This window comes from Anopheles coustani, chromosome 2 (genome assembly GCF_943734705.1).
Source record: "Anopheles coustani chromosome 2, idAnoCousDA_361_x.2, whole genome shotgun sequence".
Lineage (NCBI taxonomy): Eukaryota > Metazoa > Arthropoda > Insecta > Diptera > Culicidae > Anopheles > Anopheles coustani.
Genome location: NC_071289.1, coordinates 6,761,049 through 6,833,137, shown reverse-complemented (window position 1 = coordinate 6,833,137; position 72,089 = coordinate 6,761,049). Strand labels below are relative to the sequence as shown.

The 72,089-nt window shown below is 43.4% G+C and overlaps 1 protein-coding gene across 1 annotated transcript; it reads right to left on the bottom strand.

Moving 5' to 3' along the window:
- Positions 1-39,719: 39,719 nt before the first annotated feature.
- LOC131267754 (uncharacterized) lies at positions 39,720-64,706 on the bottom strand. Its single transcript, XM_058270705.1, has 7 exons — positions 64,610-64,706; positions 41,219-41,955; positions 41,028-41,129; positions 40,640-40,748; positions 40,371-40,547; positions 39,951-40,064; positions 39,720-39,847 (listed from the first exon to the last, which is right to left on the bottom strand). Exons 1-7 carry the CDS (start codon positions 64,704-64,706, stop codon positions 39,720-39,722), a joined length of 1,464 nt encoding a protein of 487 aa, XP_058126688.1.
- Positions 64,707-72,089: the final 7,383 nt, after the last annotated feature.

Sequence of the window (72,089 nt, the reverse complement as noted above, 5' to 3'; positions counted from 1 at the left end):
ACTGGAAACGCAAAGTCGCTAATGCTCATATACCGGAAGTAAGGAAATATGTTACGACGTACTGCGAGGGAATGGCACTGCCATTGCCATATGTGGAACGCGAGAAATGGATGCCTCTTATTGATGCCATGGGCGGTCTTTCCTTGAAGACGGTATGCATGTGGAGGATCGTTTTGAGATTTTTTCGAGTACTCTCTTAAAAGTTATTCAAAATGGTTTTGCCGAATGCCGTAGTACTCTAGTGTAGTTTTTCATTTCCAGCTCTGTTCTTTTTTTACTTCAGCACATATGTAAGGAATCTCTGTTTAATGGAAAAGGTTGTTGCGAATTTAATTTTAATCCCATCCCAGTGTATATACTTGTAATGTGAAATGAAAGTTTTAGAGTGTGCAATGTAGAGCAAGACAGATGAAACACAATGAGTAAGAGCTGTGGTTCGTGTTCTCATTTAGTTGCTACCTTAGGGACAAGCCGAGGAGTTAAATTAACAATAGCATTTGTTATATTTTATCAAATTTATGAAATTCTTTCATTTGCAATACTGTAAACAGATATTGCAATTTCTAGGCAACTTTCCGCATATCTTGCTTAATTCCATTCGTGGTTTGCTTGATGATTGAGCCATAAGAATTTCAGCATCCCGACCGAGCGTATTGCTTCTCGGAAAAAAAGGGAATTTTTCGCACCACCAATAAATGCTCGCATGCGCTCGAAAACGCTGGCACTAACTGATGATCCAGCGTTTCCCCAAACTTCACGGTAATTAAACATTAATCTTATAAGCTCCCGCTCGGTCCATAAATCATGCTTTTGCCCTACCCGCTCGAAGCGCGAACGGTTGCGCGATAAGGAAGAATTCCCTGGGCCATTTAGACGGCGTGTAAATATTGAGTCTTGGCATTGAGTTTGTCAGATTTGGCCGCTGAATGAAGAATTGTGTGTTTTTGGTTACGGCGGCCCGGTTGGATACATCTTTTGGTTTCACGCTTTTCACGGTCGTTAATAATTTACCCAAATAAATGGTGATGGTACCGGCGGTAAATTTATTCATAGTCCTGATCCATTTCTCTCCCGGTGGCTGCTGCTTTATGGGGCGAGGGTTCAAGGAATTAAAGCCCAATCGAACACCGAACCGCACCGTTGGCTGCGGGAGGGAAGTTTTATCATTACTTTGCTATCGCACCGAGCAGCATCGTGAATTTGTCTTATCGCTCGATGTTATCGTTTGCGAGACGGAATTGGACCACCAATAAAAGGCCTACCTTTAGCCAGCCCGTTTATCTTCTTTGCAGGACCTCAAGCGATTGGGATTCATTTTTGATAAACTGCGTACCGAATTTCTTTCCAAAAAAAGAACATCATACAGATACTTTAACGAAAATAAATTTACATTCAACCAACATTAAAGTAGCTTGAAGTACCGGTTATTGTTGTTGATAGACAAAAGAGCGGGTGGCAAAAGTTATTCGTAATATTTCAGGGTGATAATTTCTGCACCGAAGATATCTTGAAACGGGAAATGAAGCGCAAAACAGCCTTTACTAAGAGAAAAGTTTTCGTATCGTGATTAATTGTGTTGATAGCTGTAGCAAGCGATAGGCCATAACACGGCAGTAAAAGGTTCATGTTTGAAGGAGAGCTTTTGGAGGGAGATATAATTATAATATTTTAGATTCGTGACACAATCGGTTAAATTACTTACTGGTTTTAAAGAGGAGATCAATGAAATATACCAAAACAATACTTCTTTTCTGTTTTGTTATTTTTTTAACTTTTAAAGCTACTTTTACAAAACAAAGCAATTCATAGCAGCAAACATAACAACAATACCGGAATAAAACCGATAAACAATCACCCTCTGTTTTCCCGTGTTTTTATCTACGTATAAGCTTGGACGGAATGCTAGAGGATCTCGAAAAAGGTCTTGCTTGCGATTCTATTGTTGGCTAAACACGCCACCAGAGGAGTTTCATCTTGAGGGAAGTGTTTTCAATCATTTTCACGCTCACTTTGAACAAGGCTATCCTCGGATTGGAGCTCGGTTTTTCTCCTGATCAAACGACCCGAACAGGATAAGTGGATTCAAGTATTATTTATTTCAATGTCGGTTAGTCAATGTAAAACTTTCTAGTACTTTAACCTTGTATCGAATTGCTGTAAAATAACAAAAAAAAAACATCAAGTAAGACGCTCCGCAGTGTTGAAACCATAAAGAACTTTGGCAATTCGTAAAGCACCAAGTGTAAATCAATTTGAAGTAATGAATTGGTGAGCAATTTGCGCGGGAAAGTAGACAAATGTTTTCCCTCGAACGGTGCTTCCCATTTGACGCATTCCATTTGCCAATGATTTTCAGACGGAGAACCTGTACGGTTTCCCCCCGAATGGAAAGGTTTCGTGGCCAAAAACGAAAAGTCCTGTTCCACTTCTTCCACCAGCGTCGGGCGGAAGTAGCATCGGAAGGAATTTACGATTGAAACGTGTCGGGCGGGTGCGTTCGGCTTGGGAAAACTTTATTCAGAACAGCTTGTGTTGTACAAATCCAATGACTAAAGCATTTTGCATTACCTTCGTCTCGTCGGCATTCGCGGGCTCAGGTTTCGTTTGTAAGTGGAAGAAATCCGCTGCCGCTTGTCGTGATTGTGTAATTGATATTTAAGGAGCTAGTCATCGCGTGTCTCAGCATTTTATGGTCTAATTTATTTTCAACGCGAGCAAAACCAAAGCAATTTCCGGTGGTTTGTTCCGCTGGGAAGAGAAAGTGAACGTAGGAAAGAAAGAGAATATTGTGGATGAATTTAGTACAAATTTACTAGGAATCGATATGAGTCATTAAAGTAGATGAAGAGGTTCATCTCATCATTGGTAAGTAACGTTTTTCGATCCACTTTTGATGAACCATTTCAGTGATTAAAGCATCCCCGGGGATATGAAACAGCTTTAACCTCTTTTCAGCTCGATGCATCGTACATCCTTCCTCTATCGATCCTATCAAGCGGGATGACCTTACGGAACTAAGCTCACCTTTGTTTTCCCGTACGAGGAAACGGCAAACGGCAAACCCTTCCGCATCCTTGCTCGTTCGTCATCATTTTCCCCACGATTATCCACTTGGCAACCGCAAAGTGGGATGTGCTGGTTTCATGTTTCACACTTCCACGAAGCATCCCGTGATCTCGAGCCATGAAGTCCCGTGGAGGGCAGCGGATTGGAAAAAGTGGTGTTCTTTCTCTCCACTGGTGTTTGCTTTAGTGCTTTTTAGTGATTCATCCCACTTTCGACGGTCATCGGCATCTCCTCCGCCGTCACACGAATCCACCAAGTTTGCCAAGCATTTGACCGGTGATGACGATAGGGACGAGAAGGAAAACTATGCAAAAACAACCCCCCACTCAACTGGTGGATAGATGCGGAAGCGTTCGAGCTTCCCGGTATCGTTTCCTTTTGCTCATGGTCGAAGGTGTATTACGGGGCAGATATTGTGTTGGTCTTTTTATTTTATTTTGTACCGTCATTTGCATTCCCGTTGCTTGCGAACGTATTTTCCTGCCTACTGCACATTGGGCGTTGATCAGCTTTTATGATTTTCTTCAAGATGCATCGTGCACTGGTGCTTTGTGCAGGGTACGTTTAAACGCAGCATCTTCGTCGGCCGTGATAGGTTCGGGTGATGATAGGATAGATGTTCTTCTACTGTTTTCATCCCTTGTCCGCTTGGAACGGAGTGAACAACAGGTGGAACCTTCCCCTAATAAAACAGCTATTGGATGATTTATAGCCTTAAGTTTATTATGCACTACCTTAAAGCTCCCGGAAAATGGGGATGGGAAAATGCCTTTGAGAATATTTCGCCAGTAAAATGGCTTTTGCAAGTATTCAGTCTCGATGGAAGTGTTATCTCGTCTCGGAGAATGGAAGGAATATGGTTCTAGAGGCTGACCGTCGGTCACACTGGGCTTGAAGTGTGTGTGTTTGCATGTGAAAGTACATGATATTAAGCTTGAAAGCATCGTCGGTGTCAAGCTTCAATATTACTCCCTCGTAAACTATAATGATGCGAATATGGGGCGTTAGAATAGTTGCGGGTAATACCATGAGACATTACCAAAGATGGCCGACGAAATTCTCGACATAAATGGCACAAATATAGAAGAGTTGGTCCATAACTCAACCTCTAGCGAGACACAGTTAAGGAGCCTTCGCGTGATAAAACACGGCCCAGTTTTTAATACAAATAGACGCACGACTTGACAGAGGACGATAGGCGACGGGAGGAAAAGCAAAAACCAAACGGACGGAAAATAGACACGGGGCGTCAGTCTTCAGACGAATGGCGTTCGCCGGCGTCAGTCTGCTTTTCCCCACAACGGCACTGCTTCGGATCAATATTTATGGTTTATTTGTACGCTCTTATGTGGAGCATTTGCATCACACCAATGATTGAATGGCTCCAAGCGACCGGCCGGGTGGACGGACGGGCAGGGAGGTTGAATCAATATGGCTCAAACCCTCGACGCACACGGTTTTCACGGTGGCCCGCATCGCTCCTCACAAGATACGTTTCCCGCACGCACGGGGTTTACGCAATAAAAGCCTCTCGAAAGCGTCCAGTAAATGCAAGATATATGAAGCGACATTAGCAAACAATTCCGAGCCCTCACACACGCTGTAAGTGGCCGTTTATTCATTCCCGGGAGTTTGGACGAAAATGTATGGATTCTTTGTCGCACCGGGACTTCCCGGAACGACCCGCGAAAGGTGTCGAAGGATGGGGGAATTTATGGCGGAAATGTTTGTCCATATTTTAAAGCTTCCGTAACACTATCGTCCAACTCCTGGAAGCATACTTTATCGGTTCCATAAAGCGGTACAAAAATGCCAATCATTTACAGCGTTGAGGAGTGGGAAAAATGTAATAACTGATGATTTATGCGTTTGTATTAACGCAACAAATTTTGAGAAAATACTTTACTGAGAAAAAAGAAGTTGAACGTGCTAAATAAAATAATACTATAATTCTTGGACCAGAAACAAAATGACAAACTTTTTCTTCGAACTCGTTTATCAATGATAAAAACATATTTCTAAGAACTCTACTTTGCGAGGAACATATGGAGAAACGCTCTAGTGTTGTGGTTTCCTTTAGCCCACAATTAAGAACGGTCAAAGCGACGAGTAAAAGCCGTTAATGTTCAATTTCAGAACGCGGTGACGTGTCGGATCCGGATTCGTACTGTTGCGTGGCTCCTGTAATGGTTCCCCTGACAGCCGCTATTAACTTTTATGCATTTCGTGCGCAACCACATTCGCCGGGCGTGGGATTGAGCCCAAGCCCAAGCGGTTGACGATCGTCCGGAAGGAATGATTAATGAAATTTGATGACGTGCCACGTCAACTTTGCCATAAATGTCAGACCTTCGTTTTCTGTCACCCCTCGGCCTGCTTGACTCGATCCGCACAACTAGAGGAAAACCGGACACATTTGAGCCTACCGGGCCTACTGAGTTTGCTGATTGCGAGAACAAAGAAAAAAAAAAGTCACTTAAAATGTAACCCAAGGTGTTAAAGGGCATCCTTTGTGTTGGCTGGCGGTAGGGAAAGGGGTAAGAAGAGAGTAGTTTCATCAGTGTGAGAATGAGGGATCGTCAGAGGTTACCAACGATGATTGTCAGCTCCCGTCGTCCGGCGGAAGAAGTGTCAACACCTCTTAAAGGAAGCTAATCTTATCCTTTTCCAACGAGAAGGTTCACGGGACAAGTTAAGCGATAAGGAAAACAGCTTACGTACAATGTTAACCACACTCGTTTTCCCAACGGAAAACACCTCAACACAGGTACGGTTCATTTCATTGCCAATGCTGCCGTCAGATCTTGTCAGAGGGTACGTAAACACCACGCTCAAAGGTTCTGAACTTCACCCGGTAACATTCGCCATGCAGGAAAACTTAACCATTACGCCTACCTAGCATCCCCGCTCTCGGACATCATCCCCTTCGGAAGTAAACAGAAGGAAAAACAAATCTCAACATCGCTTAATCTGTCGGGCGTTCCAGTTCCGGACAGAAAGCCGACCGCCCGCCCCCCGTCGGGGAGAAAAGAGATGATTTTCCATTCACTTTCCCACCCAGATCTAGCTTCCCCTCTCCCCTCCCACCCCATTTTCATAAGCCCGTCAAGAATCACATCATGCTTGAAGCACGGCGGGGCCTCCATTATGTCCTGTGATCGTAAAGAAAATTTATGTGACGACTTTATTATTTTGATTAATTATGTTTGTCTCGAATAATGCTCCGTGCTCGCTCACTCTCCCGTCGTCGCGCCCTCTCGCCCTCTCATCGGTCGGCACGCTGGATCTGTTCCAGGGTAGGATTTTCCGGAAAGACCACTCCACAACAGCCAATGAAGGAAGTGAAACGGCGGCCATAGTTTATGATGAAAGCATAGCAACCCCGGCAAGCCCGGGCTCGCTGGATGGAAAACTGTTTTCCTTGGCGACAGAGAGAGGGCAACAAAGTTGCAAATTGTGGCGTCAACTTGCGTGGTGATAACTCCAGCCATCGCCAGCTTTCTTTCCGGCCCAGCGCTAACCAGAGCCGGCGTCCTTGGGGGCAGGGAGTAATTTTCCCGGAAAAACTGCACCACCAGCACCACCCTTGCTTCTCCACGCTGTAAAACTCGGCTGCTGAAAGGCGATGGCCCCTGTAATTGGCTCCTTCTTGGCGCAAACGACACACTAGATCGGAGGAAGAAGGTGAATTTTCAATGGATACGTTTCTAAATGCCGCTGGGAGCCGGGAATGTCCGCTTTCGAGAGTTCTGTGCCAGTTCGTGCAGAGCAGCACACCAGGGCCGTAATGATAGAGTGAGCAGTTAATCAGAAACGACGACAGCATCAATTGTTCACCATTTGATGTGCCGTTTTCCGGATGGCGCGGGATTAGGCTTACGGAATGCGGCTCGAGGGTATTGTACTGATGATTTTACCGCACCGGAGGGTGCTAATTGAAAGTGAAAGCCAGACACGCTGGTGCGTCTCGTCCGAGCAAAATTGCGTAGCACCGAAAACCCAAACGAGGCAGCTTTTCGTTGGCGCCAGCGTTTGAATGTTAATTTACAGATTGTCACGCCGTTCGCGCGGGTTCATCGTGCCTTGATTAACCCCGTTCGTTATGTAAGCTTTTCGCCCTTGGAGAAATTTACATTGTAGCATCCCTGTTGCCGCATGTTGCGAGGAAAAGGCAGTAGAGCAGCGAAAATCATTAGCAAATGGAAATGAATGGGTAGCGAGCAGTTTTCCAAACTCCTCTTGAACTTGAACATTTGATGAGGTGGACTTTTCCGGCGTCTCAAATCGCACCCTCGAGAGGCGGTTTGAATTTTTCCTTCCACCCAATACATGGAATTCATCCGACATGTCCCACCTCTGCTTCCCGCCAAATCGAACGCCACGTGACTAATGAGCCGTAATTTGAAACGTGGCGAAGAAAAACCATCCACCCGTTTCCCCGCCACGAAATGGGGATATTGTTTTGTTTATCGCCTTGTGTCTACCGCTGGCCGCAGAAAGAAAAATGTCCTCACAAAGTGGAGGAGTGGGTTCGCCTCGCCGGGTAAAATATTGCCCCCGACAGGTGGAGAACGGTAAGTTTTCGTCAACCGTTCGCTGGCGGGGGACAAACGCCAAAGGGTACTGTTTGACAATGGATGACTTAATTAGTTTACTGTTGGTACACCTGACAGGTGCGATTCGTCGGTGGAAATACAAATTAAGGTGCAGATGGTACGTTTTTCCGTCATCCTTTAGGGTTGTGTCTCATTCTCTGATGGTCGTTGTGTCGCCTTGTAATTTTGGAGGTTGGAAAGAAATTAATAACAAGCTGCTTGCTATTTCGGAGACCTCGAACAAATAAAAATATAGTAAAAAAGGTAAGGTAAAAAATGTGTTTGGCAACCAATTATAATTTGTAAATAATTCAAACGCCAGATACGTCAGAATTTTATTTCTTAATCATTGTCCACTGCAGAGTCGCATTGGGAGCGCTTCAAAACACATTCCATAATCTATTTTATCAGTCTGTTTGACTAACAAACTAAACGTTCCCAAGTTTCTAGTGTCAGCACGTGGGCAGAGCCAGCAAAAGAAAGTGAAATTACAGCAACAAACCATAAAAGAGAGAATGACAGAGAGAGAGAGAAAAGAAACCGATCAGAGTGCAAATAGTAGAAAATTGAATTTCCTGAAGCGTTTCACGCCGCCGAGTGGATGATGGAGGAGCCAAAACCAACGACGGACAATCCAGGACGGATGGAAATTAATCAAAAGAAATAATCTTGACATCTTTGTGCGTTTTCTTTTCCGTGCCGTTTTGCCGCCCAGCGACGAACTGTTGCGTGGAAACGAGGAAAGCGTACGGAAAAACACGCAAACAAATTGGATTGTAGTCGGATCAGGGAGGTTCGTTTCGGTGTGTATGGATAAAAACAGTACGAATGAACTCAAATCCCCCAAAAAACAGGCCCCAACGAGTTCATGGAGAGTGAAAGCGAAGCATGGATGGTTTGGAATGTTGCTTTGGTATGCAAATTTATGCTGGTTGCTCTAGATTTTTTGGTTTGTAGTTTTAAACGCCTACCATCACAGGTTCAAGTAGAGAGAAAGGCACAAGAGATAAAATAAAGTGGCTGTTCCCGTTGCCTGCCGATCAAACCATCCTAGAAATACAATTATTTTCTTGCTTTATTTAAGTTTGTATTACACCTTTACATTCACATCAACTAATTTACAGATCTTTTCTTTCAAATACAGAGCATTGGTTACCCACTTTTGCGTTTAATAAAGCGGATGACAATCGTCATATCCATGGGAAAACCCTTCACAAGCTAGAAACACCTTTCAGTTTAGATTTGTTCAAACAAGATATTGTTGTAAGAAGCCATACCATGTTGTACATTGACCAAAATCCAACACCACTCTGGAAGAGCCGCCCAATTTTAAAAACAGTACGAACGTTGGATGTGGTCAGTTTTTCTCGATAGATGTCCCCACTTACCGCCAACAGGGCCAAGACAGATTCACACGCGAATCGAGCCAACCCCCCCTGTCGCTGTCAAATCAAGGGAGGACCAATTTAAAACCGGGCACCATTTTCCAACCCAAGCAACCCGTGAAGATTCAATAAAACCAATCGAGTGGTTGCTTCTTCCTTTAAACGTAATCAATTATGGGCCGGGATAAAAATAGGAAGCGATTGTTTGCTCGGGCGCCATCGAACGATTCTTTTGAACGAGCATTTCCCGGAATCGGCTGCTGCGTCCTACTCAAAAGAAGGATAAGAGAAGGCGAAATCATTTCGAACACTTACGCTCTGGTCACACTCGGGATGCTCGGGCGTTGGAAACGGATGGAAACAAATGATTTGGAAAAATGGATAATAAAAAAAATCCCAAATTCGTAATCCAATCAAAACAATCAACGAATTGTGTCATCCTGTGAAAGCTCCCTTTTTCAGGCAGAAAGTGATGAAACGGAAGAAGAGAAGGGGAAGGGGGGAGAGGAGGAGGTAGTAAATGCACGGGAAGAGTAAAGTAACCGGAAGCCTTAACGAACGTGTCGAGCTGACGGGTGGGGAAATGTGTCGTAGATTCCGGGTAAATCCTTCCCTTGGTCGATGCGCTTTTCGATGATCATTTTTAAGACTTTCTTGCGATGCGAAGTAAGTGCTCTAGTTCAGCTATGGACGAGGTTTGTGAAGTGAAACGCTTGTAATAAACTCGAATCGATCGGTAAAACAGAGCTCTAGCTCGTGAAATCCTTTCAATCGTTATTCAGTGCAGAGTTTTAATCGAATGAGATACTTTACGAAAAACAATTTTTGTAAATTATGACCTAACAAATGATAAAAAAACCAACGGGTTAGTAAGAAATAACCAATGAGTAAATAATTATAAAAATAAAGAACGCAGACAATATCACAAAAGTATCGCTAAACCAAAAAAGTAAAGCCAAGAAACTATGGTATTTTACCAGCACGCGTAGATTAAAAGCACCCGTCAAACGTACGAGCATGTTTTTCCCACTAAAGTGCTATTAACAACCATGATCTCCACACTGGCGGTGTTCCGAAGTGTAGGCTTTTCGTCCTCCTCCCCCCTGGAGAGATGGAAATCCCACCCGGTGGTGGTGAAACCGTGTTCCGGTGCAACGGCATATCAGTTGAGATGGGTCGTTCGTTTTGATCCGACGTTTCCATTAGGAAATGAGTACGGACGGGAGCGAAGCAAAGATGAAACGAACAAATAAAACAGCACCAACCCACAGGATGCGCCATCCGGAAGGAAGCCGTCATCAAAGTGACTCTCGGCAAATTTAGCCACCACCTCCTTCACCATGGTTTGCCTTTTTTTTTACTTTTGCTCTCTTGCTACTTTCCTCGCCGAGTGCAAACGTGGTTCCGGTTGACGGTTGCTTTAAGACCGTAAATCAGTTTTTATGAGAAACTACCGGTGGGATTGCGCAAGCACACTCGACAGCACGTGTCCGGGCGAACCTCGCGCACCGCCTCGATGACTCCAAAGGAGAGAGGAGAAGGAAGAAAAAAGAACTAGGTGAACGAAAAAAATAAACGGGATGTCTTTTTGCAGCGAAACACAGGACAAGTGAATAAAAATATCAGACGAAAGCAAACGCAAGACCGAACCACGATAAGGCAAAGGAGGAACGCTCCGAAAAAGGCTTCGGCTCGCTCTCCTCGAGAAAGGTGCAAACTGCAAACGTTTTCAGAATCATCCGGGGATGAGTTCTCATCCCCAAAACCGGGCGCCCCCGGGTTTTCAGCTGGCCAGTTTTCCTCCGGCACTTCCGGAACTTTCAGCGTGTGGCCGCTCGAGCGATCATCGCCATCGTGTCGGAGTGTCGTTAAGGCGCGACGAACGATGCGATGAAGTGTCGCTGTTATTGCGCTGCGAGTGGTTTCTGGCTGTGGTTTTGCCCCGTTCAGCCACTCGTGCTGTTCTTCTGAGAGGTGTCTGTATGTGTGTGATGGGAAAGTTTGCAAGATCACTTTAGGCCGTCTGAGGACGTGAGCCTGATTGGTGATTCCACAACACAGTTCGTCTCGAGTGCTGTTGCTGGAAATGGAATGATTCACCGTATTTTGCTTTAAATTGTTGGTTTTCCTGAAGCACTTCACCATTCTTTGAGTGTCGGTGTATTGATTGAAAATATTCTTAAGGTAGTTTCAAAGTGGTCTTTCATAGAACAACTTCAAATTGGACGGTGGCTGGCTTATGTTGTTTTCAGGTTAAATATCTAGAATTGTTCCAAGAATCCACGTAACTTTCAGAAAAACATTCAACATCCTCTTAAACTCTGTAGATACAGAACGTATGTTCACTCCTTCTGCCGCCTAAGGAGCTTGTTGGAATCGCTGCAAGCGAGAACCAAATGCATCCTGATGTCAATCGATCCGGTAAACCGATTTTACACTTGCTTTTGAACTCATCGGTTTGTTTGTGCGCATTTCAGCGACTTTGCAAACGGCAGAAATGCAAGCCATTTCGCAGCCGTGTGCTACCTTGAATAATTCATGGCTCCGGTTTAGTAACATGAAAGCATTCACACAGACAAGACCATTAAGGAGCTCTACGCTGCTTTATCTTCCATTCACGAATCGTGCCATCATCGGCTTGAGGAAACATCTGGAATGAGATGCACTTCGTCAATTTGAAACTATTTTTAGTGTTATTGAAAATAAACTGATGAAGGGTGATTTGAGTTGTATGCGTGTATATTCTTCTTCTGGCATTAATTTGTATAATTTTCATTTCGATACAATTTTCCACTCTAATTAATGGTTAGCTTTCTCTTTTTCAAGTTGGCAAACCTCTTTCCGTCAGATTTGTACAATAAAACACCATGGAACTTATTTGTAAAACACACCTCCCCACTCCAAACCTAAACGCCTGGGTTGGGCCTCCAAAAACGACTTCCCACTCCACTCGGTTTGCTCGGCAAAGCTCATCAGGTTGGACCTCGGGCAGTCAATAAACATTACTTTTATCGATTTCCCCTGAACCGCCGAACGATCCGGTGGACTTTATATCGGCATGTTAGTTGGATGGAGAAAAAGCAAAATACGCGACGGAGGGCCCGGTCCAGCCCCGGTCATCGAAAGTAATGTCATTTGCCATGGCCACGCAACCGTGACTTGATTTCGAATTTGATGTTTATCGTTTCCGTTTTGTCTTTCTTATGTTCCCCGGTTGCGGTGTTCGTAGTTTTATCGTAGAAACGATTGATTATGGAGCGTTTCTTTTCTTGAACAGGCTTACTTGAGCTACTTGATAGCTGTTTTCATATGCAAGACTCTTTGTGAACTTTTGGAAGCAGTTAAATCCCATAAATGGCCATAAAACGATTATTTACAATCGACTTAAATGCATTGAAAAGTGATTAATGATAAGTTGTATCCTAATTAAAGTCATGTAGGACACATGTTTAGCTCATTGCATCCTTTTTTTTCTCGAAAAACCTCTTATACCAGAGGTGATGCGCATTAAACGGTGGCCACAATGTGGGTTGCGCTTTGCATCGTCGAATAATTTATTGTCCCTAACCTCAAACACCGCAGATACCATTTATCGAACGCTCTAATATGTACCTCACTTTCCATTTGCACAAAACGGAAAGCAAAAAGAAACGCACACAACTCCACCAGCTTCACCAGTTGAACGTTGGTCAGTTCCTCGCTGGTCCGGTAGTTTAGAATGCTCCAAACAGCTGCACCTTTCCCTCACGCATTTTCCCCCAGGCGGCCATTTTTCCCCCCGCTGGGCGCACTAAATCGTGCCGCTCATGATTCATAGGTTCCGGATTATGATTAACGACGCACACCGCTTCGACCGCAGGTCCTGCGTCTGTGTGTGTGTGTGAGTTAGGGTTTTTTGTAGAAGGTTTTCGCTGCCAAAAAATGAAGCAGCGAGAAATGATAGAGCGATTACACCGAACCGAGACGGCCGAGGTGGTCGGTTAAACGGTGGTCAGGTCTGACCGGTTGGCTCACGGTTAGAATATTTATCATACCTGGCCATTCATCTTCCAGTTCCGCCCGGCAGCGAAGGCCCAAAGCCACACGCCCCAGGGTTCGGAATGATGCGGTGCGAGATTCTTGGAAAAAAGACGTTCATCAAATATGCAAGTGAGCACTAAAAAGAAAAATGGAAATGCGCAGATTTCGATTGCACTTTCCCTCGCTCTCCGTCTCTCGACTTGTGCTTGTGCTAATGCATTCCATTGTAGCGTTTTGCAGGGTTTTTCGTTTATACTTCATCCATTTTAAACATGTTCCCTTTCGGTGAGGACCCTGGTGTGCGCACTAAACTCCGGCATGAAGCAACGGTTAAACGAAACCGTAGCCACTGCATCCCGGCTAACTGCAGTGGGTTGTTTAATTTATGGTGATCTGCTTAAATTATAGGCTCCCGTTTTGGGCGCTTGCTTGTTCAAAGTTGGCGTAAAACGCGACACGTGAATTCGTTTAAGCTAATTTAGTGCCTTTAGTGGCCTGCCAGCGATCTCCATCCGCGATCGGCCCCCGTTTGCCCGATGGGTTAAAAGAGGATATCGATTACAAATTTCGGGATGTTAATTTCACTTAGCGCTTGTTTCGATAGCACCTGAGTCTGGCCTTAATTTGATCAATTGTAAGCCTTTCGCAGTTTTGCACGTCTAAAATTGTCGTTATTTTAGTGTGAGTTTATGGATTGCTGCAGTATGTTTTAAAGATTTTTCTTGTAGCTGTTCGATTTACCTCGAGCACCTATATAATAATCGGGGGGATGTGAACATCGGAACTGCTGTTCTAAATTTATCATGATTTGATGAGCTTATTTTAATTGTTTTATAGGACAAAAGCAAAACACCCGATTAACAGTCTGTTATACATTTTGAAAAATCCTACACGAAGCGTAATTACAAAGTGGCTGTTTTGTTTACAGTCGGCTTCAATAAATCTGCTGAAGTATAGTTGTAAGTTTAGAACATGATATTTGTTGCAAACAGCAAATGTTTTGGTGAGTGTCTATTAACAGAGGCGGAATTTATTTTTCTCCGGTAACAAAATGTTGTTTTCACACAATTAACATCTTAACCAAAAATTAGGCCCATACTGAGGGGCCTTCACCGTAATCTTTCAAAAGGATACCATTGTTCTACGCTCGGATTGGTCGTTGTGCTTGAAACTAAATTACTGCTTAACCATCGGGCCTCTTTCTAATGAGCTGCTAATGGTTTCTTCTACGTTCTTCTCGTTGCTTCAAAAGAAAACAGACAAACAGATTAAACCACATTTAGCAGCAATAGGGGATGTTACACGGCGCAAAACTCCTTTCAGATGAATGTTACTCCATGAAGGAAGAGGATCACGAATTCTTATTGGTGTTGGGGTTGGGTATTGTAATTAGCGATGTAGATTTGGAGAAATACCAGAAGACCAAAGTACATTTTCAAGGAAGAACATTATGCCAACGGGATATCTTGAAGAAATTCGAATGTTTTACTCAAACATGTGAAACGTTGTTAAAGCGAACTTTTTTTTAGGTCATAATTGAACTTTTCACGACAGACGGCTAAGCTTAGAACCAGCTTTAAAAAGTTTTACTTTTACATCCTTAAAAGCTTATTTTATTTGATTATATGTTTACTCCTCTTTAAGGTCAAACAAACTCTAATCTGTTTGCAAATAAGGTTTACTATAGTGATGTGGGAATTACAAGGAATTAATAGTACTTTACTAACATAAATAGCATCGGTGCTAGATAATGAAACGGTGCGTTTATTGCTCATTTACTATTGTGTGCTTGTTGAGCATTTAATTCAATCATGTTAACGAGTGACACCCTCAAACGGTTGGATGCGCATTTATGCATGTTGTTTAAAGAACGATTAAATACAAAATAGATGAAAATGCTACCTTTCCGGACGTAATGGATCGGAATTAAAGCATATGAAAATAATTGATTTATAATTGCGTAGGCAAATGATGGTGAACAAATGCCTGCTCCACATTCGACGCAGAGGAGTGAATTTGTATGTCACTAGTAGATAAGTTTTACTTATCCGATTTAATATTTTTAAAAACAGTTTGTGATAACGTTTGGTATGGAGCTGAAACGGGTTTGACTTATTTTCTCCTTGGATTATCATTCCATTATGCAAATTTTTGATACAGTTTTATCTTCCGCACGAAATACTTTACCTTTTGCTGGTTCTGCTTGCCACAAAGAAAGTATGATAGTGATCAGGATAATATTGCAACGATGGGGTAAAGATCCAGTCAAATCATTTTAACGCAACCCATCCCGAACGGCATCTCTAACGATAAAGGGACATCTTGGGACATCTTGCGCTATCAGTCGATTGCGTCTCTCCTCCGGACATTGTGCTTCCCTTCCACTTTTTCCGACCCGTACGGCCATTGTTGCGCTGCCGTTCTGCAGTGAAGCAGAAAACTGGATCAGCGTTTGTCAAATTTCCTCTCAGCCATAACGACGCACGCTCGTTGGGCGTCACATTTTAACAGCTGCTGATTGGAATTCCTTTCTCCTGGAAGGGCGCCATCGAGCAAACGGGACGCTGTGAACGACACTCGACACCAACGACGCAAGCGACTCCGAGGAGTTGACGTCTGAAATGATGTGGTGCGTAAAAGATGGACGGCTGGAATCGATGCCAAAGTGATTTGTCGTTGCTAAAGTCACTCCCCCAGTTATCTCTGAGTTGTTGGAAAATATTATATTAGATAAGGTCATTTAAATGCTATTGAACGTTTTACCCTACTTCTTTTAATGCTAAACTAGACTCACATGAAAGTAATTATTTTCTTCAAGACTTCACCGCCTTCATTGTTCGCCCAACCTTCTCGTGCACCAAAAGTCGTGCATCACTCGGTAGAATGTGGAGCAGGCATGATTGAACGATTTTTAAACCCTTATCCACTATCATCAATCAACGGCCCATCACCCAACCGGTAGCCAATAAATCGATTTCCATCGATATCGTTGTAAAACCGAACCTACCCTCGCCCCTCGGTCCGTCCCCGGTCCCGTGCATGCTGATGAGGCTCGTGCACGCTCCGAACTCCAGTTCAATAAGGAAAAGGAAGAATCACGGGTTTTACCGCCCAGCGCCTATGCTATGCTTTACAAGCATTCCGTTCCGCATTCGGGGCTCACCGTAACGCTGGGGGTCCCATAAAAATCTACCAATGACCCGTGATAAACTCATAAATTTTCCCGCTCGATATGGGCGCACCATATTAACTCGGAGGCAACGAAGCGGAATCGACCCACCGTATTCAACATGTATTGTACTTTTAAGACTTCCCGTGCCGCGCTCCATCGCGGCCAAAATCATCCATCATACGTGAGGCCCCGTTGCACGCAAAGCAGAAGTTATCTAAAATGTTAACTGTAGAGGTCGACCATCAAACTTGCTTTGTTGGGGTATTTATCTTGTTCGTTGTTTCGAAGGAAAACGATAGGCGTGCTAAATTTATAATCGTGCAGACGTTTGAGCAAAAGGATTAATGATCGATGCCTTCCAACGTGAAAACCGATTGAAGATTGCTTCCACAGTCATGGAAGAACCCTCGGACAACATATACAATGTTGAGGTTGAGCTTTTCCTAAGCAATGCTCTAATCTTCCTTGTAGACTTTTCGTAAGATTATCTGCTTGCAGTCGGGCAAATAATTGTCCTCCAGCACACGATGAAAACTGATTGTTGGAAATCGAATTAAACCGCACGTTACGAGCTAACCGGATGCTGAACTTTCATCCACCATCCCATGGACAAATGGCCACTGGATTCTCTCATTTCCCAGTTAGCGGCCGGGCCTTCCGTCGAATGATGTTTATGAATTAATCCTATTAGCCTTAAGCAAATTACAGTTTGAGTGGCACTCGGGTCTCTTAACTTCCTGCACAGATCTTGCCGGATGCCGGAATGGACCGTCGTGGACCGATGTGGTCGACCATCTGGGTGACTGCAAACCCGGCCGGATGGCACCTGTTCTGTGCCGTCCAAGATTCCACTGTGAATTTCCTCCAATTCGGCAGGAACTGACAGCGCAGAACCGGGTTATTACCGGTGGCAATAACCAGATTTCTGCAAATCCTCTGACATGCTCCGTTCAAGACAGTGACGCATAAGACAGTCGAGGCTCTTCATCATTTAGGAAATCTTGATCAAATCTTTGTTCGCTCGTATCGCGAATGATACGCTGTTTGCTCGATCAGTAAGTCTGTTTGCATATGCAAGCACGTATAACTGTATGCTTCCATCAACTGAACTTTACTCTGCTTGGGAAATGGTTGCGTACCTGAGCTTGGAACCAACCCGCACTCAGCCGTCGTTTAAACTAAATCCAGCTAAAGTTATCAAAAATTCGTCGCACGACTGATGGGACGTCCAACGTTTACTTAATCCAATGGATTTACGCCGTTGGTTCTATCAATCGGGTGGTGTTTTATGACAGTTACTGAAAATCGAATTGAAATGTCCTGCATCACTGGACTTATCCTTTTGGACGATTTCACCGGCCTTCATCAGACTTCATTTTTTCACTCAAGTGTCACTCAATAAATCCCCCTCCAATGATGAGAAAGGACTTCGGCAAGGCATTGGTATTTTTTATTATTCTATTTTATATCGCAAATAGCTTTTACTGCTTGCTGAATGAACTGAAAATAAATCGAATGAATGTTTTCTCTTTACAACCAGTTTCGCATATCTGTTGAAATGGTTTATAAACTTCCGTGCATTATCAGTTATATGCAAACATATAGGCTTTCAAGAAGTCATTTTAACACGTTTGTTGAAAAATATCATAATACCACACATTTACGTTAACTGGTTCGTGTCATCCTTGGACTGTTGGAACACCCTTTAGTGAGAAGTGTATTCTCCTCAGCGATCTCATTCGAGCACACACCCTCCTCATTTTCATGCTCTAGGCAGAATTTAACTGTTCCTTCTTTTCAGGTCCTTTTTTGACCTTACTCGTCCGACCTAGGAGACTGTCAAAACTACATCCGGTGCAGACAAAAAAAAGGGACGCTATTATCATATCAAGCGCTTTCCTGCCGTGTCCAGCAGGGAAAGCTCCAGTGAATGCCCATCGTTTGCTGTGGTTTTTGCGAGAAAGCTCTTCCAACTGTATCAACCGGGCAAGGAAATGGGTCGCTTCCCGGAAGGAACAATTAAGTTATTAGGTTAAATTATTCAAATATTTTTGTTGTGTGATTGTGCTGTAGTTTGGACGTTTTACAGCTGTCAGTAGCAGTGTTTACGCTTTGGGAAGTTTTCGCAAAGTAATTTTCAATAGCAAAAAGTTAGCTACCTTTCCACAGAATCGTATTGAATTCCGGCTTCGTTTATTATTTACTTGCCAACTGGCTGGAGTAAGATTTTCCCCTCCAGAATGTATAACATACGATACCAAGCACTGTGTCAGTGTTCGGGATGGTGATGATGAACCGGAAGTACAATGGGTTTAGTTCCAGTTCGGAGAAACAACGGGTGCGAACCGTTTGCTTCCTGTGTTTTGCCATTCGCTCAACCGAAGGTACGTCATAGATGGCGCAAAATATAGCATTATTACCCACCGAGGATCGTACGAGTAATGGATTGCAGTTCCATCACGTACGGAGGTCAGTTTATTTCCTTCCCGGAATTACCTCTGCGTCGGGTCATGATTTTGAAGGAAGCCCCGAACCAGCACTGCACGTACGGTACGTATGATGTCCATCCCGGTCCATCATCCCACCTCGGTTCGTTTGTTATTACTGTTACGCAACGTGAGCCCCTGGTATGATTGAGTTAGCTCCCGCGTATAAAAATATCATCACTGAAGCCTTGGGGCAGGTTGGTAGATTATGGTGCCACTCATGAAAAATGCAGAAAGAACAACGCAAAACATGGCCATTTTCACGCTCTACGATCGCTGACTCGAGTCGTTCGATGGTTGAATGAACTCCGAACATGCAGTTGTTGTTCATACAACATTCGAAAGCATTGTCTACCATAAGATTTCAGTTTTGTAAAAATGGAAGAAAGAAAGTTGTTCTGTAATAATTTCTAAACGCAACACTTTTCTTAAAGTAAACTTACTGCTCCCCTTTCTCGGGAGAGTTGTTTGTTATGCATCAAATTCCTTGCCAGAGCACACGGTTCAACCCACACCAGTCGTGTCCTTGTCTTGTGGAGCTCGTTGTCTCACTGGGACGTTCGGTGTCTTTGAACAAATGCTGCCGTAGAAAATGAGAAAATGTGTTCCCTTAGCTAATGAATGGTTGGAACGTTTCCACTCGGTCACTTGCACCCGGTAAGGGTTCCATTGAGTATGAAACAAGCTTGCTGTCACGCCACGGTCAGTGCAACGGGAGCGTTTTTTACTGAGAAAACACCGATGGTTAATGCAATTAGTTTGTCTTTGTGGCTTGCATAAAGTAGAGTTACTCATTTTCTTTCAAAAGCAAATAAAAAATGGTGGTACTTTTCTTAATGCAATTAATGGTTTCGTTTCATCTCTGCTACTGCAATTATAAAATGCACTTGCCTTGTATCATGTGAATGCTTCAGTATCTAAAAGTCTGCCAAAAAGCATACGATTGAGCTCCTGTGGCAATTTGATTGCGTCTGGGAATGGTGTTGAATATTAAAAAATAGCTGGCGGTAAAGATGATTAAAGAACAGGATATTTTAAATTCCACCTTATATAGCTTGGAGGCGTTCAATTTTTGCATCACGTTTCGGAAACAGCTGGCCTTCGACTGCTTCACGAGGCACAGAAAGTTTCGAGCCAACACATAATCGTCATCGTCGTTATTATGGAGAGTATCATCATCGGGCGTCTTCATCGGCATCGTTGGCCAACCCACATCCGACCGAAGCCGCCAGTTTCAAGTGAATATTCCAACACTTCGATGGTGTGCCCCATCGTCATTATCGTTTTCGTTTGTGTTTAACGATTTGGGCATGGCGCCGGCAGCAAACGCATTGACCCACATTTATCCCTTCCACGGAGGGTGGTTTAAATGTTCATGAAATTTTATTTTCCCGTTAGTTTTGTGCACGATGCAATTTCCATGAACATACACTGAGACCGCTTGTGAGTTGTGCTCCATTTGTTTTTCGATGGCTAAAGAAAAGGGCTTTTTAAATGTTTTGCAGTAAAGTTGTTCCAGCACAGTTGTGGGATAGTCAACAACTTTTAGCAACTCATTAGATTACTGCTTTCGAAATCCCTATTTTCAACAAACTCCTCCCCAAGGTTAGGGTTTCATTCTGGCTACTTGCCCTTCGTCTGCATCAGCCAACATAACTTAGCATTGATTTTTGTCAACACCGTACTTTACCTGATCTTCCGCTGCATTTCCAACCAGTTTGCGACCGTTGAATGGACACCTGATTGCGATTCGTTGACAAAAGGTAAATAAAAAACCGGCGAAAAGCACGCACTACCCTTGCGGCTAACTTTGTGCAACTGTTTTTCATTAAAGTGCAAGCTGAAGCCAATTTTTCCCATTTTGTGACTTTCGGTAAACCTTTTGCTGCTGTTTGTTTTTGTGTTATGTTTTTCGTTCTTTTTCGCTTTACGTTGGGCCCTTCGCTGGTTGTAGTTTGATCGAAAGGAAAAAGGAAAATGAAGCAAGCTTTATCAACCGAAGCCCGCTGAACCATCGCAAACGGCAGCCATATGGCGAACGAACGCGGTGAAACGTAGCGAACTGTGGAACTGGGTTGCGAAAACCGTGAACCTAATTTTAATTCACTATTCGTTTGCATAATAAATTGGCAGACCACAAACCAAAGCAAACGACCTGACTTACGCGGCCTCAACAACAACCGCCCGGCATGAGGTTGGCTTTTTGAAGGTTTGTGGTTGGTTTGGTTGGGGCAACCTTTTTTTTCCACCGCCTCCGATAAAGGTGAAGTTGCAATCAAACTGTAGTTCGGGCAACATTATGCCCCAGTTTTTGCTCGAGACTACATAATACCGCTATATGGTGGGTTTATGGTATGGGTTTTATTTTGTAATGTTAATTTAAATGATGAATTATTTTTAGTTAGAATTTCACACCATATAAGAAAGAAGGATATTCAACAAGTGTTATTTCAAATCATGTTATTTTCATTTATTTTGATTGGTTAGATAGACTGAACAATTTATTTTAAAATGTTGTCAAAAAAAGATGTGAAAATATCGTTCATCAGTAAGATTAGTTAAAGACTCTTTTACCGCTTGTAGTTAAAATATGCATATAGGCATAAAAGAGATGGCCTAGGACGTCATCGACAAAAGGGCATCCGCACAATGGAACCTAATGGTTGTGGCTCGAAAACCGAGTGATATTTTCTTCGGTGGAAACTTTTCCCGAACCACTATCCATCCGAAATTCGTTATGCAAATTGACTGTACATACATCGGGAGTGTGTGCGGATGCGCTTGTGTGTGTGTGTGTGTGTGTGTCTTTAGGAACTTGTTTAATTTTCTGAAACATTTATCTTTCCCCCGAAAACTTTACCAGCTGTGCAGCGTCGAACGAGCGCCCTACTTTACCCTCAAGTGCTGTGCATTTTGGCCGACCCTTTCGAAGAAGGAGGAAGCGAAAGGATCGTGTTGCGTGATCGACGACGGGCTTGCACTACAGGGAAAATTGGTTTCAAACAATGGCCGCCTCCGATCCGAAATGCATCGTCTGGAAGCGCCACGTTGAAGCACGGAGCTACTGAATGTTGTTCGAATCAATTTCAGGCGCTTGACAATGACAACATGGTGACCGAGCGGACGACACGAAGGGAAAGATACCGACGAGTGAGGAGGAGGCTGATTCTTGACGAGAAAATTTGATTACCGCCAAGCCTGATGGATGGATGGCCAGCGGCTGATGGATTGTTGCGGTGTTTGCGGCAACCAAAGCTATCGGTTGTGGATCATTGGCCGACGACAGGAAGGGCATTTAACAGCTTTGTGGAATGTAAACCATTACCTTTTCATGGACAATATTTACCTTGATTATTATTTGGAGTCTTAGAACACGTATTACAGACGCGTATTTAAATGTATTTCCATACAGTATCAATTAAAATGATTTTTTAAACACACATTCAGCGAATAGATTTTCCATAGTTGGATAATGTTAAACAGCGGAAATTGCTAATGAATATAATTATATCTGGTTTCAACAACAGCCCTCAGAACCTGGTCTAGTTGTGTTATCTTCATGCGAGTCGGTATCATATACTTTATACTCTAAACGGAAGTGTTGTCCACAAACCTTAAAGTTGACACATTTTGACACCTACACTCACCACACAGAGCAGACTAAGTAGAGAGCGTCTAACGGCGACGTCGCTCAACGGTCCGCTGCTTAAATGCATAATCACATAATAATTTATTATGAAATGAATATTTTTCATCCTTATCTCCGGCACGCTTGGACAGGGACAAGGCGTCGTCGATCGTAAGGAATTCCTCGTCATTTTGCCTTTCCCCCGGCGATGGCACATTCTTCTGCGTTCCTTGTGCCGACATTTTCCATTTCCATCGCGACACCCTCGACGGTTGCGAAACCGAACGAGTTCCGCATGCTGCTCCGCTTTTAGCAATCGTGCGCCATCTTAACCGTTTCAACCGTTGCGTTTCCCTTTTCCCCACTGCGTCCATCGCGTGAAGCGGCTGGCTGACATTTCCGGTGCGCATCCTGCGGGTGGAGATGATAGCTTCCCCTCCCCACCCCTTCCTCGTTTGCAGTGATGTGTATGGCCAGAAAGGATAACGTGGTTCGGAATATGCAAGAGGGAAAGCGGTGCACACAATGGTGCGCCTCGCTGAACCGAAAGTCATTCCTGCAAAATGCGTCAACGTGTTCCACTTTCTGGCGCAAGAAAGGATACTCTTTGGCCGTCGTGCCTCCCTACACCTACTGTGCCTACGAGTGACACACAGTTGCGCTGCACAAACACTCCTGTTGCTGCCAAACACCCCTTTAGCCTTTTTCCACCTGTCCCAACTTTCCCGGCGATGCTGCATCGCCTCGCAAAGGCCCAGGGGAACCTGCACGGGGTTGTTGTGTTTGGTGTGATTTGTTGCACAGCCACCGGATGACATCTTTGCACTTCCGCCCGTTCCACCATGTCCCCCTCCAACCGCCAAGTGCTAGGCTTGGCGTTGGCTACGATTGTCGGCCGGAGTGGTGCGATAAAAACTTTTAAACAGAGCAAATATTTAACGTTCCTCGGATCAAGTTAGGGGAATTAGACGCGGTGGAGATGTGGTGCCCGCTGCTAGTGCAAGGATGAGCAAAGACATGCAATAATTTCCGCTAGCAAGAGGAGGGAACTGTCTCCAACTCGGGGGAAAAACATTCGACTAGTGCAGGTGGTTTGCGAAAAATCTCACCAGAATTAACCTCTTCCGTCACGAGGACCTTTTTCCTCATCTGAGGTAGGGGAAGGTGGGTCATCAGGTGCCGGAGCAGGAACGGCTTGTGCCAACAACAGCTTACCAGCTTCAACCGCTTCAACCGAACGTGACAAACGGCCCACGGTAATTAACCGGTTTGTCCCATCGTCCGAGGTCAAATGTCAACGAAGGAAAGATATCGGACACATCAGGGCAATTTCTAAGTTATCAGCTACCTCAACTAGTGTCCAGCCGAATGATTGGCATACATGCATTTGAATGCATTAAGTTTAAAAATATTTAAAAATAAAAGAAGAACAAACCAGTATGCAATCATTTATACTTTTCGCAATTTTGCTAGAATAAATGGTTTCTCTCAAGTGAAAACTATTCAACCAAGTGCTAGAAAGTGCTTTGATCGTCGAGTGCGAAAGAAACGAATAGAAGGTTGCCATACTACCATACGCATCGGTCTCTGCCCACTTGTATGTGAACGCACAGTGCTTCGAGAGCTTGAAGATAATCTTAACAGTTTCTTCGTATAGATAATGATAGCTCGCAAGGCAACTTCCTCATTATCGGTAAGCTTTTCCTAGAAGCGACACATTAATTGCATTTTAATTGCTGCATCTCCGTAGTGGGTTCTCATCCGAGGTTTCCGTTGCCTATTATATAAAAAAAATAAAAAAAATAAAAACAAAAACATGTAAATATAATAAAGAATACTTTAACTATAGAAAAATTGGAAATTGTTGGTTTAAATTGGTTTCATTTTACCAAAATCTTCGCAAACATCATACACCTACGGCAGCAGTGGATTATCAAAGGGGTTCGCCGTGGAGCATGTTGTTTGACTAATCAGAAGGTTTCCCATAATTAATTTGATCTCAGATTATGTTCTTCACATCAACATCGACCGGTCGGTCTGCAGCACCGGTTCGCTTTTGCGCCTGCCGTTCCCGGTAGGAGAAGTGGGAAAATTGTTTGCTCAAACGAGAGCTTCCCATCGGTGAATGCAAGGGTTCCCGGTGCATCACGAAACCCGACTAAAGTTGCACTTCCAGCGCCATTGTGGTTTTAACAAAGGGATGCAACCGATGCCTATGGTAAATTGAGCTGAGCTTCAACAGAACACTCAATAAGGTGTTGATTTGAAATGGTAATGGTGTAGAAGATGCTTTCACGGTATACGAGTAAAGTTCTGCTTGAAACACATCATCGGGAAACGGGTAGTTCCGGGTACAAGTTTTATCCCTACTGTATCATTATGCTGAAAATAGAAATAATTTACACGATAGTACGCAGTCGATAAGAGAAAAGTAATCTAATACCCTAATCGTGCATCATTAAATTATTAAAAGTAGTCTTATAGTGTGAACCACATGTTTTTCAATGAGTTGACATATTACAATATTCTGTTTATTCGCTCAAATTTCAATTCTCAATTTCGTTGGAAACAATTAATCACTGTCAGACTTTCATAGTTTCAACCTCGATTTGAAAATGCAATTTCTATTGGAAACATTGCTTCAGTCGCACTCAATAGAACCTTCGCGTCTTCGCCGGCATAAAATCATGTAACCGTGTTCGTTTCAAACACCTCCCCCGCTTACATAACAAGCACCCTGCACTCAATCTAATCTGGCTGATAGCGGAGAAAACTCTGCCCGACGCCCATTAAGACTCAACTGTCCTGGATTTTGACCGGAATGTCGGTGGAACTTACGCTGATTGCATAAAGTTGTCGCGCGGGTGGCGGGCAGGTTAACGGAACGGTACATTTTATTAGGTTGCTGCCCTGCATCCCGCCCATTTTTATTGCCTCCACGTCCTGGTCGGGTCGGGCATGGAGGACAGCCATAAAATCGAGTTGGTGGAGCCGTGCCATCCCATTCAGCCGCTTACGCATTCTCTAAACACAATGTCGTTGTGTTTGATAAGCTTCGTAAGGATCGTTGCGTATTTGTTTCCGAACAACAGCATTTTCCGTATCGATCTGCTCCGTCACTACGTTACGCCAACAAATAAGCATGTTTCCTTTTCTTCTTGGTGAGAGGTACATTACAGCTTGTTAAAAATGCCAAACAAAATACAACAATGGAGGGTTCTATTTAAATCTATTCATTTTTATTATCTACTTTAACATTTGGCCAATGAGTATTCATACGTACTTAATTTATTTTAATTCGAATGGGTTGTAAAGTATCAACTGTGTTATAATGTTACTGTCAAAAGGACGAACATCCCACCTGTTGCATGATTTTTGATTTTCCAGCATTAATTTTGAAAAACACTCCGATACAGTAACCACATTTTCGTCCGAATCAGAAATCTGAAACGCACTTCAATTTCCATTTCCACCACTCCCGGTGTGGCCGGTTCCTCTCGAGTGGTTTTTATTGCTCAATAAAATCGGCCTACACCGGCCCTTCCTTTCTGCCACCTTCACGCAACACGTATCGAACCAATGTGGCAAATAACTGCCCGGTCGACTAATTGCACCATTTCCACACACCGGCTCCGGCCAGCGAAAAGCGTTCGTTCTTTGAGGTTTGGCCGCTGATGAACCCCGGCGAGTAACAATTTATGTTCTTCATTAACGCTATTGATTCATCGGTTCGGTTCCGGTTTTGCGCATTCCATAGCGCATTCTTGTACTGCCCACACCACCCCATACCCCGGCATGGTAGAGGACATTATACCACACTCTCCCAGGGCGCTGAGCTGGTCAAATTTCCCCGGCCCGTGTGAGCCTGGTCGCGATTTTCCCATCACACAAATGTACCACGATCCGGTATCCCTCCATGGGAGGATAGTTCTCTCGCCTCTAGCCACGAACGAACGATACCCTAATAGAACCATGTGATGGGGAGGGGACGAGAAAGCTGAAGTGTGCAACTTAGCGGGAAGCGGATGGTGGGTTGGGTTCAATTTGTGGCGAAAGGTGATTTAATTATTTTCACTGCGGTACGATCGTGGTTGCAGCCGAAGCACGAGAAACGCCGTTTAGAGTCGGCTAACGGTTTCGACGGAAGGGAAATTTCTTTCAGTTTTCTTCTTCGGGACCGCTCCGGTTGCGGTAGACAATCGAAAAAGGTTCAAGAGCAGATAAAAGCTATCTTGCGAACGAACAACAGCTGTTGGCGTGTGCGAAACGCATCTTAATTTCGTCCGAAATCTAATCGTTCTCGTGAAATGGAATTGTTTCGTGTAGCTTGTGTTTTCTTTAAGGAAATAAACCTATGTTGCCAAGCGTGGATGTTAACTGTTCCTAAATGATATGAAATACGTGTTGTTTAAAAAATTTAATAATACCTATTACAAAAATTAAAGTCATTGAACCGAATTCATTTTCAAATGCATCGATTTCGGTGTGTTATATATTCATTGAAATCAAAAACCGACCCATTGTGCTCCGTTTAATTGCTCGTTTGAGTTAAAACCGATTGCGATTTTCCTTGCAGGAAAAACAGGTTACAACAAGATCAAATGCCGAACAGTTAAACTATTCCACGAACGATTTAAGCACACAATTCTAGAAAAGTTCTAACTAGAGCGATCTCGCTTCCAAGATTATATCGGAACACAAGGAGAGAGTACACAGGAAGGATCATTTCCCTTCCACTTGTTGCAGAACTAAAGGCAGAAGTCGCTGTGAAGTCGTTGAAACTGCGTAACTGTAGGATTTCGTTCACAGAAGTTCACCAGAAAACAGCAAACTCTTTTAGCGAATCGATTTTTACTAAAAGAGTTCTAAAAAGTTTACCGTTGGAAACGGGAATTCATTAACTTTGTAGGCAAGGATGTTGAACATATGTAAGACCTCGTATGCTCTCTTTTAGACCAAAGTTTTGAGGGGTTTATATCTCAAAGTTCTTGTTTTCTTTTCTGGTTGCATGATCCAAATTAGAACGAAAAGCATTAAGTTCATTAATCTCACAGCCAGGAATCTTTTCGGCTCCAGCATGACTAAAAAAAATAAAAGTTAAAATGAATGCATCCATCGGATCCATCATTTGGGGTAGAAAATTAATTTATGTTCCTCTGCTGAGGTAACAGCTCCGTATAGTAATTGAATTGCTAAATAGGTGTTATCTGTTATCAAATTAATTTAACTGTTCGAATGCATCGTAATGAAGATACAACCAGTAATTGTTATTCGATCAAGGAAAAACTGAGCGGAAATGCTCAAGTTCATAGATCTTTTGAAAGAACTGTTACTCGGAAAATTACTGTTGAGGATTGGAAGAAAGACGGCTTTGGTCTTAGAGACACTGTTCTCTTGCTGTCCTAGGAATTCAGTGATGAAGATCTGAATCCGGCCGCCCTCTAAAGCGTTCTCTAATAGTCTGATGGTTGTGATTGAATGAAATATGGAATACCGTAGTTCCCCTTCGACTACACTAGCACGTCTCAGAACGCAGCACAATATTTGCATCCTGGCGAAACTAACACTGTCATTTGCTTAGCACTAAACGGATTAATTCATAAACGTTCCATCCTGGAGGCTTTTACGGAGGCCATGCGTAGTTGTGCACATTTCGATGCACATTCGTCCTGAGTGGTAAATGATGATTCGTACCAGAGCGCAAAACAGTAGTCGACAGGGCGGTTTAATTCAATTTCAAGCAATCGACCTCCATACAAACCACTTCTTGCCCATGAAATTTCTGGAGGAGGAGGATTAAGTGGCATTTGGGTTGAAACCTCGTACTAATTGCTCTCTGCAAGATCAACCAGCTTAGCAGGTCCGAATGGGCGCACCCATTGGTTTCCATCGGATAATGAATACCTTGTCTAAGACATTGTTGGACAACCGATTCTGACATTGTACCGTATATCGTTATCATGTAAAATGCAAATGTGGTTTAGTTAAAAAATAAAATAACAACAACGAGGCGCGTTCTCTAGCATCCGAAAAATAAAGCTAACATAATTTTATATCCTAGTTTAATCCTAATTACATTCTCATTTAATTTATTTATTAACGATAGGTTTCTTCTTAACGAAATAAAAGGTCTTAGCCAGAATATGCATTATTTAATCGATATTTATTTTTACTTTCAACGCAAGAAAGGTTCTGGAGTAAAGCAGCTAAGCTATTCTTTATGAAGGAATACTTAGGAACAATTTTGGAATATTTAACACACCCTCCATTGAGCGATGCTCTACACACAAACCCTCCGCAATGCCAACGCTTGACGAGCGTTGGACAAAACTCGCTAATGTCTCATCCATATCCACAAACTGTGGCGTCCGTTCTTCCGAAGCACGTGCCAACGCGGCAAACTATGTTCCACTTTGCGCCGGAATGGACAGAGGATCGTTTATTTGTTCTGACTGCGTTCCAAAAACACGACTCAACGCTGTGTCCGGCATGCACAACGACAACCCATTGATCCCATTAGGAAGGAGCGGCATTATGATGCCGCCCGCATTGTTCCAAGAGCGGGCGGAGGAAAGCAGCTTGCGTCATCGGAAGGACGGCAGACCGAAAATTCCAAGGACGCCGCATAACGGTCGTGCTTTAATTTTGATGAGTTTCAGGATGACAGCGTGTGTGGGCCGCTTTGCTCGGAACACATGCGTTACACCGATGTGGGACACCGAAGCGAGAAGGGCACTTCGGGCATCGTTGGCATGGTGATGCATAATGCAATGCAGTTAGGCTATTGTGCTTGGCTTTTAGAGGACAAAGCGAAAACATATTTTCTGACATACGATACTTAGTAGGCTGCGAAGACACAACTAGTGACAATGTGGAAGAAAGTAACGCAAGCAGTAGCTTTGCTTTACCGAACACATCTTTGAAGGATACAAATGTGAATAAGATACAAAAATAATTCTTGGTAGTTTGTAAAGCTCCAAATCCAAAAGGAACGTAGGAACTCAACGAATGCAAATGTTTTTCCACTAATCGGATGTTGACACCGTTCGCCGTCCCTTTGCGTGTTGGCGCCGAATCACCGAACGCCGAGCACATCAGAATGGTCTTAACGAACCGGAAAACGGCGGGAAAACTCGTGCACTGCATTCCCGGCAGCCACTCGACCGTGTGGCCATTTCGAAGCGCATCGCATCCCCAACGAAGGCTCAGGTGTAGGAGCTCATTTAATGCCCCACTGGTAGGTGATTATCCTTTCGCATCCTTGCATTTTACAGTGCCGTTATCGTAACGCCTCGACCCGTCCGTGGAGTGTTTAGTATGCGAACGACGTCCCGGGTAGGGGATGGGAAAGATGATGGGGGCTCGTTTGACGATTGATTGGCTTTCCGGGACGTTACACGGGCGTCGTTGTTTGTGGCGCATTGGAGTTGTCGAGAGAAACCGTTTTTCCTATTTCTAATCGAGCGAAAAAGTTCATGAAAAACTACTTAAGGATTATAATAGAAGGTAGAAATAACTCGTTTCGTGCAACTAACTTTATTTGCTTTGCAGACTTTTACTTGTTTATTACCTTCTTATGTCATATAGTTTGTCTAATCCTTTCGATATTCTGATCCCTTTCTATTGGCAGTCGAAATATCGAGGAACTTCGTGAACTCACATCCGTTTCGGCTGTCGAGATGTTCTTTGGCAAACGTTCGTTCTGTTGCTAATGTGTTAATACAATTTACCCTCCACAAGCATCGCTAAAGGTTCCTCGCGGCGACCGAAGTTTAAATGAACTCATCCGACCGTACCGTCCTCGCGCGATGGCAACCGCTTCGGAATTGTCCATTTCGCTGCTCGTTCGACTGTACACTATGTTTGGCTTATGTTAATGAGTTCGCTGCTCGCCGATGCAAAGCAGATTGTGCGTGTACTTAATCGTCCGCCCGGTCTCTTGAAGGCTTTTGCCAAGAAGGGCCACTAAGCCTCGTTGGAATCGATGCGGAAGGCCCGACGCATGTGGGAGTCACCGTCGGAGCATTCGAGCATTGGTTTAGTCGCCTCGCTAGATTGCATTGCGGTGGCACCTTTTGCGGGACGCGAGTTGTGTGTGTGCATTGAGTCGACGATGCATAATTAAGGCATTGTGACTAGGCTTTCGCGAAGTGGAATATTAAGTGTCTGCCATTGTCGCGTGCATAAAAACGTTGAGTTAGTATTGTACGTATGATTATTTGGTGAAATAATCTACACGATTGCATAATGCTCGTTCATGCCACTGCGTCATGCGAGATTATGCAGGAACCTTTTCGAATAATGAAACCTCCACCGAAGCGAAAGTCGCCAACCATATATTTATGAACCGAAGCACAACCGAAATTATAGGAAAAGTAGAGTTAATTATTACCATCACCGTTGCAAACGATTGGAAAATGAACGCTGTTATAATGTTAACCACACATTTTCTTTGGTCATTACTTTTACAAAATTTCTTTCCGGATCCCACGAGCGTGTCACTCGTTAGATCGATAATGCAACGGTGAAATTAATGGTAATTTGTGGTGCGAGGAAATTAATTCGGCCACTGAGGTGTGCGCTCGCCCCCAAAAAAACAGTGGCAATGTGGCTTGCTTTTATGATTACGGCACCGATCCGGTGACGATTATTGCTTTTTGCATGCGTAATTTGATCGCTCGGTTCGTTGCTCGCACGATGCCGATGCAAATGCATTGTGGTTTGCATAAGGAAGCTGATTATCATGCTAACGCGCTCATCACCCAGTGCGGTTAAGCGTGTAAAATCTTTCAATTAAGGTATTGCTCAATTTTAATTCGTTGATAAAATGACCTTCGGCAGCTGGGGAACTCGTTTCCACTGGGGAACCCGATTGAGGTGTGCACAATAACGGACGAGTTGTTGATCTTAAATGTGGCAAGGACAATCATTTAATTAGAATGTTTGAATCAAAAAGGTAATTAAAATATGCGCTGCACATAGTAGAACTTTCTCATCTTCCCAAGGAAGAACAAATGTTTGCTAGCAATGGTGGAAAAGTTCTTTGCTGAAAAACGATTCATTAGAGAAAATTATTGCCAACGCCAACGAGGTGCCGACGTGATTGGGGCAGCGAACCGGGTTTCCTCCCGTTGAGTTTTGTTTTTGAAGGACGTATTTTCCGCTCTTCACAACGTGAGGGTTGTGAATAATTTTCCATAATAAGTAAGTCATTACTCTTGGTGCATGGAAATTTCCCCGGAAAAAGAATCGCGACAACACGTTTCGCGTTTCCGTTCTCTCTCGGTTCACCGTTTTGCGTTCCGTTTTATGTTTGCTGTTGTGTGCGTGGATTGGCACACACCCTGCTCGGAGCTCGTTGCATATTCCGAGCACAGAATTGTTTCATTTTCTTACAATTCAAAAGGCGACAACCGAGTCCCATCGAGGGTACGGCAGCAGATTCAACCGTTGACGGATTTACTCATTAATCATATTCATCATGAGCGCATCCTTGGCGAACGCTCATCGCACGCTCCACGCGTCGCCATGAAAGGTGAATAATCCTCAACCTGGCCCCTTTGGAAGTATCCCCCTTTATCCCACCCCTTTTTCAGCCCTCCTTCTACTCGGTGTCACTTTCATTATCTCCGTTAATCTCTTTCCTACGGTGGCTCTCTTCTTGCTTTTATCTCTCGTGCTGGCAGGGTTTCGTGCTGGCTTCGAGATATAAAGACACACGGAGCAGCACGTGGGCAACATTTCACGCCACCGGAAGGAAGCGGCGCGTGACCGAATGTGGTGCCGCTTATTTCCTTTTAACGAGCCGAGAAGCAGGCTCCCGATGGGCCCGAGCGTACGTCGTTCACTTGGGCGCACGTTGCCGAATGCAAATACAGCGGCGGGTTACTTACCGGGTTTTGTTTCCTCGCATGACAAATGGGAAGCTGCGAGCAGCGAGGATAACAACTTCATCGGGGTTTGTTAGTTGTTCTTCATTCATGTTGTGCTCACCGTCACGATAATGAAAACTCGCTTTCGCACACGAAACCCATCATGTTTTGTTCATGTTTTGTGAAATTGAAAAAGAAGCTGACAAGAACAAATTCTGTGTCTATGAGCTTTTAAATTACACTTGCGATAAATATGAGTTCTTACAAAAGTGTGTAGTTTTGTATTGACTTGAAGCAAATAAGCTAGGTAAGTTTGGTTCATTTTCGAGCGTGTTTAATATAACGCTGGTATGTTTTTCTTCCCGCTTCCCGCCGACATTAGCAGCATCATCATGGCATGTGTATGTGTTTTCCAATTAAGTCTACCCCCTTCTATCAAACACTGGAAAATGGCTCATGTGGCGAAAGGGCCGAGCAAGCAAGGCGATAGAAATATGTTTTCTCCTGAATGAGAGAGAGAAAGAGAGAAAGAGACAAGGAGTGCGAGGTCTCGCGTGGCAATGGTTGGCGGAGCGGAAGGAAAGCTGCGAAATTAGCGAGGAAAGCACCGGATGGATGTGTTACGTGAGCTTTAAGGTGGAAGGATAAATCATCCCGCCGGGCTCCGGTCGGGCTGACTTTCCGCTTGGAAATACGGCGTGAGCCTTGGGAAAAACAATGAGTTGGCAGGAAATTGCCATCAGCGTCGGCGAGCTTTTCCCAGAAAACCATTTCGAGCTCGAAGAAACTTTGCACCGATTTTTCTAAGCATCAAGGAAAAAGTTATAGCATGTGTGTGTGAGTGTGTGTATTTTTCTTTCGTTTTATAGTCTTCATTTCCTAAGTAGAAGACTTCCGGGGGGATGGATGCGATTAAAAAAAGGTGAACGCTAGGATCTCGGATGCCTTTTCCGTGCCAAAGATGGAGTTTTGTTTCACCAACAACCCAACTGCAAAAGACGTGCATTGTTGATATACAATGTAAGCGCAACGATCATTATGTGCTAAGCTTTGAAGTTGTTCCTGCTGCTCACGATAACGTACATTTGCAGCTATACCTTACATTGATAAACATCTGATAAAAAAAGATTATTCTTCAACTTTTGTCATATCAAATTAATTAAATATTAAATGCTCTTATGGTGACATGTTTGTATGTTTCGTTCTAAATCTATAAGGCACAAAAGTTTTTCTTACTAAGAAAATTAATATAATAGCATCTTATTAGTATTAAATAACTCCCTTTTCAAGACCACATAAAGCCCCACAATAATTGTTATTATTGTTATTATTTATTTTCAAATTGTTCGCCATGAGGCTATACAAAGTCCAAACTTAAAAACTTAACAGAGGGATAAACACAAACTAGGAGGATTTATAACGGGTACGGGATAGGGGCAACGAATAAAGGTTAGGAGACGGTGGACAGGAGACGAGAACGGAAACTGACCAAGGACATGTGGTGGTCAAACAGGTGACCAACGGCGTTAAAGTCGGACAACGCACGCAGCCATGGGTCATTCTGGGCAAACAGGGACCGGCGTGTAGGAATGTGAAGAGGAGGACGGGCTCGCAACCTGTAGGACGGGACGTAGAAAGGAATGGCTGCGAGAAGGCCAGGAGAGTCTATATGGCCATGCAGGATGTTAGCGATCAGCAACGAGCGAGCGTGGCTGTGGCGATGTACGGTACAAATGCATTTTCCTTGCATCCGATGCATCCCTTCATTATCTTCTATTATTATACCCCTGACAGGAGTAGGGAAACTTGAACTGTCTTACAGAGTGCGAAGCATACTCATTACCAGCCCAACCCTCATGGCTTCCAATAAAGTAGGATACAAAAGGGGAGAACGACCATTAAACTGTACGTAAGCCTGTTTTACCTAAGATAGGCTAAAATCGTTCAAGAGGCCGGCTTTCAAGGTGTCTACGTGTCAATAATTGGACTTGTTTATAATGGACACAGGGTGTAAGTTGAACCACGAGCTTAAACTAACCGAACTATGATACCGATGCGATGGACAACTGTTCTATTTTTCACGAAAAACTACGAAAATTGAATTAAATTATTTTTAAACGAACTAAAGCACATGAAGTTTCTTATTATAAATATTTAAACAAATTGTTATAGGTGTGAAATCATACAAACAAAACCCTGTATTGGTCACCAATTGTGCGACTATCCCTGTGTGTTCTTATGCATTGCTTGAATCGACCGTGACTCAATCGCAATGACCGGTTCCGGTAGGCTGTAGTGCTCGAACGATATTGAAAACCCATAGAGATTTCGCCTATGAGCAGTTTTCCTGCTAGTGTCGACAACGTCGCCATGCATCGAAGAGAATGGAAGTTGCAACTTAATCTTCTATCAAATTAATTACCATGACAGTATCGGGGGCAGCGCAATGTATTTCCATTATATGGTCTTGCCATTAGCGCTCGGTTTGAAGGTCTGTCCTATGGGAAACCTGATCGGTTGAACTCTGACGCTCAAGCACAATGGTACCTGTGCAATGTCCACTGCAAACATAGCTAGGCCGAATTTCGATGTCGGAGCAAAAGGTTGTGTGGTTCCATATAGGTAGGTGTATGAACTACTGAAACAAAAGTAGATTGAAGTGTAACAAGTAATTAATTTCATTTATGACGATCAATTATAAATGCTCGTAATAAGGTGGAATTTATGAGCTCCAGAACTCCACCCTTCAGGCGAAAGTACACCGCACGACTTCACGGCACGTTTCATCATGCTTCCTGGCTAAGCCACTCTTAATTACTGCTCTCGATCTACAAGTCAATCATGTGTTTCCTTCGGCCGGTCATTATTTTAGCCTCATCGGCCCTCCAGAACGGACGCTTCATCCATCACCTCTCTCTCTCCCTCCAGAACATTGTTGCTATGTCATGCTAATTCGTACATAATGTTATTCACAAGCAATAAAAGATCCATCCCGTGCGCTAGCGGGCCAATCGTTGGTGGATTGTTACAAATGTTCCTAGGAGTGGAAGCGAGTTTATGGGATTAGAATAAAAATATTTGCAAAAAAAAAAACACAAGTGGCAAGCCCAACCTCGTTCGCTCTTGTGCCCCTCATTTGCAATGGATGATTTCTTTCCTCGTGCTCACCCAAACACCCACCCACCCAAGCAAGCAAGAGAACATAAATTGCCATCATTATCTCGTCACCGTCAACATGACGAAGATCAATCATTTCAAAACCGCACACCACCAGTTTGTGTGGAGCGGAAAAGGAACGTGAAGATTATGAGGAAACGAGCGTGGAAATGTGGGATTGAACGGGTGGGTTAAAGGTTCTGTTGGTGGTAGAAAAAGGAGGAAACACAAAAAACACTCGTCGTTAGTTAGCGCCGGGTTGCCTTCGGGATGATCTGACGAATGTATTAAATCCACCTACTCGGCGAGTGGCCGGGCAGGGTGTTTGGAGGAACACGAGAGTTCGCAATGTGTTTTGCAGCATCGATTCATCAAAGCGCTTCATCATAATTGTCATAATGGTATCAGCGTGTGCATGTGTTTGATGTTATGACGTGTAGCATGTGGAAAGGCGGAAAAGATAAGCCAAATGATATCGAAGAATGATGATGTCGCTTATGATGTTTTCCCGACTTCATTGTTTATGACGTCTGTACAGGAAGAAGCTAAGAGTGCAGATAAGATAAGATAAGAGTAATACGACGCGGTTTAAATTGTTCGTTCCTTAGCCTGCACGCGAGGAAATACATATTCATGTAACATCTTATGAGGTTTGTTATCTTCATCATTCTGTACCAAATGCGACGCATGTTTGAAAAAGAGATCGATAGAAGAATATACGTACTACAGGAATAGCACAGGCAAGCATATTGTTGCAGAGTAACTCTTTACGTGCTTCATAAAACATTATGTTGAAATAGCAAACACATTCTGCTATGCAACGTTACATTTGGTTCAGTGTTGAGCACTGTTTTACCCTTTTTTCGATGGGATGTAAATTATTCGAAACTTTTCCACTATCTTCTTTTGGGTGCTCTTAAAACCCGGTTCTCGATGTCGACGAGAAAACATATTTCAAAAGTTTACTCGCGCATGCAACTCCTTGGTTACATCGACCAGCTTCCCTTTTTCTCAACGTTCTCACCACTTACGCTCGACGAACAGTTTTACATTCCCAAAACAGGAAGCAAACATTTGTGATGCACCGGGGAGGTTTTTACTTCATGTTTCATGTAAGATCGGTTGTCAAGAATATGAAGCTGCCCAAAGGGTGTATCGTTGAAAGGATGGTTCGGATAAAAGGAAAAATTATTAGCTAGATTAATTCCGAAAGAGCTTGGTGGAAGTTTACACTAAATAAACTAAATGGTTGACTTCCCTGAACTTGATAAAGCAAATTGATAGAGTACCAGGATAAAATGTATGTTAGAAAGGAGAATAGGCATAAATTTATTCTTTAAGAAACTTTTTTAAAAATTGCACATTAATAGCTGTACACATTCTACAATGTACAAATGAAGGCGAAATCACATTTTAGTGGAAGCCAAGAAGCTGAAAACTGTTCCTTAAACTCTCATCATCATAACTGTCACGATATCGTGCCAAAGTTCAGGCCCCAGCCGCTGCTGCCATGTTTATCTTTATCGCTTATTCATCCTTTTCCAACACGCTCTGCATCAACATCGACCGGAAGGAAACGGAGGAGGACCGGTTAAATATTTCCTTAGGACTTCCAACCGAACGGCAAGCGATAATCGCCTTCAACACTACTTAATCGATCGTTCGACACCGGAAGCTGGGCGGAAATATCCCCCTCCTCTCTCCCCTTGATCCTTTCTACCCTCGATAAACACGCCTCCCCACGCCCCATGTTGCGCTGTATCAACAAGAGACACTTCAGAACGATTTAATTGAAACAAGTTTCTGAAGAAGTGGGTTGTCGACCGCACGATGAATAAATTTGTTAGGAAATAATTTCGAGCCCTTTAAAAACTTTCTCATTGTTCAATCAGGATGATTTGATGAGTCCGATGTTGGACATCCTGTTCCTAAAATTAGATACTATTTTTTTAATGTGCTGGAGTTTGTCAAATTTTGTAATTCGAGTTTCGGCTTTACCAAGTTGTTCGATTTTTAAAGATCCTTACAATTTCTTATGTTTGAGATTCATAGCTAGTTTCAAGAATAACCAAAAAATAATGTATTTAAATTTGGGAGAAAAACGCTAAAAAGATTGGTGGGATAGAAAAAAAATGGAAGAGGGTCTCTAGACATAAGTGCCAGTCCCTTTTCCAGGGAGTTAGTACAGCCTACGCGAAATTGGCAAAAAATTAGTTCGTCGACCTCATGTTGGGTAAACCCATATGGCTAGTGATGAACCCAACATAATCTACGGGAAAAAGTAGAACAGCACGAAATTGAAACCGGCAGGCGTAAAATTGAGGCACTGAAGAAGGAAAACAGCGTTCATCCTTAAACTTTACCTCCGTAAAAATATACACTTCACGAACGGAAAAAAGGACATCACTTCCTTGCGGGTGACACTTGATAGGCACACTCGAATCTATATGCAAATCGGGTGCGTTTCGGGGCTGAGCATGAGACAGCAGAAACATCTCGAACCCGGCCGTTGAGTGGCCTGGAAAATCGATATTCGTTTCCTCCACCCTCGGTTGTTTTTGACCGAAACATAAATCCTCAAAATAGTCCGATCTTGGTGGAGATTTTTAGGAAATTTAATACCTCATATGGTCTCATTGATCATTTCATAAAAGCGATCGCTCTCTGCAAAATATAAATTCAAATTAGTGTTTACATTACCTAATTTGTAGTGACTTCTTTTTCATTCCATGCTAAAAATTCATTCATGCGATAATATTCGAAATAAATGTACTTTTATTAAATCCTGTTTGTTCACAATCAAACCTTCCGGCGAATTTGAGTAAGTTTCATCACAACTTGCATTTCGATCGGACAGCCGGTTTGCATTTCGAGTCTGCTGTTTGCTTGTTCTATGTTCAGCCGGTTTTGCTTCGGGGATGGTCGAGTCTTAAACTTCCTCTCAATAGTATATACAAACATCTCATAGTACTTAGCTCATTCGTGTGGAGTGTGATGGGAAGAGTTGGTTTCTGTGTGTATCATGTTATTTGTTAATACTCCAGTGATGCTTCAACATTTTTACCTGTTTGTTTGATCTGAAATATAATCCAGAAGCTAAGATGGCTCAAAACCGGGTGATTCTTTGGATGTATAAATAAATCCGGTCCTATTTTTGTCCATTTATTTATTTATTCTTGTTAATTATCTCCAGATCTTTATTTACAAACCCGTCTTGTTGCGTTTACTGTGTATTTTCTTGTCAATTTTACCGCAATCTCTCGTCCAATTTTAATTCCATTTACACTACACCAAACAATACATTCAATATTATAAATTGGCATTGCCATAACCTATCTGTACAGACTTCGAGCCACTTGGGAGGCAGGTTTGGGATTGACGCAGATTTCATCTGCCTACATCCACCCGGGCGTTCTTTACTACTAAATAAATACCTACGATGTAATCATGTTTCTATTAGTGATGAGTCTTACGATTCTTTTCACGGATCGACCCGGAATCGAGTCCGTCCCTAGAAGAATCGATTCCGACCCGTAGGTGCAACGAGTTCGGGTCGACCCGAACCAACGGGTCGAACTCGCATATGGACAGCTGCACCTACTGGTCGACCCGGAGTCGTTGCACCTACGGGTCGACCCGAACTCGTTGCACCTACGGGTCGACCCGAACCAACGGGTCGAACTCGCATATGGACAGCTGCACCTACTGGTCGACCCGGAGTCGTTGCACCTACGGGTCGACCCGAACTCGTTGCACCTACGGGTCGACCCGAACTCGTTGCACCTACGGGTCGACCCGAACCAACGGGTCGAACTCGCATATGGGCAGCTGCACCTATTGGTCGACCCGAACTCGTTGCACCTACGGGTTGACCCGCACCAACGGGTCGAACTCGCATATGGGCAGCTGCACCTACTGGTCGACCCGGAGTCGTTGCACCTACGGGTCGACCCGAACTCGTTGCACCTACGGGTCGACCCGAACCAACGGTCGTTGGAATCGAGAGTTCGACCCGGAGCGCTCCGGGTCGGTTACGGATCGCTCCGACCCGATAGGTTCGGGTCGACCCGCTCATCACTAGTTTCTATGAATCTGGCATCGCACACAATATCGTACCCTATAACGCACCGTCCGTATTTATTTGCTATTTTCTGTTCAGTTTATCTAAACGACCAACAACGGCTTCCCGACTTCATTCAGGATTTATTTGCTTTACTGTAGTATGTGGAAGTTGAATCATTTCAATCTATTTATTGAATGTTTGTCTGTACATGAAACATAAAATAAGTTTGACTTTTTACATATAGTATCTTTCTGTTTTGGAGCTCTAATCAGAACTCTACGAGAAAATGGTCGAAATAAAACGGATCACCTGATATGTCACAACTATAAGCGATAAATGCATATGCGACGCCGTAAGAACTGCGTTGCCGTGATCGCCATGTTGCATCGCCGCAGGGTTTTCGCCTAATAATGGCATTGGAAAAAAAAACAAATCAATAACCTTTCGCATCGGCCGAAGGGACGGAAAAAAATCGTCATCCACCCACATGCATGACGTTTTACTCACCATTCAGGATGTGCACCAGCGTCGATGCAGCGACGGCATTGTTCGACACGCATGAGTAGTTTCCGGAATTCAGCGTGTTGGTGTGTGTTATGACGAGCTCCGAGTAACGATTATCTGAGAGAACGGAGAACAGAAGGATGTAAAAACGGGTTGAATAATCATTTAAATATGCAAATGGTGGTATTATGCATCCATGTGTCCTGTAATCGCTCGAACAGGAGCAGCAGCATTCACTCGCATTTACTCTGCTGAAGCTCCCCGAACAAATGGGACTTTTATAGGACGCTTTTGTGCAAAATTGGAGCAACTGTAACAGTTTTCCATTCGGCCATTAAATGTAAGGATAATGTAACTTCGAAATCATGGAATGATAACGAGTGAAACAGAGTTGATAGACCCTGGTGAAAAGCCTCTGCTTACCCGCCTCCGTCGACACATTGACGCCCCGGTGCGTGTCGTAGTTGATCATGCGACTGTTGTGGTACCAAAATATGTACAACGGTGGTTCATTGCTCTGCACGACTCGACACGTCAGTCTCAGCATCGATCCCGGCTTCAGATACTTTTCCGAGGGACCGAAAATTTCCGCTTTCGCTTCTGTGATTGACGAAGTGATACAAAGCGGGCAACCGTTTTCGTTAGTTCATTAACTTTAAAGTGGATTGGGAAAGTTAGTGTTAATTACTCACCCACGACGTCCAGCTTGACGAAGATCGACGTCGGTGGATGCGTCGACACCTGACACTCGTAGAGGCCGGCATCTCGCAGTTGCACGTATTTTATCTGCAGAGGCCATTCCTGAAAGATAGAAAAAGTATTCAAAAAATGAGTCTTATGACGTTTACTCTTTATTTTTGAAAACCGAGCGATATGAATTACTTTCGGCGCAATATCATGGTACATCTTTAAGACTATTTTTAACTTCCGAAAGTGAATTTTCAAATGATTTACTTCTCCCAACCATTGCTGATGGAGGCGCCCAGTCATTTATGCTCACGATGGAGGCGCATGGTGGTTCATCGCTTTAAAAGTCACGCGTGTCGCGTTCTTTGATGTAACGGTGATGAATCCACTTACCTCCGTATCTTCCGAGTGGATGATATTGAACCGCTCGTCACTACTGTAGGTGGTGTACCCTATCGTTAGTAGGTGATAATCTTTCCGCCTAATCCACGACACCTGCGGGGCGAGAATGGTTCTCATAAATTGGCTACATCGGATCAATGAAGCTTCCCCTCTGGCGGCAGAGGGGACGAAGGCCTACTTACCACTCCCTCGCCGATGTTCCGGACCGCACACGGGAGCACCGCTATCGAGCCGACCTGCGACGCGATCCTCGTGTGGTTGTCGGTTTCGAAGTACATTTTGCTGACGTTGCCCTCGGAAACCAGGGCGTCCCCCGTGTCGAGGCGGTTCATGTTGCCACTGGGCTCGGCCTCGGACGGAGCACTCGCCCGAGGGTTGGTTTTGACGTTAGTTTTACTACTACTACTGCTGCTACTGCTGCTTGTTGTGAATCCCGCAGGAACCTTCTGACCTGGACCTATCTTCGACCCGGACGCTTCTTTACCATCGTCGGCAAGTATTAGATTGGCGCTAGTGATTTTACTAAAACTACTTCCTTCGACGACACCCGACCTCACGGAAAAGGTGTTGCTGGAGGTGGTGGAGTTGGTATCGGTTGGCCTTAAGTTCGTCTTTGCGTCCTTACTATTAACACTCTGGCCAACCTTTGGCGAACCACTGCTTTCTGTCAAATGCGTGGATGACGGAATCGTTTCTTTGAACCCTCCCAACCCGCTTAAAGGAAGCGCTTTCCCTTTCGATCCTTGTGAGTTCTCATGAACAAGTGCTTCAAAGCGTGGCTGCGGTTCACTCGAAGGAACTGAGGTGGATAGAGGGATGAATCGAGCATATCCGGAAGGGGATGTTGGGTGGGGAGTAGGGCTCTGCGACCAACTGCTGGTGGTGGTTGTCATATTATTGCTGGTGGAGGTAATTAGGCCTGCAAACGAAATCATGAACAAAGCAGTTTATTAAGCGATGAATCCAGGACAAACAGACACGATTGCAGAAAACGTACCTCTTCCAACGCTCGTAAATTCGAAAATAGTGAAAATCGTGCACCATTTTGCAAGCTGCGTCAACTTTCTGCTTTTTCTTCGACTCCTCCAAATCATTGAACTGTGTTTTCCTACGCAATGGAGGGTTTATCTACTTGTCGGGCGATTCGTCCAGTGATTGCCAGATGATTCGCCAAACATCGACAAAAGTAAATTCTCTTGAGGGTGTTCTGATAACTTTGAGAACCACTTCAGTCATGTATAAGTGTTCTCAAGAGGATTGAAGTGGTCATGTGAAACATGTACGGTGGATTCATCGTTTCTCGATAACACGGTTCGACCTGCAAGGAGAAAGAGATAAACGATTGTAAACTCAAGATAAATCTGCGGTATTGATTTTGATCACTTTATAATATCTTCAGCCATATTTTAAAATTTCTAAATTCCTCCACAAATGAGCAAAACTTCAAACTCCAAACGCATCGGCATTTGATTGATCTCACAAATTATTGGATGACTTCATAACAACTGCTCACCGTGAAACCTTTTCCATCTCTACTCGCCATGATGAATGACCCATAATAACCACAATAAATTGGCTACCTTACCATAAACATTTTCCCATCAACTTCGTTTTTCCAACGACGTCAAACTAATTAAGTCATTCATTGTCAAACAAAGGCTCGGAAAGGGGGCGCTTCTTTTGTACCACTCAGCTCAGCGATACCGAAAGCCCAATTTTCCTCACCTGTCGAGGACGAAGCATGGAGGGCCCGCTGCCAGCAGCAGGTAAGGGAAAAGTTTGAAAAGCGTTAGACAAAGTGCCAGCGACGAAGCGGAACAAGTTGAAGATGCGTGCCTTTAATTTTTTCCGTTATAAATTACCTATCATCATTCACTTCCCATGAGTAATGGTTCGTTTTAGAAAGGAAATGGTGCAATCTTGTTAATCGATTTTCAAACCCCAAAGATTGAAGAATGTTTCAAAAAGAATATTATGGTTAGCAATCTGGAAAATTATCTCAATAGAATGTGTATTAATCTTACAATTGACTTAATTTAAATAGTCACAAAAATAGATTTGGTTGTCTACTAAACATGACAAAAACATATAACATTTTATGGTCGAATAAATAAAAAAGTTTCCGGTCTATGAAAATATCAAAGCGTTTCTAAGCGAATTAGTATTATAAATAGCATTTTATTTTGAATAAAACAACTAAACGACTACTTATGAACCAACATTCCGATCCATCGCTCAAGCTCGGGCAAACAGAACGGTCCCGAACAAGGAACAAGAACAACCAGTTTGTTAACAGTCACTTTCAATTAGGCACATTACTCAAGCCACTTCTCCCTCCGGAACAAAACGCTTCAGCTACAGCGAATTAGGCCTAATCTCTTCGCTCGTTTATTTCGTTCTAACATAAGGAACCTTCACACCTAATGAAGGCTGGTTACTTTCCCATCACCGGCACGTCAATTGCGAACAATTGACGCTGTCATCTTTCTTGATTAACAGCTCCATCTGCTGCCCAACACGGCCCACTCGGAAGTCCATCGGGGTTCGCATAAAGATGCGGTTTCGTACAGCTCCGTCAAAAGTTTTTCTCCACTTATCTTGCACCTTTCACCGGGTTTGTTTCCCGGGGGGATAGGATTTTTTATCTTTTATTTCGTTGCTTCCGGGAGGCTTGAAATCCTGTTTTACACGCATTCCTTTTTGGAATATACTTTAATGTGAGATAAAGGTTATAAACGTGTCGTTTCATGTTACGAAGATTTGTTCTAATTCGAAATAGGTGTATATCTTTGGATTCAACCTTCTATTCCGTATTTTCTTCATGACGATCGGATGTTTGACGTAAGTGAAACTCATTGACCGACTTTTATTAAACGCTTTCACATCCAACTTTCCATAGCGTAGGCATATCATTAGTTATTCTGTGAAACATTCAATCGGAAAAGTTTTCCCCCGCATTCACATCCATACGGGATTTATCACCATTTGTGTCACTGGAACTAATCAACGATGGAAAATGAAAGCGACCTTGGACCGATGGAAATGAACTTTGTCAGTAGCAACCGAAAAGAAGGCTGTGCAGACAAAAATAATAAAGCGAAGTAATAATAAGTTTTCTGTATCATAACGTCCTGAGGAGGGTTAAATTTGATACTTAAGGACATCTTGTTCAACCAACTTAAATCGTTGAAGGAAAGATCATTTTTCTTTCGTTACTACTTTCACAACGTGCGTGAGGAACGATCGTTTTCAATGTCACCAACCGTGTTATTGCTGTTCGACATATTTTATGCGGTCGTAAAGGCCTCAACCATATTAATGCAGCTATTTTGGTGACATTTTTATGGCAATCATACCAATTCCAAGCGAAAACTATCAGCGAAAGGTCACCACCTTGTTTTATTGCTCGTCTAAGGAACTATTTGTTCCATGTCGTTGCGTTCTTATTGTTCTACTTTGGCTTTATTCAATAAGTCCTCTAATATTGTAGCTAAGAAATATTAATCAATGGTTCGATAGTGACATGCGAAGAATAACAATCAGACGTTATGGCTAAAATTATCCACATCAAATTTATGTACCCGTTTCAGTTCTTTGGTGGAATAGCTGGAACTTTTTCTTTCCACGAGAGATTCCAAAGATGGACAAAAAGTAAAAAACTAGTCCCATTGTGACGAAATCAGATCAATCACATGTGTTGCTATTGTGGGTAATCCGCTCAAAAATTTTGCACATCGCTTAGCGATTAAAAAAGGCCCCTCCTTATAATCTCATTTTTCGTATATTAGCTTATTAATTAATCATATTTGGGTCGAACTATGTTTGTAAGCTGTCTTTTTTTTTTTTTTTTTTGTTGTGACTGTTAGATAATCTCAAATACATTTTTACACATTGATTACCTTTTCCGCGATCTAAAAATACACCTCAATTACCATCTACTATGGATAGCTCTTTTCACGAGTAACGAAACGAAATTACGGAACAAAAAAAAAATCGGATGACACAGCGTGGCTAATGAAAATTGAGTTCATTTGCAGATTTTGATTGAATTTGCCGATCTGCTGGTGGGCAATTTTCAAAATTGACAGACATATTCGCCCCATCAGAACGCGGGTAACGAATCATCCGAACAACCTGCATGGCATTGAACGTGAACGATTCATGCACACTCTACGCCCGATGCGAAGAACAGCTGGTTTTAGAAGGACCAACAAAAAATAAATGAAGCTTGTATTTTTCAAATATATCTGCCAAAATGGTTTAAAGTATGAGTGAAGTGAAATTGCCGTCGATGCCTTCGAGCACTTTGTGTGTGTGTGTGTGTGTGTATTTTTTTGTAGCACATTTGAATCATTTTGCATTTTGCTCCTATACTTTCGCCCAGCGGGCATCGGTTCGGTATGATTGGGCGCTGCTGGCATGCCGGGCGATTCGGGTAATCGAATTTTCTGCTAACATTAGCTCTACTAGGAAGCCAGCAGGAGTGTATGTGTGTGTGTGTGAACGAGTGATTTCACTTACTGGAAAATTTAAATTGATTTACCGCTTCGATAATTCAATCGACTGCGAGCGGCTGGGAAAAGGGAAAAATATCGATTTTTTAACTGGCTCTGTTCAAAACGGTATCGGGTAGTAATGTTGATGAAGTAAATTTTACATTCACTTACAGGAATTCCTTTTCATGAAGGTATTGATCAATTCTTTACGAACAATAACTCAAATGGGAAACGGTGTTTTAGTTTCATGCACACGGCATACTTTGCACAAAATACAAAAACTGGTGATAAATAGTACAAATTGAATAACGTTTGAAACTTGCTCCATAAATTATCCCACACTGCCCTCCCTTATCCCCTTTGCCGCACCGAGAGCATAAACGAAACGACTAACCTCCTTAACTTTCAATTACACATTCATGTCGAGCGACTACGAATTCCCAGTTCTCTCCCGGTGGAAAGAGTAACTGACGTTTTGTAAAATGAACTAGACGGCGCTACTCCAAGCATTGGGAATGGGAGAAAGAGAAGTAGAGCTTTTTTCATCTTTTACTTCTGAGACAACTCCCAAAGGATTCGGCCAGATCGATCTCAGCCAGACACGTCTCGATCGTAAATTCTTCCAGCTGCAGACCGAGATTCCGAGGAGAGCGAGAACTAAGTCAGCTGGGTCAACCATTCCACGGATGCCTTCGAAGCGACCGAGATTCCTCCTTATATCAAACCCAACCGCATGGGTGTGTGTGTGGTACTTTGGTGTGGTTGGGCATAAACACCGTAGATGGAAGAATTTCCAACCAAGCATGTCTCCACAACGCGCTCTGACCAGGGTCTTTATTTCCTACTCTCAGGTGCAAAAAGTTTTCCGCAACCGAAAACCGAACCGGCGTTACTGTGGCTTGGCGCGAAAGTTCGAAGAAAATATTCTGCTCTGCTTTCGCGCCGACATTCTTCTCGGCGTGTTTCCTTTCACATACGTCCTACGCTACGGGGGCTTCTCTATTCACACTTTCGGAATTTCGTTAGCTCTTGAATCGTTGCCAGCGACTTGGGAAAAGCTCCGTCCCCGGCATCGAGACCGAGAGTGGAAGAAAAATCGACCCGCACGAAGTGTGTTTCTTCCCGTGCTGTTATCTTCCACGAATCTTTTCTTCGTTTATCCCTTTCGAGGGGAGGATCAGGCTTTTTTCCGGCTTCAAGGACACTTCAAACGGAGCAGCAGAGGGGAAGACCACCGCCGGAGGAATCTCAGATATTGATGTGCTTGAAGGAAAATTTCTCCAAAAATACCAGCACATAGTGGGAAGGGTTTTTGGAATTCCTGGAGGTTAAAAAATAAACGATGCCAATATAAAAAGATTCAGAAGCACCGAGATGGAGAGAACCCGGAGTTGACAAGTGACGTTAGGCCAATGACATTGTATTGCAGGGAGTGCCATTACGGTACACAAAAATATAGAGCAATTCTATTGACACATTTACATTCGGAGGCAAACACTCGTCGGTTGGTTGTCGGTTTATTTTTCTGGGCTCGTTTTCGGCCCGATCGTTCCCGTCTCCTCGGCCATACCGCATACCGGAACCTCCCCATGCACATTATCTTCCCCTTCGGGGGTGAACTTTTGACCGAATTTATAGCATTGCCATACTTCGCCCGAGTGGCATGCTTTTGCAAGAAGTCAACGAGAGGGGAAAGAAAGAAACAGGGCGAAAGAATTATGACGGTTTTACAGGGCTTTCGTTCGCAGTTTTCCGGGCGCTCCGCAGGGCCACAGCAGATGGTCGACTCCTCGGTTTGCAGCGAGCGTGAAAGTCCTTGACAAAAGTTTTTCCCGAGACGCGAACTTCTTGAGGTTCACGCCCGGCGGTGTTGAACTAATAATTGAAGCATAAAAAGCATCCTCCAGATGTCGGGAAGGTGTTTGCGTTTTCTTTGAAAACTTGAAAAACGATAATATTCATTTCTTTCCTTTTATGTTGGTATAAACCATTCGATTAAATTGTTATTTTCTGCTTAATGATAAACACAACCACGCAGCACTCAAACTGGCTAGGGATGATTTGTAAACTCACCATGGGCGGTTCCAAATCATATTTGTTGACTGGGAAAAAAAACCCGTGTCGTCCGCTTTCCGATAAGGACCTGTGGAAAAGATTGGATATCATGCCTCGAGGAGCCAGGCGTGGGCTAGTGAACAAATCTTGGGTAGATTCATTGAAAGAAAAACCCACAGCATGTCAAATGCAAACCTTGGAAAATTCATACCCTCAGGAGCTGGCAGATGTGATGCTTTTCTTTTTCGTACATCCGATATCGTTCGAAGCTGTTTTGTTTAGTTTTCGGGTTGCCCGGAGGCCCTATCGTCTCACTAACCGATATTATATAATATAGCTTGACCCAAACATACCAAACCAATCCCTCGAAGTATGTAACCTTACTTAATATAATAAAGTAGGACAAATAATGTAACAGAAGTGCCTGTATTTTCAGTTTCAATAATGCAAAAAGTCGTCCCAAGCTGTCCTGAACCGGGATTAAAAAATTAATTTCAAAGAAAAACCATTACCACCACTAACCTTCGTTATTACGTGCGCTACCAACTCGGTCCAGCCGAACAGAAAGCAGATGTTATCGTAGGCTCGGCCATCTGTAAACGAATCTCCCGCTGTGAAAGGTCACATTCAGAAAACACCTCCTCCCACGAGGTCAGCGGGATGGGACGGTGGGGTCGCCCACCGTAAACGGATCGTCCGTTCGAGAGCTGAATTCTGCGAGAGCACTTACGTTCCTGTACTTTTTTACACTTTTCAGATTCGTAGAAAGGGCCTTTTCCACCTTCTTTTCGGAATGGCCTGAAACAGTAAACCCCACTCGGGCGAAATATTTTCAACTTAGTTTTGGAAGTTTTTATCCAGACGGTTTACAATTCACCTCGGAACACTTTATTATATGCTTACAGTGACGCTTGATTTTTGATAGGCATTCTTGTAGTTGCTTTGGAACAGGAAATATTCATCGGCTTTTTTCTGACACTTTACTATGCATTCTTTTACACCTTCAACGATGCTTAACAATTTCTCACCGGCACCTTCTTAAGAACAATTTGTAAATATTCCAATGGCTCAGCTTACCCTCCTTCTTTCATTCAAACATCGCTGGCATTGTTCAAACTTCCTTTTCAGCGAAATTGGTATTCATTTATCACTCATATTTCACCTCCGGAGGTATGTTTCGGCCGGACTGAAACCGAATAGCGTAATTTGTTATGGCGCACACAAACCCGATCGCGTGGGAAAAGCTGGTTCAACGCTCCGATGAAAGTGATACTCCGCCAATTTCCACCATTATGGGGCAATTTTTCACCCTATTGGAAGCTTTACTGCCGTTTCCGCGTTACTTTCATTTCGTTTTAAAGGTGTTTATTTGCAAGATTCACACACAAAGATCGATCAGTGGACACATGGAATAAGAAATTCGGTTAGAACACATGGATTGGACGTGCTTTTTCCCTTCACAATTAACACTCTCTATGCCATTATTCAGCTTCTTAATATTTTATACATAACGATCATAGAACTGTTTTTATTTCCTCACCAACTATCGCATCCCAAGCATGCTATCCTTTGTCTCGGTTCACTTGTCGTTTGTTCATTTGTTTTTAAAACAATCTTGATAAACAAAATCACTCCTTACACTACCAACAACAATGGTCAGTTTCAAGTTCACTCGCGTGTGAAAAACTCGTTTGCTCGCTGCTACCGGCAAATCTCGCGCACTCGTACCAACATGGGTCGATTCTCGGTTGCTACTGAGAAGCAGCGGCCGTTGTGAGTCGCCTAGCGTATACGGCAAGTGCGTGCGTTCGATGCGTTCAGCCGCCATTAGCCGCCGATCGGCCGTCAACATCTCCGCACCGGTGTGCGTCCCCTTCTGATGGGGGGAACGTCGTTGCGCAGCCGTAACGTAATCCTGTTCATAACGCGAGGACGAAATCGGAAATGTAAGTCCTGGTTCCAGAGACTGGGAACGTTCGTTCAAGCTGTGCCAACTGTAGCTAGCGTGAGATATTGCATAAACAGAGCGGCTCTCATCCAAGCAAGCCTTTGCCAAAATGTCACAAAAAGGACCCAAAGAGAGAGAGAGAGAGATAGGATCTCTTTTAGATTGATAAGGATTTGACCGACGTGAGTGAAACTCTCTGTTGTTATATTATCATTTTCAACACGTTTGGGGGTTAATTTCTTTTTGAGCAAAAATAACAATTCGTATTTTTTTTTCAGCAAACCAATTAAAATTAATTTTCAATAATCAAAATATTATCAATTACAAACCTTGCATCGGGTAACTAAAACCACATGCAAGTCAACCATGTATGAGAAACATAAAGCTACCGAACGTCACTAAAGTGATTTGTTTGTAAATAAAACCTAACATGCAACAGTTTTGGAATGTTGTACATGTTTCATGGAACTCCCACCACTGTGAAGGGTCGGAAACAAAAGCATAATGTCCACGCGAATGTCCAACGACGAAACGGAAACCCACACCCCCGCGGGCCATTTCTCACGCTCAACCTGGACGAGTTGTTGAACGGTAAAATGTGCCACAATATATTTTGTAGCCTAATTGAAATTGATTCGAAAGCAAATCGAGCGAAAAGCCGGGTAGAAACACACACACACACACACGCACAGGCACATATAAAAGACACATCAAATGGGAGCCAAACTTTCTCAATGCCCCCGGAATGTTCGAACCGGAAGCGGAGTGGTGATAGTGGCGGGGAAGCAGCGGCTAAGCGCAAAGTGGCGTCATGATGACAATGCGTATGGTTCAAATGAAAATTAATGGCTTTGCGCGGAGAAAATTGCCGCAATGCTTTTTGGGGAGCCGATTTAAACTCCGTTTTCGCCGCTGCAAATGGTGCTTTCGTTGATGTCCTCAAAATGCTTCAAACGGTGTGTACGAGTGTGTTGGTGATGGTATCTTGGAGTTTGCTTTGTTAACGTTACCGCCATGTCGATGAGAGGATGTTAATAAAAAGACAACTTTCCGGTCAGTTCCCGTTCTGACCATTCTTTTTTTTTGGGGGAAAAGTTTCGCGACGATATGGACGAATTTGTGGCAGAAGTTACGATGTATTTTATTTTACGATTTCTCCACATAAATAGACAAGTGCGCATACTTTCTCGCATATCGCACGGCCTTCTGGTGAACCGCTTCGGTTCTCAACTCTGGATTTTGAGGTTATTTTTGTGGATTTCATTGCATAAACCCGTTAGGCCGATGGTCGGAGGTTCGTTTTATTGTCGGCCCAGGAGATATTTAAATAAATTTGACGCCGAAAGGCTTAGATCACGACCACTCAGGGTCAGCGAAAGCCGCGGAATCGGGCACCACTTGGGTCGTAAATTTCTTTATTACTATTAAGGGAACGATATTCGCAGAGTGGATCAAAATCGTGCGAGATGGTGGACTAGCCGATTGAAAGAAGAAATCATACTGAGGGCGAATACACTTCAAACGAATAAGTTGAAACAAAGGTTCACACGTTTCAAATACTTTTCTTCCTTGTAGTTCCTATCGAGCAATCCAATCAATATTCTGATGATTATTTATAGTTCTGATGGTGTTTAACATTTCCCGGGAAGTCTGAGCTCCTAAGAATTTGTCTGATAATAAGGTTGTCGACGGAGTGAAGATCCTCTCTGTCCAGTAATCATTCAAACAACCATAACAAAGTTGCTGGACGGAACCGTAAACCCCTTCAATGAGCATTAGCTACGTATCGGCTGGATGGCGTACACATTAAGACCTACGCCTGCTCGTGCTTTGTGTTCCTCAAGACCATCTTTGATACAGCACCATTTTTCCGCTTATGGAAAATGGAATCAGCCCTTCGGCGAAACATTACTTATAGTCTCGATACAATGGCCCGTCGGGTTCCTGGTCCAGACCGTCTTTTGTCGGCGTTCTTGGCCGCGCGTCCTTCGGTCTCTTCAGACGCCCAATTTGCCGGTCAGATGAGCAGTAAAGTGAGCTTAATTTCCTTTCTCTCGCGCCCTGTCCCGGGCATGGCAGGGAGAGAGAGAAATTTTCCACCCCCGAAAAACCCCCACCCGGAACGGGTGACCCGAAAGTGACAAAAGATATCGCCCGCGTTGGCACAAGAGGTGCCAAAAGGGATCAAATATGATAATGATCTTTGCTGCTCCGTTTAATAAGCTTTTCTTTTGTTCTGAGAACTGCCCCCTTTGAAGAGGTACTTTTAATGAAACCGGGCAAAGATGTCGGCATCCTTTGCTCGTTACCGGTAACAATCAGTGATGATGGATTTCTTCCGAGACTTGCCTCACGCAACAAACGGTTGATGAAGGAAGAGTCTGATTTGAGCTTTACTGTGAAGAATGATATGTTTGAGGATCGACTTTTTGGGGAAAAGGTATTTCCATAAACGTGGGGTCCAACAATCCGTATATATTTCCTTGACTGTCGTTGATGAACCGTATCGTCAAGCCTTTTGATACGTACGTGTCTAATTGCTCTGCACTACATAGTCTTAGTAATCATCCCAAACTATCATAACGAAGTGTGTTCCGAGTCGGCAACGGCTTCAAAGTAAACTAATCCTGTTTGCCTATCCGTAACATGTTCGGAACGATCTCCAGTAAATTTCAATTCAATGTAAATGCGTGCGGGTCCCGTTCCGACCCGCTCCGTTTGTTTGCCCGCCCAACCCAATCCTGTTGTTCACCGAAAACCTTAATTTATGCCCCGGCTCCAATGTCGACGCTCCGGACAAACAGGAACAAACCCCAAAAAACAATATCGTGCGGTGAAAACAGAACCGTTGATTTCCCTGTTTGGACAAGCGAAAAGCAAATCCCAATCTCGACCGGACGACATTTGCTTCGGAGTTCCAACTTTCACAAGTGGCTTCCCCTTCCTCTCTGGCCGTGAAGCTGGTCGTGGTGGCATGTGGTAGAAAGGTAGTTGGGGAGGGGGAGTGAATTGGAACAAGATGTTATTGCAATCTACTCCCTCCGTGCCCTCGAGAAGTGAAAGTCCCGTACGGGACGAGGTTACAGCCGGCGGGCTGGTTGGAAACGGCCGAAACGAATGTGTTTCAAAATCAGGACTTCCGAAATCTGGACGACTTCAGCCTGGCCTACCATAACGGAGCGTTGGAAGGGAATGGTACCGGACGACTGGAAAGTCTCTGCCGTCGTCCACACTCGATACGGTGAATTCCTTACGCCCGTAATTGCAACCATCCGGGAATAATGGAAGGACAGGAAGGCACCGTGATTGAGCAAGGGGTCATTTCCGCTACGTTTGTTTGTTTTGGACGGCAGGAGGTGCATCAATCATGTCCAGCTTTTCGTATCTACTGGAAGAATATTATTCATGTAGCAAATTTCTTAGAATGTAGGATCTAGTTTCACACATATTTCTGAAAGAAAATTGTATCGACTGGAGTCAAAAGAAGAGAATGAAAGTGAAAAAAACTGTACAGCCCTCGTTGGCAATTCTGGCAACACTTTAGGTTGAAACATTTAAAGTTAATATTACAATCACACCCAAAGACATCATTTCGGCATACCATAGATTTCAACCGAATTGCCTTAGCTTTAATCGTTCCAATAAATAACGCTTTAAGGGAACGCATTTTCCAACGACCTTAAATGGACCTGTATTCATCGTCGACTGTGCCAAAACCTACCGGCGTTGTGTCCTGTTGGGAACTCGCATGGTGTCAAATCCCTCAACGGAGACCCCGCTTTGAGCAGGTGCCAAAAGTTCGAAATAAGCGCAGTTCATTGGATGGCCATCGTCGGGTCTCGGGAGACTTTCGGTCTTTCGAATCGGAACCCTGCTGCAGTGGGTTAAACGTTCGAATGGCACTGTTGTTGTTGGTCGGGTATTGAAACAACAGTTTAACTCTACTAAGAACGTGATTTACATTCATTATATTTTCGTGGTGAATCGCGACTAGGAAGGTATCCAAGTAAAATTGTTCTTTGAGTTAATGAATTGCACAACTACCGTAAACTGGTGATAAAATTGCAATATTTCATAATTCATCTTCACATCTGCACCTAAACAAACCGAATGGATTTAGTTCGCTGCAGTGATGAGTTGGAGTCAATCCTCCTCAACTCCTCAATCATTATCAACATTTTTGAGATCTACAGTTTTAATGAGGAGAAATGTTTTTCTCCAGCATGCTCTGCAAGTCCACTCACCGATAGAGTTTTCAACGAGGCTTTTGAAAGCTTTTTTGTTTAATTCTCACTATACTGTGACCGTATTGTGACCTTCTTCCAAGTTGGCTGGAAAAACGGAACAAAAACCTGCCATCCGTGAACGGACACACTCGATTCAGCGCTGTCGAGAAGTTTGCTCGTTAGTACTTCGGTTAGCCCTCGGCGTGAACACTCGTGATTTACACCTCCACCAGCAAGCAGCTTGTTTTTGTTCAACCCTACTCCGTATTGACCACGAAGGGTAGGGTCCACTCGTGCGAAGTGCACCCAGTGTCCAACGTTTTCCCATCCACCGGGGCCCACAAAGGAACCCATTGAACCCCGACACGGCGGGAAAAGTTATCAGAAACTGTTGCAAAATACAAAAAAAAACCCCCCTTCCTAAGCCGCATGAGTAAAACAGGTCGCGGAAAAACCTGATGATCCTTCAACTGGTGACTGTTGGAAATAAACTCAACTCATCTTTTCAACGTTTGATGAGCAGAGCTTATTTTCGCTCGTTAGTTAGCTTGAGAGTGCTTGTTTCCACGTGTGGAATATGGCACGTTTGCGTTTGGAGCACTTTTAGTTTTGTTGCAAAAAAGTTTCTGAGTTACAAACATAACCGGATGGCTACTTGTTGTTTTGAAACAAATATTCTCTGCGGTTCGTAATGCAATCTGAGTTGTTACGCAGCGGAAAATTATCAGAGCTTGATAATGTTTGATAGACTAAATATGTACACAATATTATTTCAGCAAACGGCATAACTTACACTCAAGTTTATTAAATAAAAATATTCTCTGAAAGATTTTGCTTTATTTCTGTTAAATTGTTGACAATTCAATCAGACAGTAATTATGTACAGGAGAACTGTAAATCTTCCTGTTACTAATTAGTTCACAAACCTTAGTGATGACCGAGTTTAAATTGATTTCGTCTTCTTTTATAGCGAATAGGTATTATCGAATCCGTAAGGGCATCCCTTCGTCGGTCTGCATTCACCTTTGCTGAGTCAACTGTTCGGGGCAACAAAACTCACCGGACGAATGCAGCATGTCGCATAACTGACGCAGTTTAAACCAGCATCGTGGTGAACATCAAACCGAGCAACAACAAAAAAACCGCCGACACTAGCGAAGGCCCTCCCGGCGCCGCCAGCGTTTATTGTAGTGGCCCTCGTCGTCCAAACACCACCAAGTCCTCGGGCGGCCAAACAGGTTTGGGTCATAAATCCGTCCCCGAGGGGCCACCAGGTGCGGTGAATCAGGAGCGCAAATAATATCCACACCGTTGCGGCAACGACGGATAACATGGCACGAGGAAACAAGAGGTTTGAAACAGTTGACCAGCGTTGCAGCGGTGTGACGTGTTTTCTCCGTAAACAAAGCTAGTGCTACACCGGTAAACCACCACATGGTCTGCCCGGGGCTATGCGAGGACTCGACTCGAACACCCGGGGTGAGGTCGAGTATTTGAGAATGATGCCGTTTTTGGAAAACTATGCCGCGAGAAGTAATTTATCGCTTGGGAGCCGGGGTTGAAAAGCTGTTGCAATACGATTAAAAGTTAGGTTCTACGTAGTAAATTCGACTCACCTATGAACGTGGCTCTAAATAGACTTTAATTACGACAACGACGGGGTTGTGCGATGGTAAAATTGTTTATCTCAGTTTCAAACCAATCTGTTAATTATCTTTTGGAGGAGATACGCCCACAATATTACACGGAAACGTTTTAATGAGTTTACTATACTCGGTTGTCGACGTTTGGGGTATAAAAACCAATCCTCTCTAAGCCCTAGCCTACTTGTATATCCCTATGACGTGCGTTGCATAAGGCAAACGGGTAGAAGAACTATACCTGGAAAAAAGCTGACATTGCTATCCGCCCGTCGAAACCATTAATCACACTGCATCGTAGCGAGTTCACATCGTTTCCACCGAAGTAGGCGCCGAAGCTACCGTGGAACCTTGACGTAAGCCTTCGCGCGGGCTGATGTGCGCAATTTCGGTGACGAATTCATATTATAGCATCGCGAACTAAATATTGTGACAGCCAGAATCGCACCCCATGGATGCGCCCCGGCCCGGGGATTGGTGCGGTGGGAGCCGGCGGGTAATCGATCTTGGAACATGGTGGTGACACATTTGCCAATAACCATTCATCATTTCGCCGACGGAGCGCCGTCGCAGTGAGCCGAGCACTAGCTACCGAAAGCTGGGAGTGGAAAAACGTCTTCAAGGATGTTGCCAGGCACTCGATAATCTTGCCTCCCGAGCTCGAGCACGTCTGGCTTCCGGCACGTCAATCGGCCCGAATGCCGGTTTGATAGACAACCCGAGCTTTTTCGCAACTTCCACTTTCGGGCAGGATCCGTCGCGCGTATTATCTTCATTTGGCTTCGGAAAGAAAGAGCATACTTTGCGCATTTTCGCATTATGATTAGACAGGCATGAATAATATATTGACATTGTTTCGAGAGGTCACTCCGACGACAGGCAAGGCCACTGGCACTTTCTTCGCGAGCATGATTAGCCAGCAAACATGCGCTTTTGTTTCGCAAATAGTCTTATCTTTGAAGATTCATGAAGAACGTTCGATGAAAAGGAAGTCATTCTGCTCCTTGCAATTGAAATCTGTGGCATCCGGGTGATTGAAACCATATAATTCTTGCGCCAAGTGTTGGAGATATAGCTTCAAAAGTTAGAATACATTTGTCTAAAATTAACAAATTATGTGTAAATGGTCGATGTTTGTAAATGCAGATAAAATTAAAATTGAGGAGTTGGAGAATTAAAAATTAATAAAATTGCCAGGTAGTTGTTCGGGATCAATTATTATTATTGAAAACAGTTTTTTCTGATATATATAAGATATTTCCTACCTTTTTCCATCCTACAGTCTCGTTGGAATAAAGATATTTCTGTTTGGAAAATCTTCGATTTTCTGACCTATATCTTCTACCACGACAACTTCATGGTAAACGCACAAATCCCACAAGACTCCTAGTGATCTTATCTACTGTTTCCCGAAAAGGCCCCTTTCCAGTGGCTTATCGGCGCTTTCATAACCGAGTTCATGTAACGCCTCCATGGAAATTATTTCCTCTATCGCACGTGTGTCATCAACATGCCGTCAACGCATTGCTTGATCAATTCTGATTCCCTGCGTCGACTTTTCACGGCCGGCGGAGGATGCTGTCACATGGCGACAGCATGATTTATGCGCCCGCCCGATACTGGGACGAAATACTTCAAACTTCAAGCCTCGGGACGGGAAAATCCCTCGGTGAGCCTTTTGCCTGAACCCTTGCCGAACTTTTGTTCGACACGTTGACACATGTTACTACAAGCCAAATAGGAATATGCTTTTCCTTCATCCGAAGTATGGAAGAATGTGAGTGTATAGCGAAAAAAAGGGAAATTTAACTCTGCGTACCGACCGGTTAAATCGCTTTTCAGGTCATCAATCATTTACGTTTTGCTACGCGTGACTTTGTCTTCAGGATTTGGATTCAACTTTTCCGCCAACCGAAGGATTGCCCGGAAAGTTAAATAATAAGTTTGAAATTAAATAGCCGTCACGATAGGATTTAGCATATTATCAAACGTGATGGAGTGCTCAATCCATCGGCTGCAAGCATGTGTTGCTGTGCAATAAGCTTCACTTTCGGCCACCCGCCTCGAAGACCGGAAGACGAATGAACGGGCCACGATTTCTTCGATAAACACCCGAAAGCTATTGAAACTAATTCTTCCATACAGTAACGCTCGGCTGGAACTAACTCGCCTGCGGTATCAAGGCAAACCCGCAAAACCTTGGGGTGGACTGCGTGGGAGTGACCGCAACGCTTTGTTTACACTCGGGGAAAACCTTCGACGAGCAGGAAATAAGATGGTGTAAAGGAAATGCCACAACGATAAACAAGCTGTTGTGGTCACCGGGAAAAGTGGTATACGTGAGGTTTCAGAACGTTAATGTTGGTGTTTATAAATACGAAGAATTATTGTTGCTTTCAAGCTTACTATTTCTCATTAATTTGAAGCACAATAAAAAAATATAATATGTAAAATATATTATTATATAATAAACTATAAATTCAAATTCAATTGAAATAATTCCTAATATATATAAACATGTTGTTACCTACTATTTTTGACTAAAAAACTTCTTTTTCGCGATAATCTACTACATATTTTAGCTTTTATTTATGTATGGTGTACACTAAAAACTCGACCAATACTGAACCGTCGCTTCTGAAACTTTCCACACATTAAGTTTAAGTACTGCCGATGTTTTTGAAGGTTGTTTGATTTTTTTTTTTATAAAATCATCTAAATTTTACAATTTAAACTCAGTTTTAGTCAGTGTAACACAAACAAAACAAGCATGTAAACAAATGTCAAGGTGTATCCAACATAGTTACCATAAGGTTTATACATTACGGGAAAATTGATGAAATATCAAACATTTTAAAGATGTCGTTATTGTAACTATTAAATTCAAACATATCTTTCGAGAAATAGTTAAAACCATAATTCTTTCTTCAATTCCTTCTCCGCCGGGGCGTCAAGCTAGTGTGCAATATTGCAATACAAAAAGAGTATGGAAAATTTAACTTGAAACACCTTCCAGGACGTCTAATGAAGTGCTTCAATCAATCTTCTTGCAATGTTCAGTGCGCTCTTTTTCACTTGTAGTTAAAAAACACACTATGTTCTATCAAACCCATCCATCAGGTTAGTGGTAATCGATTTTTCTCATCAGGAATTTGGCAACCTACACACTGTCGTTGCATGTAGTTGCTGTTCTCGTTGCTTTGCGATTGGTTCGTTTGTCACTCGCTAGCGTCATTGAAATTGGTTTGAATAACCCTCAGCCAATCAAGGTGGTTTTCCTGCTGAATAGGAACTGGCATGCCGAAACTCTCGTCGATCGACGATCGTTCTCGATCAAGAACGACCGGTTTTCACTACGATAAGTTTCATCGATGGGATTTTCTCTGCACTGCTGACAACGCCTCGAGTCAAGAGATAAATGTTTGAGAAAATTAAACAAGCTCTTGCACCATCCTACACTCACACACGCGCTTGAAAAAACCTCTTCACAAACATCTTGCGTAACGAAGCACAAATAGGGCGGTGGTTGATAAAAGTTTTCGTGGAAGAAAATAAGCGCAACACCTAGTTGCGACCAGGAAAAGACTTTCACAGTTGAATCCCGACCGATCCAATTTGGTTATGAGGGTTAACAGCTCGCGTGGGAATCCAATTTTCACGCCTTCCAACACCCGACCGGGGTGTGGGTATTATGCTTGTTTCGTTTCCTTCTTTTTTCCTCTCAACCCCCACAAATCCCTTACGATCAACCACGACCCAGGCGAGAAACACGAACGCTGGTAAAAGCCGCCAAGGGGGTGAAAAAAAAGGAAAAAAAAGAAGGGAAAATCGCGCCCCAACGTGGGCCACATATTTTATGCCACCTAATGTGAGTACCGTTCGCGAATTCAAACTCAAGCCCTCCGGAACGGAAACTTGCATTCGCTCAGAAGTGCAGCTTCTGATTGTCGGACCGGGCAACGACGCGGGAGAGCGGGCCAACTTTATGCGCTAACCATACATGCAGGTCGTTGTTGTGCATGTTTCCTACAGCGTGTTTCGGTTTCATATGAAAGAACACCACCGCACGGTGGTTGCGTTGAACACGGACCGCTTCCTCCGCCTCGTTGCTGGCTGACGTTTGCAAAACTTCCAAAGTTCCTTTTTTCCCCGAGGCGCAAAGTGCAAGAAACGTAAACACGCCGAGCTTACGCCGATGCCTTGTTGAGCAATCAAAACAAAGCCAAACAGGAGCTCCGTGGCAACATTTACAATTATCCTATTGCACTCGGTTCCAAATAAATTTGCACAGTTGGGAGGGAAAACTTTTTTTTCCTGAACCCTGTTACCTGTTGGAAAGCGTTCTCGGGGGCTTTATGTGGTTTTAATTCTTCCACGCTCACGGTATGCTTTCTCACCCGTTTTCCAACTTGCTTTTTTGATAGCACGTACGTCGGCGTGTTTAAACCGAAACTTTTCTCAATGTTTCCGCATGAAATCAGCTGTGCGCTGCCTCTGGTAAGTGGAGATTTATTAAGTACTTTTTCATCTCGTTTTCCTTTCCTTTAGTTTAACCATTTTTCTGCCATTTAACTTGTATGGATGTAACGAACCGTACCCGGAGGTGCCAGAGCGTATTAAACACTTCCTCCGTAAAATTACCTTAACCTAAATATATAAGAGAAATATCTTTTCGAACAACTCTAAAAGATAAAAGACATTGTTAAAATAAAGAGAGCATAACATGAAAAGAAAAGAAGTAAATGGTAAAAACAGAAGGAGACACATTTGATTGCATGCTCACATCAATAAGCCGCCACTGCCCCTTTTCCCTCGCCCTCCTTGACCCGCTGCGGACGGTCGTAATTAAACAAAGGGCCAACTGCACGCCATCCGCTGCCAATCCGTTCGTGAGCCAATGCTCGGGCCCTACACCAACGGACGAACCGGACCGGGTGCATATAGGCAGCTTCGAACCATTAGTTTGACACCCACACGGTGTGTATGTGTGCCTGGACACTCGTCTGATTTTAACGAGCCGAACCGACTCGTCCCTTCACCGAACAGGGGGGAACACGCCGGGCCGCGTAGGGCCGGTCAAGCACTCGAGCCAAGCGCTCGGGCATGCTCTTTGGTTTGTGGTTCTCCAATTTATTATGCAAACGAAAAGTGAATTCCAATTAGGCCGAAGGGCTCGAAACTTGGCTTCGATTGGTCGTCGTGGCCTCCGTGTTCGGTGGTGCTTTGGCATGCGAAACAATCGCGTTATCGTTCTGGCTCGAACCAAATTGGAAGGGGGGGTTTTAGAATATCTGCTTACCACATCACGGATAGCAGTTTTATCGTTGTTGCAGATGGAACAATATGGGATGACCCGCAATGATAGTATTAATGCATTTTTGTATAGCATTGAGGGTGGTCAAAGGGTCAAATTTAAAACTAAGAGCAAACCTAAAGTCTGAACCGAAAAGAGGTTGAAGTAAATATTACCCAGCATGTGCAAGTGCTGATAAATATCATAAAGAAAATGGCTCTATTTAAAAGAAAAAGCTAAACCACGAAAGCTGAGTATGTTCAACGGACCCTAAACATTGGGAAGCAAAGGCACACTTGCTTGGTGCACCATCGTAAGATTGTACCGTTAAATTATAAAGCACATCGTGATGCGAACATTCATCCACCAAAACATCCCCCCACATTTGGCGTGTAATGTTTCACCACGGATCGCCCCAAGGTTCGCTGGAGGTACGTGATCCTGCAGTAGCCACACACACACACACACACAGCCTCCCGACGTTGATGGATGAGAAACGTGATCCGTTGGAATGCTGTAAAACAAACATCCGAAATTCCCACGGATACGAAGCTTTCGCGTTCGCGTTGTTTTATTTCTCGGTGTGGCATTTTTCGGTACAAACCAAACCGTACCACTACTTCGTACCCTTGGCGGCGGAACGAAACCTGATGATGCTGCCGGAATGCAAAAGCTAAAGATTTCTTTCAACGCTAACGCGAGCCCACAACCAGGGTCGCCCAGTGATAAACAGGAGAAAACCGAGCGATCGGAGCACAAAGGAGGTGTTGTAAATTCGCCTTTCTCAAGTTTCGTTTCTTGACATTTTGCAGCAAGAATGTTTACTTTTAATCGTGCTTCTTAGGTTTCTTTCCACCGAAAGTTATGCAAATCGCGAAACGCATTTTGTGCTGTTGAGAAACTAAAACTTTCTTCTGTCAGTGTATTGTTTTGAAAAACAAATAGAATAAACCCCACATAAGTTAAATGCTCAGTTTTTAAAGCCAGTATTGTCGTTTTAACTTCCTCAAGTAGCCAACATAAACATTTGGCAATGCTTTTCCGAAAGCAGACCATCGTTCTCTTGGGCAAACCAGAATACGGGTCAACCGAATTGGCTTCGTTAAAAGCACAAAAGCTGACCATCGTTTTCAAGGATGCAATATGATGCCATCATTCCCAGGGAAAAGGTTCTAAATGTCGACAGAAGCTAGTTTGGTTTGGTAATTCTTCGGTTGCAGATGGTGTCACGTTCTGGCCATTTCGATTGAATGGACTGAAGCACTCCCGCTTCGAATCGCTTCCTTCTGCTGAATTCATTGATTTCCTACCACAAAACATACACACGATACGGTTTGGGGTTTGCTGGTAAAAACTGGAATACATAATAAACATCCCGTTTTCTATCGCGATGAACCAAAAACAAAATGTTGATCTAATTCACATAGAAGAACAATTTCAACATGGAAAAAAGTTCTGGACCATGAAACACTTGTTACTCTTTCAGTAATCTCTTTTTTATCTGCCTCTCTACCGAAATAAACCGCAGCTATCCCACTTGAAAATCTACAGCTAATAGAAAAACACACTTCCTCGTCAGTATTACATTCGCTTCGTTATGCAAAGAACACACTGTGAAAAGGATGTTTTTCAGTAAAAGAGCACCATCATGGTATGAAGCGAAGTCAGAGGTTATTCCAACATGAACCAAAAGAACGGGGGACAAAATGCTTCCCAATGAATATTAATGCCAGGATAATTCAGCCATCCAACTGTATGACTGCGTTGGGATGGGAGAAAGATTACCTCGATAACGGACTACATTCATTTGATTCGACGGATTTCGTTTTCCTCCATGAATGTAAACGATGAAAAGTGCTTTCTTGTTTTTTTTCCTTTAATACTTCATCGTGTTTTTAGAGCTTCGAAAATATGATTAAACTATTATTCCTTATTTAAAAGAGATAGAGAACACAGTGTTCGCTTTAGCATCTCCACAAACTAAAAGGACATAACTTCCACTTTGTTTCGTTCAGCACTTCGATAAGATCCTCGATTCCTCCGGGGAGTTCTCGCTCGTGATATTTACGATCCCTTTATCGCTCGCATAAAGTATCCCTTACGCTTCACGATATTTCTATGCATCGGAACGCCATGGTTGATCTGGTCAAAAGTAAGTAAAACAGGCCAAAACAAAGAACAGAAATTGAGATTGTGACACGCACACGACCATGGTACCAGCAATGCGCAGCTCATCCAAATCGATGAAATATGATAAAGCGTCACATAAATATCGAACCAAATGGGTTTTTGATATTTGTATTTTATTTAACGGCGGCATAACTCATCAAACGGCGAGACAAATGGGCCTACGGTGGAAAGGTTCAAACACTACCCACGCCGGTAGGGAGGAGAATAGAACCGAACAACAATGTGATTGTGAATTTAGCAATGCCAAAGTGCCCGTGTAATGGGCTTATGACGATGTTGTGGGTATTGTCTTTACGACAATGACTATCCATAAAGGAAGGATCAATACAAGTAATCGGCGACAAATCGACAGGAAAACTCGAAAGGAAACCAAAATAAATAAAACAAATTATTTAAGCAACAACATTTTCCATCTTAATTACTCAAAAGAGTGTTGTGATGCTTAAAACATTCTTTCATGCCATGTATGAAAGCAGAATGGTTAATCTTAGCCATTTGTTTTCCATCGATAATGTGCAACACAACACACAATGTAGCGATAAAGTCATCGAACAGTGATGAAGAAGGATTTTTTTTCTCATATTAAAACACGGACAATCCTGTAGCTGATGAAAATTATGCGGTTACTAATTAAAACTTGCGGTTGATGCAATATCATGCGGTTGATAATATGATTTCATCAAAACATACTGTTCAAGAAATGAAATATGTGACATGCCTCGCTAATGAAGTATGCTCTAACATGGCCTTTTGCAGAACGCGTTTTTTTTTTCCTCAAATGCACCCAAGCGTGTGCAAACTATGCCGATGGAATGCCATTCATTAATGGTGTGGTTGGATTTTATGCTTTATGTTAGCTTGTTCTTTTTTCTTTGGTGGGTTTGTGTTGAGCAACAAAGAAAGTCATCATTGACATCATCATAACCACATAGTTTCAATTATCTACAACTGATGGCATCCAGGGCATGTAGTAGAAAAAAAAACATAACAACAATAAAATGAAATGAATATATTCAAGCTTGTTTCTTCTTTGTTGGGTTTTTGTTAAATCAGTACATTGTGATGCATTATGAAAATGAAACAAAACGTTACCTTTAACTTAACATAGGTCACTAGACCCAATGAAATAATCTACTGTTTAAAAGCTATCTATTTTTCGCCAATTACCATGTAACGTCACGACTCAAACAAATACTATTTGCACGCTGAAATTAAAACACAAAAAGGCACGTTACGAGCATTTCTCTTTCCTCAACAAGTGTTTAACCTCAATTAACATACGACACGACCATCATGCAATCAAACAGCTCTGTGAAGTGAGCCCCGGAGGCAGCAGACCTGCCTGGGGAGGAAATCTGAGACACCGCGACATGACACTTTAGAATCAATCCAGTTCATCTCGGTTTGAGAAGCAACAGAAGGCTAATGAAATATTCAAATGCTCTCCTCCTGCCACATCGGTGCTCGGGCTCAACACTGCGTCAATATTAATTAGGAACCAGAAAGCCCTTGGCAACAACCAACCCCCCGAGCAAACAGAGACACGCTACTCCGACCGACCGACGGTTGATTGTTCCGCTTCCTGTGGCCGGACCGTGCGCGCCAATAAAAGTCATTAACATCCGGTTACGACGCCTTCGCCTTCGGTAGGTGTCAAATTTGATTCACTGCTCGTAGCGATTAGCCGCCCGCCGGAGAGACGGAACGGAGGCCATCGATACACACCGATCGTTGCCATAGGAGGCGGCGCCAATAACGCCTGAAACGGGCTTCCTCGCAGATCGGTTTTCGCCCGCTGATGGATGGTGTACATGTCGTCCATAATTGGTTCGTCATTTATGCACGCAACGTTCAGGGAGCACAAATCCGTCGAGCGCCGTTTGACGAGGAGCAAATTTCTCACGACATTTCCCGAAAGTTTAAACTCGCGCGGAGTAAACGTCGGTTGTTGGCGGAGTGAAGCGAATGAATGCCATACATGACTATCACTGGATCGAAGAGCCTAAGTGCTACGTTAACGCTTAATGGGGTTTGCTTTCGTTGTGATGACACGATAACCACGTGCTTCACGTGGTTCATTTACATTCGCCGTGAGTGTTCGGTTTCCCAAGCATATTAATTCTAAGTCCCACGCGGAAGCGATAAGTGTGCTTTGTTTTGGAAGATGTCGTCTATAAGAGGCTTAAGCGGGATCTCGTTTGCTGGGTATGAAAATATTTTACAATTTAAACATTGTTGCCGACGAACGTAAAACCTCTCCCGTCCCGATCCCTCTCGCCAAGCACGGCTCCATTGTAGATTCATGAGTGTCAACGACATCGGCAGCTATTTGGACAATAATAAATGCGCATCCGCAAGATGTTCATCGGCGCACGATAGCCGCGGGTTCACGTAGGCCCTTCAAATCACTCTTTTATCCTCGGAGCGTTTCATAACGACTGGTTTGATGGTCCGTAATTTATAGTGCTTTTTGGCGAACGCGAAGAACGCCAACACCGACCAAAACCGGGGGGGTTATCTTGAGCATCTCCACCAACCGCGCGTACAAAATAATAGCTCCGAATGGTGGGATTGTCACGCAGCTTTCTTCGGCCAGCCCGAAACCCAGCATCGAGCGCGTTATCCGCCGCGTTAGTGGCCCATTGGTGTGCCCTTTTGTACCGGATGGAACCACGACTATAATTCATCATTTTTTGTGATTGAGTGTGGCTGAACCCGACGGACGGGTGGGAAATAAAACAAGATAAACCAGAGGGCAGCTCTCCTGCACACATGAGCCACTTACATCTGCTGCGATGAAGTACGGATCGCGATCGTACGTTGGACTTACGAAACAACATACATTTCCTCCTGGAACGTGTAAATCATAATCAACTACCCTCGGCTCGGAAGCGCCATCAAGTCAGCTTGCGAAAGGCAGCGGCACGATAGGCAATAAAATAAAGAAAGACCCACAAAAGTGGGTGCGGTTTAAAGACGGCTTAACCGAGGCACAGTAATGCCCTCAATATATGAAACGAAACATTTATTTTAATGTTTGTGTTCACAAGTATTTGAGAAAACTCAACTCATTGGGGTTACTGCTCACCTTATCACCAAACATCCTTAAGGGGTTTTGAAAATCCAAGACATTCCTCTGGACTGGCAAACTGGTTAAAAGTATGTTTTCAACTGTAAGCATGTGGTTCTAGCGAGCCAACACCGTTAAAGCCTCAGCACCTATGTCCTAGTCGTATCACGCCAGGACAGTATAAATCACGGTGCTAAGGGGGATTAAAATATGGTTTTATACTTTCCGGCCCAAAATTTCTCCTCGATCTTTTCGGGGTTCAAAAGAAACTCTTTGGGAGTGAAATACAGAGTAAGATTGTAACAATAAGGAAAGATGTTAAATTTATGTGTGTAAGACATGGTCTATCTAGTTCAAGATTCGCTTGGCGATATACTTTGTCTGCTATGAAGAAAATCAAGGCTTAGTGATAGAGAAAATAAATGAATATTATAACTTTCGGAAATATCTTTAAATCCACCATGCGTCTCCATCATGTTTTGTTTTCCTTGTTTTGTTAGCTCAGCAGAATTGAACCAGACTCGTAGCCAATATTTACGCTGAACAAAACAGAGTATCGTAAATAATACGAAAAGAAGAAAAGCACACAGGCTGGAAACGTACTTGCTATTTCCTTTCCGTGCTTCTCAAAATGTCATGCCCTGTGAGTAAAAGTAGTAAGAACAAAAGCAGGGCCCAAATCTCGCTGCCCGGTCTGATATATTTATAATCTTCTTTATGAAGCGTGTTTAAACATAAAGCACAACATGCTTTTGTGTGCAAATAATACAAAAGAAAAGTGTGCAAGCACCAGCGCGCCCCTTTCGCATGCAGAATATTCTCCCGGCGTGTAGTGAATGTAGTTTTCATTATGCGCATAATTTCATAATTTAGCATTTGTAAACAGTTTCCAAGAATTTGCTCCCTCCCCCTCCCCCACCCCTCACACTCTCTTCCCGCCTTTCTCCTTCATTCACAATTTGTCTTTGTGTGCCATTTCTTAGCTCGGAACTCGTTTTTGAATGCCTCCCACCCGTCGCGGTACGTTTGCTGAATGCGCATCTTTTGTGATAAAACAATTTCGCTCCGGCTTGGTCGGTGGCTGTACGAAATTACGCCGACGTTGTAAGATAATTCCAGAGCTTCCAGCTCCTTCCGGGAAAAACGGGTCATTAATTCCAGTCAAAGCAGTCTTGGATTTTGTACTTTAAAATCTGGCTCTTTGGTCTGCCGCAGGTTTTCCCACAGACCGGTTATTGTTTGGGCAGACATTTCTATCCCTTTTTTATTATTAGTCGTTAGATGCACTCACTGCTCGTTCGTCGAACGATGTCTTCATCTTTACTTAGTTTTATTATCCAGTAACGATGAAAACTATGTTTTCTAACCGTTCTAATAAAAGATGTTTTTTGCGAAAATGATTAGACAGCTTTACTTCCGCGAACGAATGTAATTTCCATCAGCGATTTGTTGATGTTTTATCTAGAATTCATTCACAGGTTCTAGTCTCACTCTAATTAGTTCACTGATAACACCCGCAGAAACGTTGGCCTGCATCAATCCTTGACCTTAACTGTGTGAGTACAACAGACACGAGGAAAACAGTGAGTTCACAGAATGCATTCTCAGCAGAACGTGATGAATCAAGTCCTGTAGGGTGAGAGTTTGGTGAGAGAGCATTCTGGGTCATCAATGATAGCTGCCAAAGAATGGTTCTAAACTCTACCCGATTTCCTTGTTTATCCTCGTGAACAGAAGTGAGAAATACGTCTCACTACATAACTGTTCCCGGTCTCTTCACTAAAATCAGTTAGGAGAGCCTTCGGTCGTTTCGACATTCGGCTACTTCTCGGCGTCCCAGCACAAACTACGATTGCGCAATGGCACAGCAAGCCGTTCTGAGGCACGGTTTGCAGCCGCCGGCAGCCTCCGCTTCGAATGGCCGCTCTTCCGGCGGCCGATGCCACAAAAAATGTCCTTGACGACCGATGCCCGAACGACGCACAGCTCGCCATGGCGTCGCGCTTCTCAGTAGCAATCGAGAATCGACCCGTTTCGGTCCGTATCTTCCGGGCTCGCTGGTGGCGTGTTTTTCCCTTCCGTGAGTCGGTCGAAAGGCGGCTTTGTGTCGGTGATAGTGGATTCCGATCGTGCGTCCTCTGGTTGAAAGGTATAACCGGTAGACACGTGGGGTTAGTGGTGCCGATAAACGGTACCCACTCCAAGGAAACTCAGTGTGCAATTCCAATCATCTGTTGAGGATATCCTTGAGGAGTTGCATCATTGCTTTCATCAACGTTTGTGCTTGTGGTTTCTGCTGTCGGTGGAGGATAAATTCCGGGAAAAAGTACCATCAGGAATCGAAGATGTGATAAACGAATTTCCCATCCATACGATGGTCACACTTGGAGACCAACGCCAACACGTCCATCGATGCGCAATAACCAGCGATCTCACATTGTGTGCAAAGTTGTTCGAACACGTACGACGAAACTACCGAAGAAAACTACAGAAAAATGTGTGCTGCAGCGAGTGAATAAATCGAGTTACTCCCAACTCATAATACGCCGGAATGCGTGGGAAAAGAGCTTCGTTAGTTTTCTTCAAACGCAAGACCCGAGCCAATGGGGGTATTTTCACCCCCATGCAAGCAGACAAACTTTTGCGGAGGAAGTAAAACCAGAGGACGGTACCAGTAAATGGTAGTAGTGGTAACGAACGGAAACTTTATTTTTCCACCCCGATTCACCAAAGTCACGCCCAAACGGTGAAGTTATCTCTCACGGATCCCTCTTCCGGCGTCGTTGATTTTTCCTTTTCCACCAGTCCCATCCTGCCACGTCAATCCTTATCGCGCTGGATTAGAAAACCCTAGACAATTTATGCGCGATAAGCCAAGCCTGGGGAGGGTTTTTCTGGGTCAAAAAGGCAATCGCAAATGCTCCCCTCAACCGATATTGCGTTACTTGAACGGCCATTTTGATAAATGGTCAGACGTTTCTGTGATAAACATTTCGTGTGCGATGATTTCATCATTTGTTGCTAGTGGATCTGTTTAGAGAGTTTTATTACATACCCACTGCCATTGCCATTCTTTTATCCCGAAAATTGTTAAACTGATTCAGCTCTGCGCGAACGCATTATGTTCCATCACCTAGGGAATTGATTATCAGCTATCTCCCGTTTCCAAGGCATCCACTTAATCTTCCAACCCATCCCTTTTTCGTTTCAAAGCGATTGAATTTTCGAGAGTCATGTCGAGCAGAAGGAGTGAAAAGTATAGAAAAGAAGAAAAAAATCATAATCCATATCCTGTGCCACAAACCATCTAACGAGAGAAAAAAAAACCCCCCACGGGAAAAGTGTTATGAGGAATGGTCGAAAGGTCAGAGAAAAGAGGATCACGAAAATCCGACGCCAGCAGTTACTCATTTCCGTTTCCCAAGGATACCATCCGGCTCTTCATCACGCGGCGTGAAGGGAATAACTGCTACATAAATTGAAGATTTGACGTCGAAGAATACGAAACCCGCAGTGGAGATCGAGAGAAAAATGATACCTGCCAGTGTAATTTGTTAGCTATCATTTCCAGGCTTTATTTTTAAGCGGGGGTTTTTCTTAACTTACTGCATTCGAGATGATAGTGTTGATGTATGTACGTGCCCTATCCTTTCAGTTAACAAGTGTACTCATCTGTAAACACCACGTGGGAAAATGTTTTCCAGTGTTTCAAAGTGATTTACGGTTTCCGGTCGACTGAGTGATGATCGAAAATGATGCTAACCTTATACATTTCGAAAGAGGTGGATCTAGTGTTGCTACTACCCAACAAGATTTAAAAAATAATCAGTGAAATACTAGAAACTAATACCAATAAGTTTAAGTAAAATGCGCAATGAGGTATTTCACTTAAGTGGATGAAACGATACAAACGGAAATCAACCTATCAAACCAAAAGTAAAGGAGGATTGATGGCATGATATGTAAGTATATATGATGAAAATTTTTCCAACAATTTTATAACTATAAAATAGAACAATTACCAACCAAATTTTCTTCTTGCTACTTTTTACACCAATTCCAAATAATTTGACGAATGAAAAAAAGAAAAATCCCAATCCTACTGTACCTACGGTAGTATTTCGGTTTATGTGGAAAAAGGTACAAAAAAAGATATATTAAGTTTGTAATTGAACGTACGTCAACGCAGTTTGATAGAAAATGCTTGATTTTGGCATGAACTCCATTGAAAAGCCCCGGTGTCAGCTGGAATGAGAAGGAATTGATGGATGAATGTGTTCGAACAGCTGGTTCCACAAATTTGCTCTCGGATCGGAAAATTGGACATGTGGCTCCAGCTGTGAATCTCGTTAACGCCCATCACTGAAAGGGAAGTGTGAAATTTTCACACAAATGCAGGGACACCGAATGGTTTCGGTTTGGTTGTGTGCTTGCGATCAGTGAGCATATGTTGTATGTTGCGATTTTGTATTTCCAGCATAAATGGGCGTTTTTGGTATTGCCAAACAATTAAGTAATCCACAGAAAATAAGTTATTCGCTGCTAAAACAAAACCAAGATAAACGTGCTCTACTACTCGTTCAAGGTCATTTTCATACCATTTTACCACGTTACTATGGCAATGGCTATGGTTGCTCGTCTTGTTCTTTCTCTCAGCGACTCAGCAAGACACCTGCTAGCAAGATGATGTAATTTTAATGTACCTTGTTTTATCAAGTTCTTTATGCGCTTTTGCAGACAACCACATTATGCAGCTGCATGCAGAATGGATTCCGACAGCGCATCCTGCTGCCGCCGCCTGAAAGCACTCAAGACGGTTTACATTTGTAATGGGGACCCTTTTATCCACTCGATGCACATTGCTCATCTTCTCCAAAAAGAAACATAGCAAAGGCAAACCAAGCACATCTCCAACGTTGTGGGATTTCTCTTCAACAAGAAGATAAAAAAGTTGCATAGAATGGATGCTGCAACCATCCCCCGCTGACGATGGGCTTGGGCATTACCATTTATGCATTTTGCGCTCCCCTCAGAGAGGTGTACACTTCCGAACACCAGCGCCATTGGTGTGAAGTGCGGAAATGCATACCACTAATGGACTCTGAAATCAACCCTCCGTACTACATCGATGATAAATGCTGCTCACCGGAAGTGGGAAACGATTTCGTCGGTGCTGTTAAAGGTTTGTCTCATATGTTCCACCCGACCAGCTGCCGGTACGAAGGAGCTTGATTTATACACTGCTCCCGCCTTGCTTTCGGTTGACTTTGTCACAGTTATGGGAGTTTTTCTTAGCCTTCCAACAGGAACATAAAATCATCTCTCCCGTCCAGAATGTTTCCCTACATCCAAACAAATATAAAATAAATTTATATTTGGTTATCAAGATCAGAAATAATAATTTCTATAAAAGATCTGAATTCGGGTACTTATGGAAGATTTTGAGCAAATATAAAATTTAATGAGAGTCGTTTAAATCCACAGTTTGCATGTAATCCAGCAGGGTAACTAGTTGTTTAAGGGCCAGTTTAAATATTTTATTCACTTTTAACTCTACTCACCTGACCAAGTCAGCTTGGCATAATAGAGAAATATTTAAAACTGATAAGTTCCGGAAGAGAGATGGTTTACTTTAATCGGTTTTACGCGGAAATATAAGCACAAAGCTCTAGTTTTGAGAATTTATTCTTTAAAAAGTTAAATGGATTTTTGGAAAACACTTCTATTGTATATTGCGCCCTTTTTAAATTCCTTGACGGTGATTTCTCAGAGTTGCTATAAAATTTGAAGGAGTAATGAGAAAGCTCAAGTGACACTCGTGGAGGAATCTTAAACTCCCCTCGAGCTCTAAAATTTGAGTGAAAATTGTCCTATTTATTTTCTTCACAGGGCACGAGAGCCGGTTTTAACAGAACCTTAACGAATCTCTCCTTACTTATCGCACAAACCCGCTGCTACTCGCTTTTCTTTCGCCGAAGATAAAAACGCCAACCTTTTTCTCCATCCTCCCTTGGAAACAAATTCGAAAACAAAGATAAGAAGCCGAAAAGATGGCTAACCAGTGACGTAGCCGGCGCTGCAGCTGACATTTCCAGCGGTTTCTCCCATGTTTCAATTATTAGTTCAACACCGCCG

Excerpts from the sequence above, each read along its gene's own strand:
- LOC131267754 (XM_058270705.1), bottom strand. The coding sequence starts at position 64,706 with ATGGACGACATGTACACCATCCATCAGCGGGCGAAAACCGATCTGCGA. Across the intron at positions 40,749-41,027 it reads TCCACTCGGAAGATACGGAG|GAATGGCCTCTGCAGATAAA; the intron begins GTAAGTGGATTC and ends TCTATCTTTCAG. Across the intron at positions 39,848-39,950 it reads GCTGGTGCACATCCTGAATG|GCGAAAACCCTGCGGCGATG; the intron begins GTGAGTAAAACG and ends TGCCATTATTAG.